Below are 60,948 nucleotides of genomic sequence, written 5' to 3' on the forward strand. Positions count from 1 at the left end.
GAAGTGGCAGGTGGCCGCTCTGCCGTTGATTTGGGACGCATTGTTCTCTCAAATATTCTGCCACCTGGACCCGGGTGTGAGTCGCCCAGGTGGACTCTGTCCAGGCACCCGGTCAGATGAGTGCATGAGATCCCCTTTCCAGCCCCTTCTAGGCGTGCCAAGTAGCACCAGCTCCCGGGATGTGTAAGGAGAGCTCTTCCAAGTAACAGGGGCTATTAAGTCAGAATTTAAGAGCCCAGCAAGGGAAGGAAGGAGGCAGAAGACACAAAATTGTTTGAGCTGGAGAAAAAAGTGCCCCATTGGGCTTGTTGCAGTGGGAGGGGGTGGAATGAAGGAAATGACACCTCCCCTATTTAGCACACAGAGCACTGCTGTTGCATCAGGGACAATGTGGCAGAAGCAGATGCCCATGAAGAAACCCCCCAAGGAAGGTCCTGGAGTCTGCATGGTCCAGCAATGATTAATGTTCCAAGTTGGCCCCCCTGGGGAGGCTGCCTGTAGGTTTCTGCCTTGGACCTTCCTGGCTGCTCCTTGTAACTCCTTCTGCACCCTCTGGGCTCCGTGCCTTGCTGAATGGCGCCCAGGAGGCCACCAGGCCTGTTTTTCATGATCCTCTGTGGTCTGAAAGCCCTGGGGATGCCTGAACCCCACCAGTGGCCCCCAGTGGCAACCGCCAGGGAGCCTCATCACAGCAGATGTCGGGATGATGACTAAAACAAGCAGAAAGCCAGTCTGCCCGGCGATTCCAGAGAGACTGGAGCAAAGCCCTTCTGGGAACAAAAAACACCCCCAGGAAACTTTGCATTCCTTTTCTCCCCTCCCCCTGACACAAGCCCTTTCAGGGATGCCAGCCTGAAAATGCAGGCAGCTGGCAAGCCTGTCAGTCACAGAGGACACCGCCTTGTGCTGGCCCTTGTCTGCATGGTGAAGCCTCTCTTGCTTGCAGGAGGTCCAGGTTCAATCCCTGGCTTCATGGAGGGTTGGCAGGAAATCCTGCCTGAAACCCCGGTGAACCACTGCCACCCCTGGGAGCCTCCCTGGCAAAGGCAGATGCATACAATCCCAACACGCAACAGTGCAATTGGGTGCACTGAAAGAGAACTACAGGGGTTTTGAAGCAGAGGGTCGATGGCCCTCTGCCAGGGATGCCTTAGCTGCAATTCCTGCATTGCAGTGGGTTGGACTAGATGACCCTCGGTCCCCTTTCCAGTGTGGCAGTTCTGTGATTCTATGGCAAAGAAAGGAGGAAGCACACCCATCTCTCTCCACAGCAGGGGGCTCGCCCACACCACTTGGAATTTGCCCAGCCTGTCAGAGCCTCCTGACTCCCAGAGTGGCCAGGTGCCAGGCAGATGCGCCAGGATGCAGCTCACATCAGCCCCAGCACAGAGCTGTGCTGGCTGGGAGTTGTAGTGCAGAACACCTGGACGGCACCAGGTGGATGACGGCTGATCCGCATCCTGCAGGCCCTGCTGGCTCCTCATTTGGGCGCACCCCTCGGTTCCTCCTATACTTGGAGTAAGAACACAAGCAGAGACCATGGCCCATCCCAAGGGAAACCCGCAAGTGGGGTTTGAGCACAAAGCACACTCATCCTGTGCTTTCCAGCCACAGACATTCAGAACAGAAGCACTGCTGCCTCTGACTGTGGAGACAGAGCAGAGCCATCTTCTGGATTGGATCAAAACATGCACCACTGCCTCCAGTGGGAGGGAGTTCCACAGCTCCATGGAGTTCTCTGCACCGTGGAATGGGTTCCCAGCGCAGGACTGAGAAGGGCAACAGCCAGACTCCTCGTCCATGGAGGTCCTTCCGCAGAAGACTTCTGCATCCTTTCTGAGCTCCCCAAGAAGCCACCGGCTGCTGTAAACATGACCCAGGAGCATAGGAGTGGGGGTGGGGGGAGGATATCTCCAGCGGAAAGGATTTGTAAACAGAGGCCAGCCTGCCTGGTAAGTCCTTTCAAATGTCTGCTTGTCAGGTTTATTTGTACAATGAAATATCGCTTGATTGTAATGCCAAATGGAAGGATCCCAGAGGAGGGAGATCAGAGGCAACAGGAGGCCGCTGCTGTATCATTTGTATCTCAACAGCTTCTGCTCTTCCTGTTGGGCAAACAGCTTGGGCAGAGGGGAGGGGGCTTTTCCTGGAGCATTTCCCACCTGCACCTGCCATTCCTGGCAGGGCCTCAGTTCCGATACCTGTCGAGGTGTTTTGTCTACCAACTGGTCCCCTGTTGTGCTGCTGCAAGGAGGGTGACGGTGTTGGGGTGCTACACCCCATCCGTCCTCCAGGGCACTGCTTTCTCCCTCCTCCCCAACCTCTCAAAATGCTTCCACACCCCTTGAACAGACAGGAAGGAGCTCCTTGCACCCGCTGAGCAGGGCAGGCCAAAAAGCCTTGGCCACAACCTCCGCTTCCCTCTGCCCAACCAGCAGGTGCAGAGGAAGCTGCCTTATCCTGAGCCAGACCAGTGTTGCCCGCACTGACTGGCAGCAGTGGCTCTCCCGGATTTCAGGAAGGGGGTCCCAAGCAGGGACCTTCGGCCCAAAAACAGGCGCTCTGCCCCACTCAGCTGCTATGGCCTTCCCAGAGAGGAATTGGTCCTCTTAAAACAAAATAAAAAATAAAAAATGCCTTCCAGTAGCACCTTAGAGACCAACTAAGTTTGTTCTTGGTATCTTGGTCTACCAAGGTGCTACTGGAAGGCATTTTTTATTTTTTATTTTGTTTTGACTAAGGCAGACCAACACGGCTACCTACCTGTAACGGATCCTCTTAAAGTCCATTTCCTGCATCTCTGCCAATACCTGAATCCCCACCCTGGGCACCCAAGCCTTCTCAACGTTTCTGTGTCTCTGCAGCCTGAGCCTTCGGGTCACCTGAGGCCGCATCGCCCAGGAAGGGAGCCTGAGAGCAAAACAGCCACCAGTCACCCAAACTTATTTTGAAGAGCAAAAAAGAGGACAGATTTGCTGACTTCCACTGTTAACTACAGATCGCTATGGCGACTCTCATTTTAAATACCCCTCTTATATGTAGGCTATAGAAGCTGTGCTATATTGCTAGTAGCAACGTTCTTAACTTTCAAAATAATAATAATAATAATACTAATAATACTAATAATAATAATAACAACAACAACAACAACAATAATACCTATTGCTCCCTCACTTGCACATGAAAGCATTTGGGCTCATGTTCACATCTTTGTGAACATCAATGTGCACAAAACAATTTATTAAACTGTTTAACATGTATATATGGACTCTCCATAGGGGCAAAGGGATGTTAACTCTTGCCCTCCCAGACTACTTCTCCAAGATCTTGTAGCAGCTGAACCAGCATCCTTTTAGTTCAGCCGCAAGAGAAGGGGTGTATACAGGATGTAGCTAGTTTAAGATGCAGCTCTGTTGTGATTCTCTGCTACAGACTAGCTTAGCCGGGTGCCGCAGATCTGAGTCTAATGCACTAGAAAAAAATTCTTGAGTTATTGTAAACAAAACCAAACAAACAAAACTGAGACATTTTGCCAAATTTTAAAAATCCACCCAGACAGAAATTTTAATCCTGAAAAAGAAGGTGTGTCCTCAAAAAAGAGGACATATGGCAACCCTACAAAATGGGCATCTCTCAGCTTGCACCCACTTCATTGGACCAGGAAAACTCCTTCCCACCCATAGCTGTCAACTATCGGATTTGAAAATAAGGGATAGTCACATGGCAGTGGTGGGCGGAGCCAGAAGCAAAAGTGGGCGGAGCAGCTAGAACGCGGCGTCCACGGCGTTCAAGGTAAGAGCAGCCGGTGAGACGCCCTCGTGAGCCCCGGGGCCCCGGGCAGCGCTGCCCTGGCCTCACCTCGCTTCCCGGCTGGACCTTCTCCTCCTTGCGGAGCTGCTACTCTTGGTCGCCGCAGGCACGCCTCTCCTCCCGGTCCATAGGTAGCGACGCAGCAGCCCCTTTCCCGCCGGCATCAGCCGCTTCCCCTCGGATCGAGAGCAGCCGCGTGGCCCTCCGTGAGCGCCCAGGGAAGCTCTCCTGGCCCCGCGTGGCACGAATGGCCGAGCGGCCAAACCCGCCATCCTTCGTGGGATAGAAAGGCCTCCTCCGCTTAACCTAAACCTCAACGGGGCGAGCGCTCTCAGGCAGCCCTTTGCCGCGGACTCCCCGCTACTACCCCAGCAGCCCAGCCTTAGTTCCAAAGGGTCAGTGCAGCTCTGCCGGGCGGGAACGCCCACGGGCCCAGCCAGCACGCCGCACCCCGCCCCACGGAGGGGAGCGAAACAAACTGAGCGGGGGGCACGTTTCTCAGGGCGCTGCCCCAAAGCACCCCATCCACTTTCTCACACAACCTGGGAATATACGGGTTTTTTAGTCATCCGGGACAGCAGCGGGAAACACGTTTAAAAACGGGGGAATCCCGGCCAATACAGGATACTTGACAGCACTGTTCCCACCAGATATCTGAGTTGCAGCCACTGTGGTCAGTTCCCACCCCCCCACCCCGGACAAGGAACAGCAGTGATGGAAGGGGAAAACTGGAGAGGGAAGATGGCATGTCAGGAAAGCCCATAGCAACTGCTCTTAATACTTTTCAAAAGACAGAGTCCCCCCACGCCTCCCAGTCAGTGCAGGCAACAGTGCAGGCAGTGGAGCAGGTGGTCTGACTCAGGTGCCCAGTTGCACCTTGGCTCCCTCCCTCTGCTTCGGAGACCAGGCCTTCCTCCTTTGGCTCTGGAGCATTTTGGGCCATTTGCTTGCTGCTGACACCTTTATCTCTGGACTTCCCAGTCTTCAGACTCTGCTGGAGTTCTCACGCCATTTAATCCCAACTTCCTCTTGTGCAATCGCAAAGCAAAGCAAAGGAGGCTTCTGGGACACAAAGACACACAGACAGGCTGCATGGCTGTAGATAAACGGAGCCACTCCAAACAATCACTGAAAGCCTCACAACTGGGCTTGTGAGTGCAAAGGCGCATTAGAGCCCAGCAGCAGGCTCCCCCCTGGGCCACCACCGGGGGGGGGCATTGCCAAGAGGTCCCCCTGCCAGTCTGGGCACCCAAGGGGGCCTGTAGGGAAGGAGGCAGCCGTAGGGCATTTGGGGCCTGAGTCATTCTGGGCCAGGGGCTGTGCATGGACCTCAGTTTCTGGGGCTTTTACGCAACTGCATTTGGCTTCGTTGTCATCAGCCCATTACCTTCTTAAACCTGTGTGGCAGTTAGTATTTCTCATTTATTATCAATTAAGAGTCTATAATGCTGAAGAAAAACAAAGTCCCCTCTGGTGGCCTTGGATTCTTCCCGGTCCAGAGAGGAGCCTCCTTCAGAAAGCTTCCTGGTGGGGCTGATAATGACTCGCCTTCCCCCCCCTCTCTCCACCCCCTCCCCAGCAAAAAAAGCTGGCTTTAAAAATTAGTGGGGCAGGGAGGGGAGATTGATACCTGCTGGCTCTAGTCCTCTAAAAATTGAATTTCGATCTGGGTTTCTCCAGCACAGGCAGGGGGCCAAACACAACGAGGTCAGGAAGCACCGATGAATTTATTTCTCTGCACGGGAGAGAAGCAGCAGCAGCAGCCCTATGGCAGAGGCACGACTGGGAATGGGGTGCAGGATGAGGGGCAGTTTTCACCCATGCCCAGGACAGCGGAGGGTGGGTGTGCTTGGAGCACTGCCTGTCCAGCTGCTGTGAACTCATTTAAGCACTTCAGGAGACTTTAAGTCCTGGAAAGGGAGGACCCTCGCTGAGCAGCGTGTCATTTTATATTTGGAAATGAGCTGAGAGGACGGTTCAGCACGACTCGATCTCCCCAGTCCTCACCCCCGTCAGAAACTAGGTTCACGGGTTGGGAGAGCTGCGAGGCTCCTCTTTGGCTCGGCTGCCCCATAAAGCAAGCACGATCCTGGAGCGAGGGGACCATGTCAAGGACCAAATGGAGCAAACAGCACGCAGACCTAGTGGTGGGAGGAAAATATCTTTAAATAAGAGCCATGGGGGAATGATCAATGGTCTTCAATGTCTGTATACTAATGCACAGAGCATGGGAAATAAACAAGATGAACTTGAGCTCTTGGTACAGAAAACTAAATATGACATAATAGGCATCACTGAAACCTGGTGGGATGAGTCTCATGATTGGAATGTAGTAATAGAGGGATACAATCTATTTCAGAGAAATAGACCAAACAGGAAAGGAGGAGGAGTAGCGTTATATGTCAGGGATGTGTATACCTGTGAAGAGATTTGAAAGGATTTGAAACTCCAAAGCCAAGCTGAGAGTATCTGGGTCAAAATTAAGGGAGAGAAAAATAACAGTGATCTCATTGTGGGAGTTTACTATAGACCCCCAAGCCAAACTGAGGACACAGATGATGCCTTCCTGGAACAGATGACCAAGCATTCAAAAGGAAGTGAGATAGTAGTAATGGGGGATTTAAACTACCCTGATATTTGTTGGATGTCAAACTCAGCCAAGAGCATAAGGTCAAACAGATTCCTCACTGGCCTTGCAGACAATTTCATTGTCCAGAAAGTGGGAGAAGCAACAAGAGGATCAGCCATTTTAGATCTGGTCCTAACCAATAGTGACGACCTGGTTAGTGGGGTAGAAGTGGCAGGATCATTAGGTGGGAGTGACCATGCTCTACTGGAGTTTATTATACAGCAGAAAGGAGCAACCAAACATACTAAGACTCAAATTCCAGACTTTAAGAAAGCCGACTTCAGAAAACTTAGGGAAATGCTGGGTGAAATCCCATGGACAGAAATACTAAAAGGGAAGGGAGTTCATGATGGTTGGGAGCTTGTTAAAAGGGAGATATTAAAAGCACAACTTCAGACAATACCAGTGAGACAGAAACATGGAAGGTGCCTAAAGAAGCCAGGGTGGCTATCTAAAGAACTTTTAATTGAGTTAAGATTTAAAAGGGATATGTACAAAAAATGGAAAAGGGGGGAAACTACCAGAGAGGAATTCAAACAAATAGCCAGCACGTGTAGAGACAAAGTCAGAAAAGCTAAAGCACAGAATGAACTCAGGCTTGCTAGAGAGGTTAAAAGCAACAAAAACGGCTTTTATGGGTACGTCCGTAGCAAAAGGAAGAACAAGGAACAGTGGGGTCACTTAGAGGAGAAGATGGTGAAATGCGAACAGGAGACAGAGAAAGGGCAGAACTCCTCAATGCCTTCTTTTGCCTCAGTCTTCTCCAAGAAAGAAAATATACCCGACCTGAAGAATATGGAGCAGATGATACAGCAGGGGAAACACAGCCCAGAATAAGTAAGGAGGTAGTACAGGAATACTTGGCTAATTTAGATGTATTCAAGTCTCCAGGGCCAGATGAACTACATCCAAGAGTATTAAAAGAACTGGCAGAGGTGATTTCAGAACCACTGGCAGTAATCTTTGAGAATTCCTGGAGAACAGGCGAGTGCCAGCAGACTGGAGGAGGGCAAATGTTGTCCCTATTTTCAAAAGGGGAAAAGAGAGGACCCAAACAATTACCGCCCAGTCAGCCTGACATCAATACCAGGAAAAATTCTAGAGCAGATCATTAAGCAAACAGTCTGTGAGCGCCTAGAAAGGAACGCTGTGATAACTAAAAGTCAGCATAGGTTTCTGAAAAATAAGTCATGTCGGACTAACCTGATCTCATTTTTTGACAGAATTACAAGCCGGGTACATGAAGGGAATGCTGTGGATATAATGTTGTGGACATTAGGAAGAACTTCCTGACAGTGAGAGCTGTTCGGCAGTGGAATTTGCTGCCAAGGAGTGTGGTGGAGTCTCCTTCTTTGGAGGTCTTTAAGCGGAGGCTTGACAGCCATCTGTCAGGAATGCTTGGATGGTGTTTCCTGCTTGGCAGGGGGTTGGACTGGATGGCCCTTGTGGTCTCTTCCAACTCTAGGATTCTATGATTCTATGAATTGGGGGTGGGGAAAAGCTCCTGCAAGCCTGGAGTGAGCCAGGACAGTCCTTGTGGGCAGCGTGGGTGGAGGTAAAGTGCCACCAGCCATGCACCCCTGTGTGCATGGAGCCAGGCCAGGCGCATGACAAGGAGGCCTCCCTGGTCTTCCTCAGCACCAGCGCAGCCAGCCAAGCAGTGAGCTAAATATAGCTGGGCCCCAGAGGGAGAGCGAGAACAAGAGCAGGACTGGCTGAAGGAGGCAGGAGCAGGCAGGGAGCAGCCTCTATCACCAGCGCACATCAGGCAGAACAGGCACTTCCTCGGGTGGAGGGACAGACAGACCTCTGAAGAAAGGCTGGGGTGGTCAGAGTCTGGGGAAAGGGGGCTGCCCCCCTGCCAGGCATGCACCCAACCTCCTCCCCCTCCTGGCCTTCCTTTGGCCTCCTCAGCATTGGGCTGCCTACAGAGCAGTCTGCCCTGGTGAGTTTCCTTTAGTACCAGGCTGGGCCAGATCCTGCACCTAGAGGGTCTTCCCTGGGCTTCTCTGTGCCACAGAAGAGGACAAGGAGGAATGCTTCTGGTGGGGTCTGGGGGTTGACTGAGGGGACCCTTGGGGTCTCTTCCAACTCTGCGGTTCTATGAACTGTGGGGCTTCCTGCAAACAGAGAGAAAGTCCAGAGAGCGACGTCTTAGTCCTGCTGGAGCTACATGCCAAAAGGTTCCTTTGCCAGAGAGTGATGGAGGGAGCAAAAGAACAGAGTAAAGATCTGCACCTTGGTGCCCTGACACTCCCTGACTGCCCCAAGCAAGAAGGGCCTCCTCCTCCTCCTCCTCCTCCTCCTCAGCCACTTCCCCAGGATGCTGAGGTTTTGCCTGCAGGAGGGGTGATGTGCTCAGGTACGGGGGGGGGGCTTGTTCCTCTGGCCACCATCCGTGGCTCCTGGGCCCCTTCAGAAGGGAAGGGTGGCCAGCCATAGGGAGTTTCCTGGCTAAGGCATGATGGTGTGGGGCTGAGAGCAGCCCTGGCCTGGCCAGCAACCCCTCCCCTTATGCTCCCAGCAGGGGCTGAAGGGCTGGTCTTGGGCCACCCATGCTTCATCCTCCCCCCCCCGCCCCGCCCCTGTACACCAGACATTTCACAACCCCCCTTGCTTTAGTGATGTGCACCAGGAGGCAGCAGTGTGTGCAGAGTCCCCGGGTTGTGCTCACTGGTGACACACACACACACACACTGCTGCGCAAGATGGATCTGTGGGTGTCAGAGGTGCAGCCAGAGAGAAGAATGGGCAAATCCATCCGTCTGCAGGAGAGAGACGGAGCTGCTGATGCAATGAAGTCAAACCCATCATGGAGAATATGTTCTGACTCTGACTCTCCCTCTGCCGCCTCCCCAAGCACTTCCTCAGCCCTCATGTGACACTTTTATTTTGCAATGCCTCGGCAGGCAGGGCTCTTGCCAGGCCGTTGGGGCTGGCTGCGGCTTCGCTGCTTCCTCTGGCTGCTTTCGACCAGGCCTTTCCTGTCGGCTGGCTGATGGGTTCAGCTGCTTGGGATGGAGGCTGGGGAGGCTGCCCTGTAGCACTGGCAATGGGGGCGCAGGATGCTTTCATGACGTAACTATGATGTATCTGGGGGGTGGTCTTGGGCTGCACCCCCTCTGTGATGTATGTAGAATCATAGAATCCTAGAGTTGGAAGAGACCACAAGGGCCATCCAGTCCAACCCCCTGCCAAGCAGGAAACACCATCAAAGCATTCCTGACAGATGGCTGTCAAGCCTCTGCTTAAAGACCCCCAAAGAAGGAGACTCCACCACACTCCTTGGCAGCAAATCCCACTGCCGAACAGCTGTTACTGTCAGGAAGTTCTTCCTAATGTTTAGGTGGAATCTTCTTTCTTGTAGTTTGAATCCATTGCTCCGTGTCCGCTTCTCTGGAGCAGCAGAAAACAACCTTTCTCCCTCCTCTGTATGGCATCCTTTGATATATTTGAACATGGCTATCATATCACCCCTTAACCTTCTCTTCTCCAGGCTAAACATACTCAGCTCCCTAAGCCGTTCCTCATAAGGCATTGTTTCCAGGCCTTGGACCATTTTGGTTGCCCTCTTCTGGACACGTTCCAGCTTGTCAGTATCCTTCTTGAACTGTGGTGCCCAGAACTGGACACAGTATTCCAGGTGAGGTCTGACCAGGGCAGAATACAGTGGTACTATTACTTCCCTTGATCTAGACGCTATACTCCTATTGATACAGCCCAGAATTGCATTGGCTTTTTTAGCTGCTGCATCACACTGTTGACTCATGTCAAGTTTGTGGTCTACCAAGACTCCTAGATCCTTTTCACATGTATTGCTCTCAAGCCAGGTGTCACCCATCCTGTATTTGGGCCTTTCATTGTTTTTGCCCAAGTGTAGTACTTTACATTTCTCCCTGTTAAAATTCATCTTGTTTGCTTTGGCCCAGTTCTCTAATCTGTTAAGGTCATTTTGAAGTGTGATCCTGTCCTCTGGGGTATTAGCCACCCCTCCCAATTTGGTGTCATCTGCAAACTTGATCAGGATGCCCTCAAGCCCATCATCCAAGTCATTGATGAAGATGTTGAATGAGACTGGGCCCAAGACAGAACCCTGTGGCACCCCACTAGTCACTTCTCTCCAGGATGAAGAGGAGCTGTTAATGAGCACCATTTGGGTTCGGTCAGTCAGCCAGTTACAAATCCACTGAATGGTAGCATTGTCTAGCCCGCATTTTACCAGCTTCTTTACAAGAATATCATGGGGCACCTTTTTCAAAGGCCTTGCTGAAATCAAGTTAGGCTACATCCACAGTGTTCCCTTCATCTACCAGGCTTGTAATTCTGTCAAAAAATGAGATCAGATTGGTCTGACATGACTTATTTTTCAGAAACCCATAGCTTCTGTAACTTGGCTGGAGACTCCTCTTTTTGCTGACTAGAGAGACCCGCGGGGCGTGGCACGCCCAACCAGCCGGCCAGCGGAGTAAATCCTCACCCCAGTATTTCCCCCCTCCTTAATCTACTGTCTCACCCCCAGCCAGAAGGAGGCGGGGCTCTGGGCTCTGCATGGGCCACAGAGCATGTGTCCCTGAGGAAGGGGGCTGTGGACTCAGACTCCTGGTGCCAAGGCAGCCGTTTCCGCACTTTCCACAGAAGCAGCAGCCCTGGGAGAGCAGAGCCTCTTCTCTCCAAAGAGGAAACCCGGCTGGCTCCTTCCTTTCCTGCTGCAGCAGAACCCCCCCCCTTTCCCTGCAAGGAAAACCCTATCCTCATCCCCCCCCCACACACACACCACCACCTTGAACACATTTAACCCTCTCTGACTGAACCTCGATGGAACTGCACAGAAGGCAAGCTTTTGTGCTGTGATTATCCACTTGGGACCTCGAGAAGCAGCTCAGGTATCTGGCAAGTTGCTCCATCTGGAAGAGAGAGAGGAGACCCCCAGTGGGGCACCCCATGGTGGGATTTTGTTCTTGGCCAACTACAGGGAGACCTGCTGGACAGAAGCTCCCGTGGTCTCAGGGCCCCTAGACACACCTTTGCTGGCCTGATCCACAGTTTTCTCACGCCAGTCCATGAGAAAAGGGAAGTTGGGCCAATCAGAACAAATATTAATGGCCTCATTAAAAGGTCGCAGAGGAGAACAAGCACAGCAGGGGGCTGGTGTAAATGTGTCGCTGTTTCAAAGACAATGGGCAGGCTTAGGACCAGAATCTCCCCCCCAACCCTCCCTCTGCCCCTCTGCTGCTCCAGACTTCTTCTCCCTGCCTGGCTTCTGTTTTCTGTGGGCATCATAGATGAGCTCTTGCAGGCTTGAAGGGGATCAGAGAGCCATAAGGACATAGAAAGAGCCCTCTGGATCGGCCAAAGGGGATCCATCCACCCAGCATCCTCTCCTCACAGTGGCCAACTGGATGCCTGTGGTGTGGGGAACCAGCAAGCAGAATGTGAGCACAAGAGCAGCGGTTTCTGGCAAGCTCAGATTTGCTTTCCCTGCAAATACTGTAATCTCTGAGGATTCCCTTCCTTGGTCACCTGGTCTGATTCTAGCGCATGAATGTGAGGTGTTGCCAGCCACTTGGAGCAGACTGATAAAAACCCTCCCCTGCATGTGAAAATGTCACCTCCCTGCCTCTCTGCTGTGGCTGCGTAATTCTGATTATTTGCTAGCAAGGAAGAAGAGCCCAGGCAACCTCGCCCTTCCTCCTCATCTGGGCCTCACTTTCCTCTTCCTTAGAAAAGGACAGTATTTCTTTCTCTCTCTCATTTTTAAGCATGTTGTTGCTTAGCTTTTGAATGTTTGTGATATGAAAAAGAAGCATTGAATATGGGCTGAAAGAGACGTCAAATGTGGAAGGATGTCAGTCAAACAGATTTTTGAATAAGCAAACCAAGATTGCTTGCTGGGGGGTTTTTTTCTCTGCCAGAGGGCATTTCTTTCCCTTGGGATCAACATTCTCACAGTGTGGGTACTTGTGGCATTCACAGGTGCTGCTGAACTACAGTTCCCAGGCTCCCTCCTGGTCATCCTTCCTGGGGACTGATGGAAATTTAGTTGTGCAACATCTGAGAGCCAAAGGGTGTCCCCGCTCTGCAAGAGAAAGTTGTCTCCAACTCCGCCATCGCAGTTCCAGTAGAAATGAATGGACATGGCTAACCAGGCTTATTAATTTCAGTGTGTCTACTCACAAGTAGAACTTAGTTGGCTACAACCTTTAAATTGCAGCAGAACCAACAAAGACTCTTGTGGCACCTCAAAGACGGACAAATCAGTGGTTGTTTGAGACCTTTTAATTGTTTTTAAATGGTTTAATTTTATTTTGAATGACATGGCTTTAATCGCGGAGGTGCCTGCCAACTCTTTGAGAGGAAGCGCAGAACAGAGCAGATGGGAATAGAGGAGAGTCGATTTCGCTGGAGGTGTGGAATTGCATCAGATCCTGATCGACTGGTCTCTGCAACAAGCAATTTGCCAGGTGGAGACGGAAGTGTAAACAGGGAGGGCAAGTGGAAATTAAAAGTGGAAAGTAATAATTAAGTAATTAATAGTGAGTATTCAAAAAATGTTGTTTGTTGATAACACAGAGATCCCACCATTGCTAGGCCAATTACCCGGTAACACATTTTTTAGAGAGAGGGAGAGTTTTAATTATATCAATGTTTATTTTTAAAAAAATAATTGTTTGCTCTTCTTCATCTGTAAGCCACCTTGAGTTCCACCAGGAAAAAAGGCAGGGTATAAATAAATATAAATATAAATAATATAAATATAAAAATGCATTAGGCCAATTCAGTCCCTAAGTGAGAGCACTGAGCTTCTTGATGAACTATAATTCAGGGCTTTCCCAGTGCCTTCAATCCTTCTTTTATAACCAGACACTTTTAAGGCCAGCGATTCTTTCATTTATTATATTATATCACCCAAAAGCATTTATAAACCGCTTAATATTTCAAAAATCTGTAAGCCATGTCCAGTCCCAAAACCACCACAATATATCATTGATATGTTAAAACAAAGACACAACCGTAACCAGATGAAACAGCCGTATAAGAAGACACAAAAGCAAATCAGTCAGGAATTCAGAGTTTCAGAGACTCATCGGAGGCTGGAAATCTCTCACAGGCAGCAGAAATCTATCAGAAATATGTTATTGGACAGCTGGGGATTGGGACTTATTTCTTCCAAGACAAACCAGAAAACAAGTAGTAACGATATTGGTGAGGATGACGAAATGAACCATTGCTTCTTCCAGTTGTTCTGCCACCCACAAAGAAAGAAACAGGTCCAAAGGGGGGGGGGGAGGAGCAGGAGGAGCTTCTCTGGTGGGGTGGAAGAAAGGGGGCCCCATCAAGAGGCAGGGGGGCTGCCTGGGAACTAAGACCCCTGATCCTTTTCTGCAAGCCAGCCCCCCACCCCCAGCCTAAATGCAGGAGTTCACATCCACTTCCTTTGACTTGCATTTTGCTGGTTAAGATCCAGGCTCTCTGGTTTGGGGCGGGGGGGGGGAGGCCGAGGGAGCGAAGTGAGCCCTGCGGCATCCTTTGTGATTTAGGTACACAATAGTTTTTGCCTCATTCCATGATCCAGGGATTGTCTGTTTTAATAAAACTTTATTAATGGGTCAGCAAGAAGCTGAACAATTTGATTTGGGCACTTATATAAAAACTCCGGAGGGCAGCCACCCCTCCCTGCCCCCCCCACGCCATGCTTTGCCTGTTGACTTGCTGTTTCCAGCCTTTCTAAAGCATCTTTGACCTCCTTTGTTCCTCTCAAATGGGGCAGAAGAAGAGGGCAGTTGGTGGAGTTAGTTTGCAGCAAGTGAGGATAGGAAAGGGGGCTGCTTTCCTCCCCCTGCAAGGTTCTGGTGTGCTCTCTGAGTTGACTTAGCAGCAACTCCAGTTGCAGTTGGCTGAGATATGTGCGTTTCATAGATTGTCCAACTCCTTTATCAGCTTCCTGAGGGTGCTGGACTCTCCTTCATTGGAGGCCTTTAAGCAGAGGTCAGATGGCCATCCATCAGGGATTCTTCAGCTCTGATTCCTGCATTGCAGGGGGTTGGACTAGGTGGCCCTTGTGGGTCCGAACCCTACAATACTGTGATTCCATGACAGCTCCACGGCACCACTAAAAAGAGCACATTCCGTGAAGGACCACCTGGGAAAAGAATATAAGTGCCAGGGTTGGCAGCAGAAAGCAAACTCATTGTCAAGCAGAGAACTCCACAAGGGACCTTTCCTAAAAATAAACCTGCCCCTTGGGTGAGAATTGCAGGCTGCAATTTAGATGGGAACATAGCAATCTAGCTGTGCACACAACTTGCCTTTCAGGAGGCAGCAGCTACAGGCTGAGCAGTGAGCCATCGAGATCTCAGAGAAGGACTATTGTCCTTCTGGAAAGAGCAGAGTGCCATGGCTTTCTCTAAAGCAGCTGCCTTTGGGATTGGGCTCTAGTGGGGAGCAGGAGGGTGGGGGAGTCTCCTCCCAGGCCCCTTTGCCTCCCCCCCCGTCTCCACTCATAAGTCTCACCCACCCAAATCAGGACTGCATTAATCTGGGCTCCTTTGCAGGCATAGGCAGGATGTAAATAGAATAATAATCTGCATTTCTGCCTGATGTTTCATCTATGATGATTTTGGGTGCATTTTGTTTTTTTCAATCTTCTGTTTATTTTGTATTGCAATATTTTTGTCCTGCAGGTCATCTCAAGACTATCTGCAGATTTCCTTTGAAAAATATAATGGTGTGAAAATGTGTGTTTAAGAGCAGCAGAAGAACAGGGGCAGGGATTGCTGCATTGCAGGGGGTTGGACTGGATGGCCCTTGGGGGTCCCCTTCCAATTCTACAATTCTAGGATTGCCTGACTGGCAGCCTTTCTTCGGGGCTTCAGACTCGGGTGTCTCTTCTCTTCCGGCTGTTCCTGAAAATGTGTCAGGGATCGAACTTGGGACCTTCTGCACGCCAAGCAGGTGCTCTGACCCTGAGCTCTTTTGCTCACGCTCCCAGGCATGCCATGGGTAGCTGGAAGCAGCAGGGAGCCCTCCAGGACCGGGAGGAACCGAGCCTTCAGTGTCACTGGCCCGATCCTGTGGAACTCCCTGCTACAGGAGAGTCAGCAGGCGCCTTCTGTGTCCACTTGCTGAAAAAGATCTCTCTTCTGCCAGGCCTATGCAGGAGACTAAGAGTGCACCCTTCCCCGGTGGCTAACTGATGTCTGCTTTCAATTCTTTTGCTTTTAACTTGTTTTAGCTTTTCCTGATTTATTGTATAGTTTTATGTTTTATATTGTGTCTATTTCTATGGCACAGCGGCATATAAATAGTTTTGTGAATAAATAAAATAAGTAAGTACCATGGACAGCATCCTGAGCTCAGTGGCAGCCTGCCAGTGGGGGTCTCCCTGACCAGGAGAAAATAAGGGGGCAGAGCTCAGTTTCAGAGAGCCGTCGGGCCTCAACACGCAGCAAGGACAGGATCCTGATCTACGCGGCTGAGTTTCCCTATAGAGTCTGTTCCTGCCCTTTGCCACCTGAAGCGCCTTTGGTGGGAAGGCGGCGAAGTGCCCATTTCACAGATCAACCTACGAAACACGCGTCCTCCTTTGCTCTTCCTCCGAGTGGCATCTGTTTTCGCGGCCTGGAAAGGGGTCGCAGCCTACGATGCCCCCCTGGAAATGGGGCAGGCAGGCGAAGAGGGCGAGGCTGGCGGCGGACCCTCCTCGGAGGGGCTGCTGCTCCCTCTCGTTCCTCTCCTGGGGTCGCGGGGGCTTGCAAAGGCGGCCCCGAGAAAGCGGAGCAGGAGGCTCTGCGCGAACAGGCTTTGCAACCCGCCAGGCCAGAGCAGCTGCCTTTGCGGCACATCCAATTCTAGAGCGGGCGGGGGGCTCGGGCGCCGCCAGAGCAGGAGGCGAACAGCAGCAGCTGCTGCTCAAGCAAAGCTATTTTGAGCGCAGCGGGAAATGTCAAGAGCCAGGCCCCCCGGATGGCACCCTGGGGAGCGACGTCAGCGGGGATTGGCGGGGGCTCTGCCCTTTTGGGGAGGGTTGTGAGGGGAGCAGCAGCGAAAGCAAACCGCCTTCCCCACCCTGGGCTGCTGCGGGCAGCAGAGGCGGCCAGAGCTTCCTTTCCAGCCGGCAGATTTCTCCTGGACAGGATGAGGCTCATAGAGAGGGATGAAAGGGCAGAGGCAGGCAGAGAAAGTGGGGGGCCCGGCACCAACCCCCAGCCTGGCTCAGAGGCCTCTTGGGGTCCCGGTGGAGGCCTTGGGCAAGATGCCATCCTGGTTTGTGTGTCGGAGCCATGAAAACAGGCAACGTGTTACGTGCACGCCAGGGACAGCTGGAAAACACTGCCCATCTCGTGCACAGCTCCGTGGTGCGACAGCATCTAAGTTGTGTGTCCAGTTCTGGTCGCCTCACCTCAAAAAGGACGTGGCGGTGGCAGGGTTTGGAAAACGTTCCGAAAAGGGCAGTCCGGGGGATCAAGGGGTTGGAACGACTCCCTTCTGCCCCATACATTATGGGGTCGACGTTGGTTCTGCAGAGCCACGAGGCCAGCGCCAGGAGTTGCACCTTGCCAAGGGACCCCACAAGGACCTGCGGATCTGCACCGAGGGGGGGGAGGCAATTGCGCCCTCTACTTCCCCATAATGTGGGGCAGAGCCAGACCAGTTCTCTCTCCCCATCTCGCAAGGCTTTCGTGGGGCTCAGCTCCACCCCCCACGACTTCCTGCCGACCTGGAACCTGCAGGAAGAGGAAACGAGGCGGGTGGCTCTGACTGGCGGCTCTGCGGGACCTGGCTTCTCTCCAGAAAGGCCCGGGCTAAAAATATCGCGCAACTGCAAGCCGGAGAAGGGGTGGATGACAGACAAACGCGCCCTCCTGGGCGAGCTGTCACTGCAGGACGGTTGCCTTGGCTGCAGCAGCGCAAGAGGCGCAAGCGGGCTGTTCGTGACTCAGTCCTAGCCAGGCAGCCTCACTGACCCCCGCTGAGCCTGAGCTGCCAGCCAAGCACCCAGGGGAAAGACCCCTCTGGATCCTGTCCTGGGCAGCCTTGGCACAGCCTCCCGGGGGCACCTGCCACTTTCCACAACAGAAGCATCTGGCTGGGAATTGGGACCTGGCAGGGCAGGGCGCTGCTCCTCCGCCGGGATGGCGCAGGGATCCTCCGTGCTACTAGCCGCTTGTGCAGTCCCAGTTCAGGGCTGGTCGTCTTCCTCCGGAGTCTTTTGCTACTCCGTGGTAGAGAAACGGGTCATAGAATCCTAGAATCCTAGAGTTGGAAGAGACCCCAAGGGCCAACCAGTCCAACCCCCTGCCAAGCAGGAAACACCATCAAAGCATTCCTGACAGATGGCTTTCAAGCCTCCGCTTAAAGACCTCCAAAGGAGACTTCGCCACACTCCTTGGCAGCAAATTCCACTGTCCAACAGCTCTTACTGTCAGGAAGTTCTTCCTAATGTTTAGGTGGAATCTTCTTTCTTGTAGTTTGAATCCATTGCCCCGTGTCCGCTTCTCTGGAGCAGCAGAAAACAACCTTTCTCCCTCCTCTAGATGACATCCTTTGATATATTTGAACATGGCTATCATATCACCCCTTAACCTTCTCTTCTCCAGGCTAAGCATACCTAGCTCCCTAAGCCGTTCCTCATAAGGCATCGTTTCCAGGCCTTGGACCATTTTGGTTGCCCTCTTCTGGACACGTTCCAGCTTGTCAGTATCCTTCTTGAACTGTGGTGCCCAGAACTGGACACAGTATTCCAGGTGAGGTCTGACCAGAACGGAATACAGTGGTACTATTACCTCCCTTGATCTAGATGCTATACTCCTACTGATGCAGCCCAAAATTGCATTGGCTTCTTTAGCTGCTGCATCACACTGTTGACTCATGTCAAGTTTATGGTCTACCAAGACTCCTAAATCCTTTTCGCATGTACTGCTCTCAAGCCAGGTGTCACCCATCCTGTATTTGTGCCTTTCATTTTTTTTGCCCAAGTGTAGTACTTTACTGCCAAACTGCAGGAGGCAGTGGAGGATAGGGGTGCCTGGCGTGCTCTGGTCCATGGGGTCACAAAGAGTCGGACACGACTGAATGACTGAACAACAACATAGTACTTTACATTTCTCCTTGTTAAAATTCATCTTGTTTGCTCTGGCCCAGTTCTCTAATCTGTTACGGTCATTTTGAAGTGTGATCCTGTCCTCTGGGGTATTAGCCACCCCTCCCAATTTGGTGCCATCTGCAAACTTGATCAGGATGCCCTCAAGCGCATCATCCAAGTCATTGATGAAGATGTTGAATAAGACGGGGCCCAAGACAGAACCCTGTGGCACCCCACTAGTCACTTCTCTCCAGGATGAAGAGGAGCCATTAATGAGTACCCTTTGGGTTCCGTCAGCCAGCCCGTTACAGATCCACTGAATGGTAGCATTGTCTAGCCCACATTTTACCAGCTTCTTTACAAGAATATCATGGGGCACCTTGTCAAAGGCCTTGCTGAAATCAAGATAGGCTACATCCACAGCGTTCCCTTCATCTAGCAGGTCAAGGGTACTCTGCCATGTTCTCTGCTGATAGTCCAGAAGCTGCCCTCTTTCCGGGGCCACGGCTGTCCTGGTAAAGGGAGTTGGGCTGGATTCGAACTCCCATTCTCCCCGACCAAGAGGCTAGGCTGGCAGCCGGGAGCCAGGAGGGCACCAGAGGGGAGGACACAGGGGGTGTGGAGCTGAAACACCCCCCCCCCCACCAGAAGGGGAGCGGAAGTGGTTCCTCCTCCTCTTGTCACCGGAGCAGAATAGCGTCCGGATCCTGCACCCCAAAAATATTTTATGCAGGAACCCCTTTGCTGCTGGGGTAACCAACAGGGCGCCCTGCAGAGGTTGCTGGGCACCAGCGCCCACCAGCAGGACCAATGGTCAGGCACGAGGGGCAAGAATTTCACAGAGCAAGCCGCTCTCTCGCCTGCTTCCCAGCCTAATCAGGTTGAGAATCCTGAATGGTAGGGGGTTGGGCTAGATGACCCTTGGCTTCCCTCCCACTCTACGATTCTATGATCTTGTTTCACCATCATTTGGTCCCTAAAGCAGGAAGAGCTGAGATGGGCGGCCTGCTGCTCCAGCTGTGAAGCCAGGCCAGGACGGAGCAGGCCCGCGCGCCCGGGTTGCTGATTCAAGTATTCGTATGAAGGTGCCAATTGCTTTCCATGACGCTGCCGAGACACCAGCCCTGCAGAGGCAGCTAAAAAAGGAGAGAAAGAAATCCTTCCAGTAGCACCCTAGAGACCAACTAAGTTGCTTTTTCCTGTAAGACCAATTGCAGTCGTTAACAGTCGTCAACAGGTTTACCATAGTTATCAGCCTATCACCCATTCCCACCACCTTTCTGAGTCATACCCCTCCCCACCCTCTCACTATATTTAAGGGTCTGGTGACTTCTGTTTCAGTGTTATCTTAAGAAGCGTGCATGCACACGAAAGCTCATACCAAGAACAAACTTAGTTGGCCTCTAAGGTGCTACTGGAAGGAATTTTTAAATTTTGTTTCTACTATGGCAGATCAACACGGCTACCTACCTGTAACTAAAAACAGAATTTGCCTCGTTAGTTGTGAGAACGGGAACAGCGCCCTCTGGAGGAGATTCTGAGTAGGCAACGCAAAGGACCCAGGGATGGAGAGAGGTCCACAGACCTAGAGCAGGCACAGGCAAACTCGGCCCTCCAGATGTTTTGGGACTACAATTCCCATCACCCCTGACTACTGATCCTGTTAGCTAGGGATCATGAGAGCTGTAGTCCCAAAACATCTGGAGGGCCGAGTTTGCCTATGACTGACCTAGAGGAAAGGGTCTGGATTCAGCTTGGGTTTTTTTTAGGTTTTTTAGAGAAAAGGAGAGGAAGAGGCAATGGGAAAGGAAGATGTGAAATGATGCCTGGCATCATTGAAAGCGGAGGAAGAAAAGTTTTCTCCTCTCTTATGACACCAAAATCCGACATCCAAATGAAGTGGAAGTTCTTTTCGATTGCTTTTAATGCTGTTAACCTGCTTTGGGACCTTTGGGTGAAGGGCAGGCAATAGCTAAATAAGTAAATAACAGCTGAATCCTGGAAAATTCGGGACAGATAAAAGGAAGCCCTCCTTTGCAGAGTTAAACTGTGGAACTCACACCCCCAGGAAGCTGTGATCCACGGCCACCAACCTAGATGGCTTTAAGAGAATCAGAAAAATTCTTGGAGGAGAGAAGGGCTGTCTGTCGGTGGCTCCTAGCCAGGATGGCTCTGTTTCTGACTACACAGACAGGGGCACCAATGCTTCTCCCTGCCAGTTGCTGGAAACCACAGAAAGAAAGCTTTTCTTCACCTACTTTATGCCAGGCAACCTGTGTCATGCTTCTATCATGTCTCCTTTTACTCACCTTTTCTCTAAAGAGTCCCAAATTTTCAACCTTTCCTCATGGGGTCCTTCCATCCCCTTGATCATTTCTGTTGCCTTTCTCTGAACTTTTCCCTGAAGAAGAGTTTGGATTTGATATCCCGCTTTTCACTACCCGAAGGAGTCTCAAAGCGGCTAACATTCTCCTTTCCCTTCCTCCCCCACAACAAACACTCTGTGAGGTGAGTGGGGCTGAGAGACTTCAAAGAAGTGTGACTAGCCCAAGGTCACCCAGCAGCTGCATGTGGAGGAGCGGAGACGCGAACCCGGTTCCCCAGATTACGAGTCTACTGCTCTTAACCACTACACCACACTGGCTCTCCCTGCTCTACGCTATCCTTTTTGAGGTGAGGCGACCAGAACTGGACACAGGATTCCAAATGCAGACACACCACTGATTTGTAAATAGCACTCTGTCAGTAGCTTTATTTTCAATTCCTTTCCAGATGATCCCTAGTGTGGAATTTGCCTTTTTCACGGCTGTCGCACATGAGCCCAACATCTCTATTGCTCTCTCTACTACAACCCAGAGGACCCACTCCTGGTCTTCACCACCAGTTCAGGCCCCACAAGTGTGTATGTGAAATCAAGATTTTCTGTGGGAACCTGCAACACTTTACACTCGTTTCCACTGAATGGTACTTGCCATGTTGCAGCCCCTTCACTACACTTGGAGAGGTCCTTTTGGAGCTCTTCACAATCTTTGTTTGTTTTAAGCACCCTGAACAATTTAGTGTCACCAGCAAACCTGGCCCCCTCCCTGCTCACCCCTGGCTCTGTGTTTCCCGAACTTGGGTCTCCAGCTGTTTTCAGACTACCATTCCCATCATCCCTGACCACTGGTCCTGCTAGCTGGGGATGATGGGAGTTGTAGTCCAAAAAGAGCTGGAAACCCAAGTTTGGGCAACACTGGTCTAGATCCTTAAGCTTAAGAAGCACAGGCCCCAATTCTGTTCCTTGGGGGACTTCGCTTTCTACTTCTCTCCGTTTGGACAGCTTTCCATTCCTGATCCAAAAGAGGCCTGGAAGCCACGTCAGGTGGCAGCCTCGTCTGACTTCCAGCAAGCCATTTTGTTCCCCTGCTGCAGACCCCTCTCCCCCCAGGCCGCTTCCCCCAAAGGTGAGAGACATGCTGGGCCTGTTGGAATGCATTTTATTCTGCCCCTGCAGAAGGGACAAGAGACTCCTGGCACCCTCTCCTTCTGCCTCCAGGTCTCTCCCCCTGCCCCACTGCCTGACGGCAGAAGAGCCACGCCATCACCCCAGGTCAAGGCCTCTCAGCCCCAGTCTCCCCTCGGCCCAAAGGGCAGCAGGGCCTTCCCCCCCCCCCCAGCCCTAAAGGCCGGGGCAGAGGGCTGAGCGCTCTAGTGGAACCGGGGGCCAATGGATCTCTGCAGAATCCAGGCTTGGTCCGCAAGAAGCTGTTCTTGCTCCAGGGGCCACGCTCCTGCTGCCCTGCTGGGCACATGTGCTGCAGCCAAGATCTGAACGTGGATGGCTGCACTCTGCAGTCAAGGGGGAAACGTTCACAGTCCCCTAGGGAGCTGCCAGGGAAATGCCTAGCAGGAGGTCTCAGCTCCAGATAGGCCTTGAGCTCACCTCCCTCTCCCTGCAGTGTCTGGGTCCAATAGCTGCCTGGTGGCAGAACACACCTGGCTCAGCATCCTTCCTGCAAGGCCCATGAGGATTCCTCCCAGGTCGACCCCAGTTGTGCGCAAGGGAAAGGGAGCGACAGTCTGGATGGAAACCCCCCAAAGAGACACGGCGAGAGCCCTGCAGTGACCACAGCACAGCTGCCCCCCCAGCCCACCCTGACCAGCCAGGGGCTACTCCTGGGGGATGGGCGTGTTGCAGTTGCCATGGTAGATCCTGACGTGGCCGTCGCAGCGGAAGTAGTGGTCAAAGACATCGCGGTAGCCATGGTCGCGCCACCAGGAGCAGAGCTGCCGGTTCCAGGTGCAGTCGAGGACGTGGAAGAGCTCCGGGTGAGCCATGCCCACCAGCGTGAAGAAGTCCTGGTCACCCAGGTGGCCCCGGAAGTGGAACTGCTCTGCTAGGCGCTGGGCGGCGCCCGGCTCCAGCAGGCGGTTGTAAAGCTCCGAGTGGCGCATGGCCTCCAGGTTCAGCAGGAGGACCCCACTGTTGAAGCCGGGGAGGCCGTCCGGCGGGGGCTCCCCCACCTTGGTCCCCGGGTGCTCCTGGCGGTACTGCCAGAAAAGGTGCCTGCAAGGGGGGGGGGGTAAGGCACAAGAGAAAAGGCAAGTCAGAGCAGCAGAAGAGCCCTGCAGGATCAGGCCAGTGGCCCATCCAGCCCAGCATCCTGTTCTGCTTCTATTAGAAAACCCGCAAGCAGGATCTGAACCCAGAGCAGCTCTCCCCTCCTGCCGTTTCTGCAACTGGGATTCAGGAGCATCACTGCCTCCGACTGTGAAGGGCAAAGCACAGGCCTTGTGGCTCGCAGTCACGGATAGCCATGAGTGGGTCTAATTCTCTTTTCACGGCATCCAGGCTGGTGGCGGGGGGGGGGGGGGGGCTCTGCAATGCCTTCCAGCAGGGACAGCCAAGGCGGCAAGAGTCCTCCTGTCTCTTCCAAACAAAGTCAGGAAGGAAAGTCGGCAGTGCGAAGGAAGGGGGCAATGAACACAGCCAGCCCCATCCCAGGGCCCCTGCTGGCAAGAACTGCTTACAAACAGCTGGCAAGAGCAAAGGAAGGAAACATCTGGAGAGCAGCCACACTCCCCAGCCAGCAGAGGAGATAGAGGGCGGAGCTGGCCCCCTTCCTCCCCAGGCTCCATGTGACAGCAGCAGTGCCCCCCCCCGAGGCCTGCCCCCCTTGCTACATGTGTCCCATGTCCTACTAGGTTTTCGTAAGCAGCAAATGAAATTGACAACCGCCCCCCCCCCAAAAAAAATGTGTGATGGGGACTCCTGTTGAGTTTCACACTCTGGGCCCCAATCTCCATCCCAAGAGCTCACTTTCCCCACATATTTTCTGGCCAACTTCCCTTCTCAAATCTTTCCTCCTGAGCATGGGGGGGGGGGAATTCTGGGAAGCCACATCTGAGCACTCCCTTGTGCCCATGTGCAGTTTCTGCTACGGTCCCAAGTAACCCCCATCCCACCCTCCGGAGCACCCACTGCTGGCACCCACCGATAGACAGGCTGCATCTCGTGGGCGATGCCAATCACGGCCCCTTCCGGGAAGTTGTCAAACTCTTCGAAGAGTTCCCGGATGTTGGTCCTGTACTCCACATCAAGGTCCACCTGGATGATCCGTGAAATCTCTGGGGCGGTAGGGGCAAAGAGGGGAGTCAGGAACCAGAGGAGCCTCTGAAGCAACTTCACTGCTCGCTTGCTGCTCCCCAGGCACCAGCTTCCACCCGGCAAGGGAGGCTTCATTCAGCACCCACCCAGAGGAAGAGGAAGGGGCCGGGAACTAAGACCATACATGGCAGTCAGGTATGGGGCAGGGGGTGGGTCATGGGGGCTCCATTACTGTATACTGCACCTTCTCCGCTCTCCCTGCTGCACTGAGATGAAAGGGGGGCAGTTCTTGTGGTGCATTCTGGGGCAGGGTTTTTTGCTGCCAATGGCAGGGGGAAGGCAACATGGAGCACCTTCCTTGTTAGGTGAGAGAGAGAGAGAGAAGCCCCTTGCTGCCATCCCCTCACCCCATCCTATGGCGGTGGCTGTGGGCACAGTCCCTTCTGTCCCCAATGGCAAGGCAAGGCCCTGGGGTGGCTCGTCTACTCAGTCCGACTTTGGCAACCTCACCTGGCGCTGCCACCATGGCTGAGCTCACCCCCTTGACCCCAAGCATGCTGGGAGAAGGCAGGTGGACGGGTGGGTGGGGGCGGGGGTGCTGCCCATTGCCCTGCTGACCTTTGGGCAGGACGCGGTGCATGGCCAGCGAGAGGAAGAAGAGGGAGTCGCCATAGTAGGTGCCGGCGCCGGCGCTGAAGAGCTTCTGCATGGCCTCCACGAGGGGAAGCAGCTTCTCCGCCACCACGTCTACGTCGTGGAAGACCACCTGCGGGAAAGGGGGGGAGCACCACCCGTCAGGGGGTGGGATGCGCGTCGGGGAAAGGGCTGCCCGCACAAGAGCCCCGGCCAGGGACTTTGCGCACGGGCGCAGCGGAAGGGAAAGCGGCCCGGTCTGTGCCCCGCCACGACCTCCGTGGCCGGGGAGCGCGGTCGCCGGAGTGGCGCCTGGCCTGGGGGAAGCTGCCCTCATCCGCCCCCCCCGGGAGGGGGCAGGGAGCGCACCTTGTGCTGGAACTGCGCGCTGCGCAGCGCGTCGCGAAGCACGGCCTTTCCGACGGGGCGGCTGGGCGCGTCGCTGAGCAGGTGCAGCACGAGCGCCTGGCGCGGGCCAAGCTTGGCGAAGCGCGCCAGCGAGCGCAGCGCCGCCTCGGCCTTGGATCGCAGCGACGTGTTGCGCTCCGCCTTGGTCAGCAGCAGCAGCACGTGCAACTCCGCGTCGCCCGCCGCCCCGGCCGCCGAGGCCAGCCCCGCCGAGGCCAGCAGCTCCTCGCCCGCCTTGGCCTTGCTCTCCCCGGCGGAGGCGGCGGCGGCCGGGGCGGCGGCGGAGGCGGGCGGCGGCCCGCGGGGCTCTGGCGAGGCGGGCGAGCGCGCGTAGTACAGCGCGCACAGCACGGCCAGCGCCGCCGCCGCCGCCAGCGCGCACGGAGGGGGCCGCAGCAGAGACGCCGGAGACCCGACCAGACGCGCCATGGTCGGCGGCGGCGGCGGCGGAAGAGGCGGAGGAGAAGGACGAGAAGAGGCGGACCCGGCAGCGCAGCAGCAGGAGGAGGAGGAGGAGGAGGAGGAAGAGGGTCTCCTGGAGAGGCGTCTCCCTCCCCGTCCCGGGGAAAGCCGGCGCAGCGAGGCGAGCGCTGCAGGGGACCGCCGGCATCCCGCGGAGATGAGCGGGGGAAACATCCAGGGCGGACCAAAGACAGGTCTTCTTCTCCAAAGGGCCCCGACGCAGATTTAACACACCCCCCCCCCACCGCCCCGAAACCGGGACGCCTTTAAAAGAGGTTCGGGAAAATTAATGGAGAGGGATTGAGGGCTACTGGCTGCTCTTGCGCTCGGATCCGGACTGAGGGTGGGGGTGGGGGTGGGCTTGGCCCGATCCAACAGACACCCCTCCCCCTGCTCATTAGAGCACCTTAGAGACCAACTAAGTTTGTTCTTGGTATGAGCTTTCATGTGCATGCACACTTCTTCAGATACCTGAATAGATATAGATACCTACTATATATTACTTCTCCCGCCCATTTGGCTTCCACTTGTCATCATCCCGGGATATCAGTCTTTCCCTTCTTTTTTACTACTATAATATTCCTTATAATCCTATCTTATTTTCTTCTATCCTTCCTTTCTAACTTATAGTTCACAATACAGAAGGTTTAGAAATGGATCCAACCTTTCACAGTGGGGCATTGCTTTCTCAAATAGTCTCCAAATTTCCCCCAATTTTGTTGAAATTTTTGTTCGCTGCATCCTCTGATTGTATCAGTTAATTTAGCCAGATCTATATAACTAAATAATTTTCCCTGCCATTCTTTAATTCCCAGTACTTCCTTCCTTTTCCAATATTGAGCAATCAGTTCTAGCCGCAGCTGTGGCATATAAGAAAAGTTTCTCATCTTGCTTATTTATTTCTTCGTCCACTATCCCCAGTAGGAATAGTTCTGGGTTTTTCTTTTTATTATATTTAATCATTTTCTTTAATTTCTTCCAAAACCTTGCTGAATCTTTTCTAACCCTACAATGTCCTTTTTCAGGCGAGGCAACCAGAACAGTACCTGGCATCTCAAATGTGGTCACACCATAACTTGTATAATAACAGCATTATGTGATGGGCAGTTTTGAGTTCCTTTCCTAATGATCCCTGGCTTGGATTTTGCCTGTTTCACGGCCACTGCACACGGGGTCAGGATCTCCATGGGGCTGTCCACTGGGGCCCTGAGGTCTGATTCCTGGTCAGGCACTGCCAGTTCAGACTCCAAGAGCGTGTATGTGATTTTTGTGTGTGTCCTTGCCATGTTGCAGCCCCTTCGCTGCGTTTGGAGAACTTTCGGAGCTCTTCACAATCTCTGTTTCAACCTCCCTGAACAATTTAGCATCACCAGCAAACTTGGTCCCCTCCCTGCTCACCCCTGGCTCTAGATCCTTTAGGAACCATTTAGAAAGCACAGGTCCCAATCCCGATCCTTGGGGGACTCGGCTTTCTCCATTTGGAGAACTCCCCATATTCCTTCTCTTCTTGCAAAACCAGTTCCTGACCCGTAACAGGACCTTTCCTCTTTGTAAGCTCAGCTTTGTGAAAAGCTGTTAAAAAAAATCTTTACTAATATTTTCCACCAGTTTTCCTGGGACACTCATTTTTTAAAATGGGCATTAGAACATGCTGGGGGGGGGGGCAGAGTGAGCCCAGTGACTTGGCCAGAGTCTCCACCATTCCAATGTTGAGGCACCACGGTCAGTAGTTGCAAGCCTTTGGTGGCCCCACAAGCCGCTCTTGGCTGGGAAATGCTGCCCCCGAGAGGTAGGCTACAAGGGGCGGGGAGGAAGAAAGTTACCATCAGGGAAGATGCAAGAGAAAACTGCTTTGAAAACAGCCAAGTGATACATAAATCTTGTGAAGGACATAAATAAGACAAGCTCTTCCCTGTTGTCTGCAAGCAGCCCCACCCAAGGAGGGAAGGCAGCTCAAAAAGGGGTGGGGTGGGGGAGATCCAGACAGGAAGAGATTCCTTCAGCCCCGCCCCCCACTCAGCATTTGAACACCCCCCTTCCCTTCCTCCCCCCCCCCAGCCACTCTGGTTGCATTTTCCAGGTGATACAACTGCTAACAAACTGCAAACAGCATCTATTACTCAAAGCAGTGTTTATGTATAAAAAGGAGGGGTGAGCTTTCAAGGAGGGGGCGGGGGCTAGTCTTGGTCTCCCCCCAGCCCCGGAGCCTTCAGGGCTTCTGCACATCTGATGGCTGAAAGCGGTTTAGCTTCTCCGGGTTATTGGACGCCATTTGTGAGAAGTCTCGAAAGATGTCCTGGTAGGTTTCGTCTCCTGCAAGAGGAAAAGGAGAAAAAATGGCATTGGAGAATTGCACTATTGGTTAAGGTGGCGGCAGAGCAGCACAGCCAGGAAAAGCATCCTGGTGGCTGAGCTGGGGAGCATCCAACATACCCCCCCCCCCCAAAAAAAAAAACAACGTCCTGCTGCTTGCCTAAAACTTGCACTGCAAACTTCACTTGCCAAGTGGTTCCTCCAGGTGGGCCCAGGCGCTGCGGCCTCCCCTGTCCCCTCCAGAGCCTCACCACTTGAAGGTGGTTTTATTTAGCACTCTGGTCCTCCCAGACCATAATACTCCAGCCCAGAAGGGCTTCCGCAAGCCTTCAGAAATCCTGCCCCTGCCCGGCTGTGACTCCCAATGTGCTCAAGGTGGGCAAAGCAATGCCCGTCCCACGAGGGGGAAAGGGGGTTCACAAGTACCATTTCTCCATCAAGAAAAGCCGCCCTGCATCTGCCCACAAGCCCTGGAAAAGCAACTGAGAAAAAGTCAGACTCTACCTGAGGAGAGAACCTCAAAGGCAGCCAGAGAGAGGAAGCTCAACGTTAGAGAAACAAAAGATGCCGGAAGGAAGGAAGGAAGGAAGGAAGGAAGGGAGTAAAAAGAAGCTTCACACAAACCCAGGCAAGAAGAACACCCAAAAATTGACCCCAAGGGACTCAGGAGTGGAGGGGGCGCCACTAGCAGCAGCCAGGAAAGACCTGGGATTCTTGTGCGTGGGGTGGGGCCGTCTCCCCTGGCCTTTTGGCTTTGGAGGGGAGTGCCCAGCCCTTTCCACTTCCTGGCGTGCCTTGAAATTGCCTTGACTGCAACTGGGGCTAGAGCAGGCTGGCAATACATTCAAGTCAGCCCCAGGAGAGTCGGGGGTGGGGGGCAGGCACAAGCCAGAGGGGCCCAGCTTCTCTGGGGAGTGGGCACCCAGGACACCCCCTTTGCCAAGGCAAATAGGAGCTGCTGCTGGGCATTTGTGCTACGAGGACTGAAGTGGGCCTGGGAAAAGACCTCCCAGGGGCCCAGGCCTCATGGGCAGGACTTCCGTTGCCCCACCAAAGGCACCCCTGGGTGCTGTTTGGTAACATTCAAGGTGCAGCTTCTCTCTGAGACAGACGGCGCTGCTGCTCCTGGATGGGTAAAGCTCAGCTGCCAAGAAGCTGTTTCGGGGGACATTCTCTTTGGGTTCAAGTTTTGGCCACTCGAGAAACAGAAACTCCCGTGTGAAAACAGAGGAAACATAAAGTGCCCTTGAATTTCACATTCTGCTGCATTCGAGTATCAGTGCCAGACACATTCAAAGGACCAGTGTGCATTAATAGTGCAAAATGGCTCACACCTCTCCAGCCTTGACTCCCCAAAACCAACCAGGGAGAGAAGCGGGTGCAAAGGGCGCCCATGCAGGAGGCTGCCACACAGGAGGTTCCTGGGGAAGAGGAAGGGGGGTTGCGGTGGGGGCAGACGCCCCAGGTGTCTTCGCTAAGGGGGGTGACATTTGGCAGTCGTGGGCGGGTGGTGCGCCGAATGTCCGCCATCGGCAGCTCACTCCGCCCCCAGCTGCAGGATGCGCGCCCTGCTCCGTGCACTGAAGCAGCTATCCCGCACCTGGGAGGGCAGCCTCTGTGCCCCGCCCGCCTCAGGGCCCTGCCAGCGAGGCTTGGCCAGGAGGGGAGAGGAAGACGTGGGGGGGGGGCACCAGGGAGGGGAGCAGGACGACAGCTGCCAGAACCACCTCTTTGGGGAGGAGGGCAGAGCCAGGACTCAGCCAGGGCAGTGGGCTTGGACTGCCAGGCTGGCCTCCAGCTGTGCCTCTGGGCAGGGTCCCTGGACTCCCAGGCCAGCCCTGCTCTCTTGCAGTGACAACGGCCACCGAGAAAAGAGGGGCTCCGGTAGGGAACTCCATTTCTGCCCCCCTGGGCAACTTGTCATAATCCACCTTTGCCAGAGCGAAGGGAAATCCAGCTTCTCCTGCTCCTGGAAGGGCAGCCCTGAGCTCCCTGAGCAAGTGCAGCCCTTGCTTTGGATTGTCAGCTCCTGGCCCACATGGCGACCAAAATGCTCGGGGCTGGAGGCTCCAGGCAGCACCTGGGAATAGGTCCCAGGCTAGAGGGACGGGGAGAGGGGCAGGGGGCTCCCCCTACCCCACCCCAGCCAGCAAAAGCAGTGCAAGGGAGGCAAAGGAAGGCGGACTTGGAGGCAGAATTAGGCAGGGACGGAATTGGACTTTTCTTGGCCCAGGTTCCTGGAATGCTCTGAGCTGATTCCTCCTGGAAACGGGCCTGTTCCTGCCCAGGCTGCTGCCATCTCTCCACCCTCCCCCAATTCTCTGAAGAGCCAATGCCCCCCCCCCCGGTGGAATATACTCGCTGGATGGGGCTTTCACAGCCCATCCCCTCAGCTCTCTGTTGCGATTATGAAGCAGGGGGAGGCTGGCTTTGCACTGTGGCCCCCCGCCCTGCATTTCTCCGGACAGGGCTGTGCCAAAGGGGGCTTTGTGGGCCTGGGCGCCCCGTGGGAGAGGGAAGCGGAGAAGCGGCTGCCCCCTCAGGGTCTCTCTTGGGGAGAGAGGCAGGGGCCGTTCCCTGCTCTGCTCTGGGCAGCCCCTCCCACCAGACCAGCAAGGGCCCCTCAGGCCTCGTCCAGCTGCAGGCTAATGAACTCCTGGATGCACTTCCGGTATTGCATCTCAGTGGGGTTACTGGAAGGTTGACCTGGCTGGCCGTAGAGTCCCTCCGATTCCCGCATCTCCTCGTTCATCCTGGCCAAGCGCAGCCTGTGAAAAGGAGAGGGAAGAGGACACGGAGTGAGGGGGGGGATCTGAAGCGGGTGGCCTTGCAGCACCCACCCGGGAGGCAGCCACTTCCAGCAAGGATTGGAAAGCGGGTGCCCTCCACGTGTCCCTGGGCTGACCAATACCCAGCTGAGAGGACAGCATCCCGCCTTGGGCCGCCATTTGGGAAGAGATCATGTCTTGATTGCCAGCTGCCTTTCTTCGTCTCCAAGGTGGGCAAAAGAGAAAGCGGCCTGGAGGCCCTGGGCAAAGCTCTGTGGTCTGACAGGGCAGCTCTGCCCCTGGGGTGCCAACGGGGTGTGTGTGTGTTCCCCAGCCTTACTCACAGCGTCACTATATCCGCGTTGGCAGCTTCAATGGCCACACTCAGGGGGTCCTTCCCTTCCTCGTCCGTGGCGTGTTGGTTGGCGCCCCGTTTCAGGAACAAACACACCTGCCTGAGAAAAAGGAATCGCAGCCCGTTGCAAGGATTCTGCCAAGGGGGCACCGCACTTGGTCTGGAAAGGTGGTCTGCAACGGAAGCCCCTTGAAGGTGGCGGGGGAGGGGGGTCCTTGCAAGCCGCCGCTTTTTCAGATAGAAAGCACCGCAGCACACACTTCCAGTCAGCATTTCTTTTCTCCCATAGGACCCAAGACAAAGCGATATTTCGTAGCTCCCCTCCTCCCCCCCCATTCTGCTTCCACAAAGCTACTCATGCAAAGTGCATTTGATGTGCTCTGAGGAAGAGCAGAATGGAAAGCAAAGCAGGAGGCAAAGAGGAACAAGGACCACCCCCCAGCCACCCAGGGGGGAACACAAGCCCATCGATCCCAGCCTTTCCTCAGCTCTTTTCCAGGACTGCCTCCCCCACTTGCCCCTCTCTAACTGCCTGCCACCTCTTCTCCCACAAAGCAGGACCCCCCCCCTTGCTCTCCTCCAGGCCTGGCCATCCCCCCTTATTCTGCTAATTCATTAATTGTCATTGTTCATTAAATTTCTATGCTGCCCTTCATCCAAGGATCACAGGGCGGTTTACAATATAAAGACACAACATAGTAACAAACATACAAAATAATGCCTCGCCCTCAGTTTAAAATGCAGAGATTGTTTAATTAGCCAAAGGCCTGGGAGAAAAAGAACGTTTTTGCCTAAAGAGATGCAGTGAAGGCCCCTGGTGAGCCTCCCTGGGGAGAGCATCTCACAGACAGATGGGGAGCCACCACAGAAAAGGCCCCTTCAAAATAAGAGCCATGCAGAGGCTTCACACAGCCCTTCCTCCCCCCCCCCAACCAAGAAGGGCAATGAGAAGCGCACCTACCCAGTGTGCCCCAAGAGGGTGGCGTGGTGGAGGGGGCCCCTGCCCTTGGCATCCCGGAGGTTCACGTTGGCACCATTCTGGAGCAGGAATTCACAAGTGAGCAAGGAGCCCTGTGGAGAAGACCACAGCTGAGTTGGGAGCCCAAAGAAGCCCTCAGGACCCCCCCCCCCACCAGCAGGGGGGCCTCTCACTCCTGGCTCCCCCACCTGACACTACGGGGCCCGGAAGAAAGCAAGGCTCACCCCCAGGACGGCCTGGATCAGCGGTGTGGACCTGCCCTCCGCTGCGTTGACCCAGTTGACGTCCGCCCCGTGGGCCAGCGCCTCGGCCATGCCAGGAAGGCTCTTCTGGAAGGAGGCCAAGTACAGCTGCAGCCCCGGAACGTCTGGCCGGGCGTCTCGGGAAGTAGAAGCAGCAGCAGCCTCAGGCCTTTCAGTCTCTGGGAAAGGGGGCAGGGGGAGAAGGAGGCGTGACTCCCAAACACCCTTCACAGAGAGAGGGAATCCGGTGGACTTTCAAAAAGCTTTGGACAAAGCACCTCACCCAAGAGACTCCCGAGGAAGCTTAGCAGATGAGGACGAAGAGGAGAAGTCCTCTCAAGAGTTGAGTTTCAGGAAGCAGAGAGTAGGAATCCACAGACAGTTCTCCAAAGGGGAAAGCGGAGTCCCCCAAGGATCGGGACTGGGACCTGGGCTTATTCTAAATTGTTCATAAAGGATCTAGAGTCGGGGGTGAGCAGGCAGGGGGCCAAGTTTGCTGGTGACACTAAATTGTTCAGGGTCGGTTGAAACAGATTGTGAAGAGCTCCAGAAGGGCAAACAGAAGGGCAAAAAGCAGGCAAATAATGCCAGTTCCACATGCTCCCTGGTTTCTGGCATTGCAGGGGGTGGACTGGAGGACGTGGCAGGGAACAAGACCTATGGGACAAAACCCACCTGGCTCATACAAGGTGCTGGCTGAGACGGCGGAGGCCAGCTGCTCCCTGCTGTGCTGGAAGCCGCTGTCGTTGCTGCGCACTGTAGGAAGAAGCAGCGCAGCCGTGAGGCACCCACAGAGCAGCATGGCACAAACACCCATGCGGGGCCACACCTCCCCGGCCCCTGGTGGAAAAACAAGCACTGTCCTGGAAGCCCCACGCCTCTCAGGCTTCGCCTCCCCTTCAGAAAAGGGCAGCCAAAACAAGGAAGGGGATGGCGGGACTCCCCTGTGAAGAACGGCTGCAGCACTTTCCAGTTTAGAGAAAGGGCGAGTGAGAGGTGAAATGATGCAAGTTTGTAGAATTATGCATGGCATGAAATAGAATGCTGAAAAAATTCCTTCCTCTTGTAACAGAGCTTGTGGGCAATCAATGAGAAGAAGAATCTTGAAAGATTCAGGATGGAGAAAAATAAGCCCGTTTCCACCCAGAACATAGTGGAACTGGGGAACTCCCTCCCTCAGGATGCAGTAACCCATCTAGATGGCTTTAAAAGAAGAGTACGAAAACTCATGGAGGAGGAGGAGGAGGAGGAGGAGGAGGAGGAGGATTAGCAAAGGTTCCTAGCCAGGGGGGCTCAGCTCTGCTTCCACGCAGTGATGCTTCTGGATTCCGCAGTGGGAGAGAGCTGCTTTTGCAGTCGGATCTTGCTTGCTGGTTTCCCACAGGTTGGCCCCTGTGAGAAGAGGATGCTGGACTAGAGGGGCCACTGGCCTGATCCTGCAGGCTCATCTATGTTCTCAGGTTCCCTTCCAAGGTGTACACAACAAGCAGGTGAAGGACAGGCAAAGGGAAGCGCCAAGCAGGACACTGGGCAGGTGAGAAAGAGGCACAAGGACAGCTCAGAGGGAGGGAAGGAGGGAGAGAGAGAGAGGAGGAGAGAGGGAGAAAGAGAGGGAGGTACTTACTACTCCGCAGCTTTGAGGCAGTATCAAAGTAGGAGAAGAGTGAATCTAGCTCATCGGGGCAGAACAGGGATTCCCGCCTCACCTCGTCGCTACTGACAACAACCCCTGGGGGCATGCAAGTTAGCAAAGCAGAGCCCAGCAGGCAGGAGGAAGGAAAGAAGGAAGGAAGGAAGGAAAGGAGGAGGAGGAGGAGAGGGGGGAGAAGCAGCCAATTAGTACAGGGTGGGCAGCAGAGGCGCAACAGCCCTCCCAGAACGACACCCAGGGAGCTTCTGCAGGAAACAGGATCTCTCTGTGCTTCATCCAGCCTTGTGCAAACCTAGGAGAGTTCCTGACTGCCCCTTTTCCATCTCTCCCCGCATTCGCCCCACTGGCCCTTTCCGCAGCAGTGCCAGAGCCCGCCTGAAACCCCTTGCCCACCATACATTGCCACGATGCACCCACCTCGGTCTTCACAAGGTTCTCCCCCACTATTGCTAGGAGCCCCAGTGCTCCCCTTCCGCCCCCCAGCAAGGCTTCCCACTGCCTCCCTCTCAAGCTGCCTGGGCAGTGCCTGCCTGCCTGCCTCCGGGGACACAGCAGCCCTCCTGCCTCGGGAGGCAGCTCAAGAGCAAACGCTCCCTTTCCTTCCACATGATCTGGACTCTGTTTCTTATTTTCTTAAGGGATGAAAGTTAGAAGAGGGAGGCAGAGAAAGGAGCAGAGTTCTGGCTCCTCCACACTGAGCCTCTCGTGGCACATCAGCGGAAGGGGCCCCTACCTCTCAGAGCTGCCGCTGCTGCCATTTGGTCCTTGGCTGTTGGGGGGGCCTCCTCTTCCCCAGCTCTCCCCTCCGGGCTGCCGCTGTGCCTTTGAAGCCCCTGGCTCAGAGGGCGAGGTTTCCCTCCGGAAGTGGCAGGACATCTCTCCACAAACCTCTTCTCCACATACTTGGCACGGATGTACTCCTCCCTCTCCTGCCTGCGCACAGGGAAGAGGCCAGATGAGCACACAGGGCTGTGTGTCTCGGGGGGAGGGGTCTGTGTTCCGCGGCAACCCCTGGCCTGCCTTGCAGGGGCGCAGGGAGGAGGCTGCAGGACGCCGCTCCTTGCAAATCCCCAGACAAACCAATCGTGCATCACTCAGAATAGTAACGGGGGTCGGGATGCAGTTCCTCCGTCAGATTTTGCACTGCACTGAATTTTGCACTGCACAAAGTACTTGGGCCCTCAAAAGATAACAAAACATGTTTTAAAACGCATATTTTACAACAAAGGGGATTTATTATTATTATTATTATTATTATTATTATTATTATTATTATTATTATTATTTGCTGAATTTATATGTCACCCTACACCTGGAGGTATTTAGGAATGTGTGTTGTTGTTTTTTGAAAAACATGTTAAAAATCCACAACTAAATTTGCATTGTGGTTGCAGTTTTTCAGAAGCTGCAGATTAATGTAGAATATTTAAAGCAGGAGGTGGAGACCCTGCTGCCCAAGAACTGATTTCATATTGGGGAGGGGGCAGAGAGAAGCCATAAACTGCTGAGTCAGTTGGGGGGTGGGGGGAGAAGTTCTGCCCTCTCTCTTCCCTGGCAGCTTCCTGAGTAGGGAAGGGGGAAGGGGACAATGGCCTCACCCACTGGACCTCCCATTTGTTGCCCACCCCCAGGAATGAGGCCCTTGAGAGGCAAATGGGCTCCCCGCCCCCCACCCAAAGGAGCCCTGAGAGCAAAGCACAGAGCTGACTGCAAGGCTGAGCTCTGATGCAAGAAAGCCAAAGCTCTGGGGCAGCTCAGTTGGCAGAGCTTGAGACTCTTAATCTGAGGGTTGCAGGTTCTAGCCCCACGTTGGGCAAGGGGTTGGACTAGATGCCCCTCATGGTCCTTTCCAACTCTACCATTCTACGATCCCACTGCCTACCTCTGGCTTCCGGGCTGAGGCTTCTTGACGCCCATCTTCTCCACGCTTGCTTCATATACCCTGTTGATGACCTCATTTCCCAGTTCACACATCAGCTGCAAGTAAAATTAAGGGAGAGTTGAAAGGAAGGGCAGCCCCCGCCCAGGGTCACCTTTGCCCTTAAATGGCACCTCTTTGGTCCAAGGCAGAAACCGCCCCTTTTGTGCTCCCCCAGAGGCCACTGCCCTGCTAAATGCAGCAAAGATTCAAGGGTACGGGGGTGGAGAGGCTACCACCCGCCAGCCACCTTGGACACAGCCTGCCTCCTTCCCATTGGCTGGATGGAGAAGACCAGACACAGTAGTGAATTTTTACGAAATAAATTGTTCAACCAATTCCTAAGTATTTAAAGAAAAAAGACCCATTGCATTTCATGTCAACAGCACAATTTCAACTCTGAAGTATACAATTATTATCCTGCCTGGTATAATTTTACAGGTGAATATTTTGTTCCCTGCTACCCATAGGACCCTGCGCAGGATGGTCCGTCCCCCCCCCCGACACAGCCCCTGAACCCTTGAAGGAGGGCCTTCTCTTCCCTTCCCAGGCCCATGTGGCCCCAGGGGCTGCCCCCAGAACCCAAAGTGCAGCAGCAGCAGCAGCAGGAGGGCTTCCTTGCAGCTCTCTTTTGCCTCAACCTGCTGGGCAAATACCTTGAGCAGCTCTGGCTCCCAGGAGTCAAGCGTCAAGGACCGGACTTTGGAGAAATGGACACCCAGGCTCCTAAGCAGAGGAAAAAAGGGAGAATGAGCAGTGTGCCGCCTTGGCTCCCTCCCCGGTGTGGGGCTTGGGCTGCCCAGCCTGGCCGGCCTGCCCACCTGTGGATGCCAGAGCACTCAATGCACAGCGTGATGCCCAGGTTGATGCTGGCCCACCGGGGGTCTGCCAGGCCGCAGTCGCAGCAGACAGCGTTCCCAGGAATGCTCTGCACCCTCTGGAGAGAGCTCTCTCCTTTCAGCAGCTTCTCTTTGGGTTCTGCGCCCGTTTCCGGACTCCCCCTGGAAGGGGACGGCTTCCTCTCCACCTGGAGAAGAGCAGAAAGAGGGACTTGTGTGACAGCGGCCAATCTGCAAAGCCGCCACAGCCGAGACATCAAGGGCTGCTGCCACCTCCTCCTGCTGCAGCCTGGCTCCCCTGGGCAGCTCTCTGGGAGGCGGGGCCGCCTGCAGCCCAGACTGCAGAAGGCAGAAAGGCAAAGCCCTCCACTATCTGGCCCAAACAGGCAGCAGCCACTGAAGGTCTTCCTTCCCCCTAGCACCTCTTCTGCAAAGGGCGGCCCTTCACCAACTGCAGCTGCAAGGAGGGCCCTTCCTCTGGGCCCTGAAGGGAATCGACTAAAAGGAGCTTTAATCCCTTGTGTGCTTCATTGCAGGGAGAGCAGGAGGCTGTGACACCTGGCAGCGATGCTCTTCTCAAGGCTGCCCTGCCCCTCGCAGGGTGGAGAAAGGGCTCCTCTCCTACTTGCCTCTGTGCTGTCCCCTTTCTCCCTGTAGGCTGTGGCAATGCTGGCCTGCACCGCCTTAATCCACGCTTGCCGCAGCTTCTCTGAGTCTGCCTGAAGGATGCAGCTCCTGCAATAGACACACAGATAGTGACAAGAGAAGAGAGAAAGGGAGGGAGGGAGGAAGAGAAAGGGAAATACAACACAACACAACAAGACAGCCAGGTGGGTGCTGAGCACACCTAGAGCCAGCTTGCCTCACACCAACTGTGCCTGCAAGCCCCCAACCACGCATCAAGCGCCATGGATGGGCAGCCAGGACCTGTGTGCATGAACAGCCACGTGGGTCTATGTCCGTGAGGGCCCCAAGAAGCTGCTCCAGAGGCCCCATGCAAGGACCAGTGAAGGAGCTGTCTTTCCCCTCCAGGCAGCCTCCAGATGGCCCGGCAAGTCCACACACACACCCCTCCTGCCCATCTCCATCTCCACCGCCTGAGGCTCTGCCAAGGCCCCCTGGCACAGCCAGCACAGAGCTGAGCCTCAGGAACAAGGAGAGGCAGCTCAGGGGACCTCAGTCCAGCCTGGGGACTGACCTCCTGCAAGCAAGGCTGATGCTCTGTCCATGAGCTGCTGCCTCCCCCCCCCCCCTGCTCCTAGCTTGGGGGCAGCAGGAAGCTAGACCAGGTGAGCAGAGATAGGCCTCCAAATCCTCCCAAGAAAGCAAAACTGCCTGCCAAGCGACAAGAGGAGGAGGAAAGGCAGCGTCTGCCCCTTTGCCCATGTTTGGGTGTGTGTCAAATAGTTAAAATAAACCAAATTTGGGCCCAATTTCTATTTCTAACACATGTTGAAACAAAAAAACTTTAATATGAGTTACCAGCTAACCTTTAGAATACACTTTCTTTCACTAGTTTGGCAACTATTCACTGAACCTTCCCATCCAAAGTTAGAAAAGTGATGACGATGAGTCTAGATGAGGACCGTTGACTTCTCAGTCCTCTCTCCCCCTTGCTTCTCCCCCCGGAGCCACCCCACTCTCCGGCTATTCTCTGCCCCTCCGGCTTCATCATCCGAAGGGGCCACCCATCTCTCCCAGAGCCTTCCAAGGCCTCCTTACTTTGTTGGAGAGACGACCTCAAAGCAGAAGCGCCTCTCAATGTCTTCGCAGTGCTTGACTGTGCAGAGCCGAAGGTCTTCCACGACCACCGTGGGGTTATCCTAGGGAGAAAGGAAGAGGACATGGGCCTCCAGCCAAGCCTGAGGGAAGCTCACCCAGGAACACCTCTGGCCAGAAATGAGAGAAGGGCCACGCAGAAGGGCCCACACTCAGTCCCAGTGGGGCTGCAAGAAACTCCCTGCCAGAAACCCTGGAGAGACGCTGCTACCGGTCAGTGTGGGCAAGGCTCAGCCAGATATACCGAGTCCGGCCACTGGCCTAAGGCAGCTTCCTCTGCTCCTGTGACGGGAGGAGGAGGAGGGTGGCAGTGCCCAGAGGGCACCCCATGGAGGAAGGCTGCCTGAGGGTCTCTTAAGGCCTCCCAGCTCTCCTTGGGTGCGCCCAAAGAAATCAGTCCCCAAGGTATGGGGGGCAGGAACACCTCCTTTGGGGTCTCTCCTGCCTGCTGAGCTCAAAGGATCTCCAGCCACATCTCGCACCCAAGCAGTACAGGGAGAAGCATCTCTCCTGGGCCATCAAAGCCCCAGGCATTTCTGTCCCCCACTTTGTTCCCCTGGGCTTCATGCTAGCAGCCCCACTGCCTGCCCCTCGCCCTGGGGAGGAAAGGAAAAGGCAGTTGAAAGCCAGGCAGCCCACTTCCGGCGAGGTCGCCATCGCGGGCGGTCGCTGGGTTGCCTCGGCTGCGAGGCCACCCAGTCTAGCCCGGGGGTTGGAGCCCCGCCACCGCTACGCGGGGCTCCGGTGAGGCCGGGAAGAGCGTCCCGTGCCTCGGGCTCCCCGGCGGGCCCGCTAGGCTACGCACCCTTCCCTCGCTCCTCCTGTAAAGGGGGAGTGGGGGTGAAGGGAATGCGGAGCCGGGCCATTAGGGGAAATGCCCCAACCGGGCGGAAAAGCGGCGAGAACTGGCCGTGGTGAGCGACGACGTTCTCCCTGAGAGATGAAAGAAAAAGAAGCTGGAGGTCGTAAGTACTTGATTGGATTTACTGCTGAGTTTAAAGACTTAACGACTTAACGACCCTGGAGGCTTTAGATAAAGGAGTCTGCCTGTCTCCCTTCGGAGGCGAGAAAAATAACAGATTGTGATACTGTTGCTATCGGATGGATATATTGTTAAGACTTTTTGAGGAATGAGACTTTATAGATCTCCCTTGGGGGAGGAAGAGGATGGAAAATATCCCGGTTGAAAGTTTTGGTCTTTGCGCTCCGGTTTCAGAGAAAAATGGCTGCGAAGACTCTGAATCGAAGTGGAAAATTACTGCTATATGATGAACAACACTGAAATAGAAACTGAAATCTGATACCTATGCCCGTCCTCACCATGTTGGGCTTTGTTCTTGAAACTGTTTTGGACTTTGAACTAACTGATGAAGAAAGGATTATTATATTGAAACTGGAACTGATTAATCGGAAATTGAAGGTTTTGAGTGGGGATTTGAAGGAAAATTTATTTCCCACAGAGGAGACCTTCCAGACACTCGATACTATGGAAGAAAATTTGGGCAAAGAGCTGATGGAGCTGATTGAAAAATTGAGCGAGCTGGCATGGCGATCCCCGGAAAAAGAAGCGTTCCTCGGTGGTGGCAGTCCGAGGACGGCAAGGAATATTATATCCAGCCCCCGAGGTGTGAGCTCGGGAGCGATGGTCAAGAAATTAAGATATCTACAAATAGAAGAATGCAGCATTGAATGGGAGAAGCCGAGAGACGAACAGTGTATCCTGATGCTCGATGCAAGGATGGTTGGGGAAGGTGTCTGGTTTTGTGTCTGGTCCTGTGGATGTATAAGAAAAGAGGACAATCTGAGGAGCGGTTCCGGTGAAAGATGGAGAAGGACATGGGACAGAGGGGGGATAGGGTGAACTATATTAAGTATAAAATATAAATGCTTTGTTATGGTAATCTGAAATCGGAGGGTTAAGACATTAAGTTTTATTTTAATCTTTAATAAGAAAAGGGATATTTTGAAACTTTTTGATATTAGCAGCAGTTCAAGGGAAGAAGAATAGTTTAGATTTAATATAAGATTAATTTGTTAAGATCCAAAGAATTGTTATTAAGATTGTTGTTTAAGGTTTGAATTTTATTAAGTGAATAAAAATTTTAGAGAAAGGAAGTTATTAAAGCAGAATATGGATATAAAACCGAAGGAGAGAGGGTGGGGGAAGTCAATTGTCAAGATTTGGAACTAGGATATTTTCTTAAGTGTATAAACAAGAAGAATTGTATTTGTGTTTGTATTTGATTTATATATGTAGGTGTGGGTGTGGGTGTATGTTTGTTATGAAAATACCAATAAATTCTTATTAAAAAAAAAAGAAAAGAAAGCCAGGCAGCCCCCCCCCCCAATGGCTGTGTGCCCCCTGAGTGAGCTCCATACTCCATCCAAGTGTTCTAGTTACAGGTAGGTAGCCGTGTTGGTCTGCCATAGTAAAAAAAAATAATAAAAAAAATCTTTCCAGTAGCACCTTAGAGACCAACTAAGTTTGTTATTGGTATCTGAAGAAGTGTGCATGCACATGAAAGCTCATACCAAGAACAAACTTAGTTGGTCTCTAAGGTGCTACTGGAAAGAATTTTTTTCTTTTTACCTCCTGCTCCCCCAGCCCTTGGAGCCCCCTCTCCCCAGGCACACTTTCCCAGGACTCACCTTGAATTTCTTCTGGTAGACCAGCTGATTGTTCTGGATGGAGAACCAGCGCCTGCACAAGCGAAGGGAGCAAAATCAACAGCCCTCTCCTGGCAGCAGGAATCGGGGAGCCAGGAACAGAGAGGACCTGAGCAAGCCTCCATGGCGGCAGCAGCACCCCAGTCCACAAACGCAGAGAGCACGGGGCCTGGCTCTGGGAGGGGGGGTCTCAGGAGGTCATTGGGGGGGGGGCTTCAGCCTTAGCAGAGCCTTCTTCCTACAGTGGCTGGTGGGACAAACACCACAGGAGCTGTCAGAGTGTTTTGCGCATTGAAAGGGCCTCACCTGCCGTTCATGGGCACAGGGAAGGAGGGAGAGAGTGCCCAGCTCAGGCCAGGGCTCTGGGCATGGCCGCCATGGGGCAGAGCCAAAGCAAGGGGAAAGAGAAGCTGAACAAACTCAGCAGGGAGCTCACTCCTCTCTCTCACATGGACACAGGCTGGGATCTCCTGGGGGATTTGGATGTCTGACTCCCACTTGTTTCAAGCTGGAGGAGGAGGAGGCCTGTGCATGTCACCTTGAGCTCCATGGAGAAAAGGGAGGGGAAGAAATGCAATAAATAAAAGAAAAAACAGGGGAAAGACCAAGCTGATCCCATAAACCTGCCCCCTGCCCTGCAAAATAAGCCCCCACCTGGCCTCAGAAGCCCCCCAGCAGCAAGGGTGTCTTGGCTGACCCTGCAGCATCGCTTCCTGAAGCTGGGGAGATCCTTGCACTGCCTGGCAAATAACAGTGGTGAGAGTTGCAGGTTTTGAGTCGGGGAGTCTGGTCAATGCTGCACCTCCGCTCCACAATCCAGAGGTGGCTCTCGCCTAACCAAGATCCAGCCCTGACAACCCCCCAGGGGAGCGCAAGCAAGGGCCCCGTGGCCCCTGGAGGCTCAGTGCGAGACTCTCTGCCACGTTCCACTTTATCTTAACAAAGCAAGTGCAACACTCCAGGCGTTAGGCCTACACAAGGTTAATCATCAGCCCAGATTTAAGACGGCTGCCTTTCAAAACACACCAACACATTTGCTGTTTGGAGGAGAAAGTAGTAAGATCAAGCATCTAGTCAGGGCAGACAGAAAAGAAGAAGGCAGGTCCTCCATGCCTAGGGGTGAAGGCGGTGGGGGGGGGCACGACAATGTGCAATGGGGCAAAATGGACAACAACTGCCAGGAAACATAAGGGAGGGCAGGTGGGCCGGCCTGCAGGCTTCCTTCCTTGTGGGGCCAGTCGGGAGAGGGACCCTCCAGCCAAGGGGGGATGGGACCCTAGCTTTGTTTGTAGCAGAACTCCCTGCCCCCTTGTTTTGCTGGGTAGTGACCAGACCCTGGTCAGTCTTGGAGAGAGAGAGAGAGAATCGCATGGTGCTGCTGCGCTGCAAAGATGGCCGTGACCGCTCTTCATCTGTGCCGGGACCCACATCTGGAAAGCTAGACCACAGCTGTCCATGCATGGGGAGCCTCATGGCTGGATTGCTGCAATGTGCTAGAGGCGGGGCTCCCCTTGGGGTTGGTCCACAGGCTGCAGCTCCATGTTTGGGTTGCCCCTCAAATGGGTGTCTACCTCCCCAGCTCTGCTGTGGCCAAGAGAGCTGGGTCAGCAGCTGCAAGGACTGGGGCGGGGGGGGGGGGGGGAGAGAAAGTAGTTGCAGCAGGAGCTGCAGCTGGGAGACCTTGAGGCATCACTGCAGCCTCCCCCCGTCCCGGACCCCCATTACATTGTCATTGGCCAGAAGCTCACTCAGCCTCAGAGGGAAACCTTTCTTCTGGGAAGAGCAAGCAGGAACTGAGCCCCTCATGGCGACCCAGGGATCCCTGAGCTCCAGACATTTGTACCAAACTCTAACCCCAGGGCTGCGCCTCTTGGATCTGAGCAGTGAGAAGGAAGAGAGTGGGAAAGTCACCCTGCACCACTGGGGGGGGGGGACAGCAGCCAATACTTCAGGGTCCCTGGCGACCCCCAGCCAGCTTTCCGCTGGTTCCAAAGAAGCCCCTCCTCAGAGGCAGAGCCTGCAGCACTCTGACCCACTGCAGCTACCACATGCCAGCCCCCTCTTGTGTCGTAGACAAGGGCAGCCCTCGTACACCGGGGGGGGGGCATTTTCCCTGGGATCCTAAACCACCAAACCTGCTTCAGCCATGGAGCAGCAGCAGGAAGGGCTGTTACTCCCAAGGGGGACGGAGACACGTGGTTTGCCATCCATTGCAAGTTGTTGGAGCGAAAAGGGTTAAGGGTTAGATTCAGAGCTTGCATGCTGGGCCAAAGAGGAAGAGGAAGGAGGGGAGGGAGAGGGTGCCGGAATCTGGCTGGTACCTGATGCCATCGGGCTTTTTCCTGTCAGGTGGAGAAAATGGGGAGGGTTAGAACGTAAGTGGGGGAAAGGAGGGGAAGAAATGAACATGTTAACAAGAAACAAAGCTCCCCCAAGCAAATAAGCAGAGGGCGGAGCAGAGGAGGAAGCAAAGGCGCCACATTTCAGCTGACCCAGGTAGGGAGGGAGGGCTAAGCCACAGGGCCTCTCTCTCTCTCTCTCTCTCTCGTTGCCATCTTATGGCAGCCAAGGAACCCCAGGGAGCGGCTAGGAAGCTGCTGCAATGTGGAGCCCTCCAAGACACACACAGGAAAGAAAATGCGGGGATTCTCTGCAACTAAAGAAACCTCTAGACACCCCTCCTTTCCAACAGGAATCCCAGGGGCAGCTTACGTAAAAGGAAAACACAATTAAAACAGAGCTAAACACAAAGCAGAACAATAATAAACCAAGTCTTAGGAAGTAAGATCCGATGAGCCAGACCAAGCAGACTTGGGATTTTGTTTCCGCTGCTCTTTGGCTGGCACCGGGAGGACAAGGCAGGTGCCAGGCGGGCGACTCTGGAGAGAGCCTTCCATCCTCAAGGTGGCCCTCTCCCCGGTAGACCCTCCTGCCCCCCAAAGAGCAAAGCCACCACGCACACCTCAAAGGGCTCAGACACCCATGCTTCCCGAAGGTGCAGATATTCCTGGAACCTGGTGGCGAAGGGCAGGTTGGAAATCTTGCAAAGGAAGCAATGGGCAAGGCAAGAGCCACTCCTTCACCACCGAGAGCCCTCCACTTGCCAAGCTAGAGCTCAGAAACAGCCCCTGCTTGACCCTTTGAAGGGACACACCAAGCGCAGAACAAGGCCCAAGTCTGGCCTGTCTCCCAACAAGGCCCAATCTGGACTTCTAAGCTCACTGCCACCTGGCAAAGGGTTGACCCATACCCCAATAAGGAAAAGAGTTCAATTAATTCCTTTACTAAAATTCCCCAAGTGCCACCAGCCCACCAGGCAAGGAGCTGGGCAAACACACCCCCTGCCGCTTGCATGGCTCCCCATCCCATGAAAAGTAAGGAAACATGACCCAGAGGCAGGACACACTGGGAGATGCTGCCGTTGGCACCTGGCAGCAGACGAGGCCTCCATGAGGGTTCTGCACGCTCCTTTTGCTCAGGGAAGTCCGTGCCCATCCAAGAGGCAGGAGCACTCTGGCAATATGGACTGGGGCAGGCAGGGAGGGAAACAGCCCCCCCCCCCACCTCTCTTCTCCTTATTTCTGAGCTGAGGGTCAAAGGGCAACACAAGGCAGCCAGCAGGGTGGGTGAGGGCGGCATGGCCTTAAGGGGGAGCTTCCAAGCCGACAGGCACACGCACAGCCTACATCTGATTTTGGCAGGTAATGCCCCCAAGGGAGCTGTGGAATCACCCTGACCCTCCTAGGGAGCCTGCACCCCACAGACCCACCATTCCAGGCCCACCTTTCCCCCTTGATGACGGTTAAGAGGGGATTTGGGCAGAAAAATGCATGAACAGCAAAGACAAAAAAAGCCCAGCTCACAAAACTGTGTTTCCCACCCAACGCCTCCCCTGCAGAGAGAAGCTCACAGACAGCAAAAGTAGGGGTGAAAATTTGTGACCCCCTCCATGTGCTGTTAAAGGGATTAGTCCGGGGGGTGGGGAGGTGACAGAAGGTGATGCATCTGCCTCTGAGGCCAGAGAGCCAGAGGTGGGAAGGTGAAGAGAGCAGCCTGTATCTGGGGGAGCACACAGCAAAGCCCAGCCCAGCCCACGGACAGTGGTAGGAGGAGGCCAAAGAGGAGGCCGGGTACCTGTTCCAGGTCTTGAAGGCGTTGCTGGCTCGCTTGAAGAGGTAGCCTTCCATGACGACGCCATTGGCGGCATCCACATTGTACTCTAGCATAGGGTCATCGCTGGAGAAGTCCTGGCAGAAAAGAGGCATCTTGTTTAACAAGGGCAGCACAGCAGCAAGATGGGGCACCTCTCCCAGGCCGGTCCCCCCTCACCCCAAAATACGACAGTCTGCCAGGAAGTGGAAAGTGAGCGGCAGCAGACGGGGCGCCAGTCTCCCTTCTGGAGACTCTTCACGCCTGAAGGCTTAATTCACAAAGAAATGGACTCTTCCTATCTTGCTTGTCCTTCTCGGGCAAGCTGTTAGGGTTCCCCTTGCAAGCAGTGGCATAGCTTCATGCTCCGGCACCAGGGGGTGGAGAGCAGGTGGGGATGGAGCTGGCGGGCGTCCTGGGGGGGGGGGAGCCGCGATGGCACCCTGCTGGGATTGCGCTGCCGGGGGCGATGCGCTCCCCCCGCACTCCTCTTCCTCCGCCAGTGCTTGCAAGCTGACATGGAGGACAGCTGTGGGGGAGATGGTGGGGCAGCTGAGCCCCACAACTCAAGAGATGTAAGCCCAGCAGGTTGGTCTTCAGACCACAACAGCTTCCCCTGCTTAAAGGCTTCAGTGGGAGACCAAATTGGAGGCCCCAAAGGGAAGCAGATCAGCAGGGCCTGAGGATGCAAGCAGCCCTCTCTCTCCCCTCTTGCAGCCAGCTGGGGGAGGACGACACGCAAGGAGGGGCTGAAGGAGAATTGGGGGTCTCAACAAGTTGCTTCTGAACCCAACTCTGGAGCAGCTGGCCAGAAATCCAGGGTTCGGCAAGAGTGCCTGAGCTTTCTCAGGTGAAACCTCCCCTGGGGAAAGGCGGCTCCTGGGCCAGGTTGGTGGGAAGGGGCAGGAGGACACCTGAGTCACATGACAAGAGCTTCTCCCCTTGGGGCCCTCCAGAAACAGCTCTCAGCAGCACACAGTCCCAGGGATCTGCAACTCCATCACGAGGGAAAGAGGAATCCTGCCTGTGCCCTGGGAAAGCCGAGAGGCAGGGGACACCTCCAACTTCCCCCCAAAACGCAGCAGCCACTAGGAGGAAAGTCCTTTGGTTCGCTCTCTCTCTTTTAAAATACTGCTTTAATTACAGAAGATAAATTTTGACTACAGTGGTGCCCCGCTAGACGAAAAACTCGCTAGACGAAAGGCATTCGCTAGACGAAAGGCATTCGCTAGCGGAAGGCTGCCCCGCAAGACAAAAAAGTCTATGGGGCTGCCTCGCAAGACGGAATTTTTTTTTTTGTTTGTCGCGCGAAAACCGCTTTCTGCCTTGGTGCTTCGCTAGACAAAAAAATCGCTATACGAAGATACTCGCAGAACGAATTATTTTCGTCTAGCGAGGCACCACTGTACTTTGGTTCTCTTTTGCCTTGGGTCTTCCCAAGACCAGCTTCAGAATGGGCTGCTTACTTACATTTTCAAGGGCCGAGACTCAAAAGGGATAATAATAGTGGTGTTTTCAAACCTCTTTGTGACTGTTTTTGGGTAGGGGTTGTTGTACTGTTTTAAAAACTATTTTTAGCTATGTTTGTAAATCGCCTTGACAAACATGTAAAAGGCAATTCCTAAATTTAAAAATAAACAGCACCCAGTCCAGCTCAACACATGTGACAATCTTTTAAGAGCCTAACTGTTTCTACAGAGACGGCTTCAGATGGCAGCTGGAGAAACTCTGGTCACGCCGAGTGGCAGGCAGCCACCTTGGCCTCACTGGAGGGCAAGAGTGGGCAGCATCCACAGAGGACCTGGGCAGCCCTGGCTTCTCCCTCCCCAGTGCCCCCTGGACAGCTGGCACTGGGGTGCTGGGGGCGTGCCCTGGAAGCCCTGCTGGCAGGAGGAGCACACTGGGAAACCTTTTCGATGCAGCCAGAAGAAACAGACCAAGCGGGTGGACTGGCTGCCTCCTGCGTCCCCTGCAGTACCTTTTGCTGAATAGTGGAGTGTTTGTGCTCCATCTCCTTCTTCTCCCTCGTAGCATCTACAGCCAACCTCTCAAGCTGCAAGAAGAAAGAGTTGGCAATGCAGGCTCCTTTACCCTCCGGGCCCAGAGAGCTGGGGTGCTTTGCTTGGTGTGCCAGGATGCCCCCCTGCCCAGGTGAGCTCCTCCCCCCCCCCCCCGGCAGCCTACCTGCCAGATTCCTGACCTGAGGCTGGGCAGGGCCTTCCCTCTTCCTGCTGCTGCTCCAAGGACTTGGCTTCCCAGAATAGCCAAGGTGCCAGGGACCTGCGGTGGGGCTGGTGCAGCACAAGGGCCGGCTGGAGAAAAGGATGACTCATGCCGCCTGAGCCGCTCCAGAGCCAGCTGCCTGGCCAGCCCTTCTCACGGCAGGAGCAGCAGCAGAGGAGGAGGAGGAGGAGAGCCCTACTTCACCGCCAGAGGAGAGCGCACAAAGGCCAGCTCTGTCCCCGGGAGAGAGCCCCAGCCACCCACTGCAGTCGTTACCTGAGCTCCAAGATCTTTCATGTAGGGTCCAAGTTCACTAAAAAGGTCGTAGCCTTGATGGAAAAAGGCCAGGTGGGCATACATGAAGGACAGCATCTGGCAGGGAGGAAGAGGCAATGTCTCAGGGGGCTTCCAGCATCCCTCACACTCCGCCCTCAATGCCAAGCTCTCATTACCCTCCCTCTGCCCTCCGACACCTGGCAAAACTGGCCCCACGCAAACAGCCGCTCACTTTCAGCAGCTCCCACAGGAATGAGGCCCGGCACCAGACCCAGGTCCCTCAGGGACACGTTCACCCATCAGTTCCAATCCTGCAATATTTCCTGGCGGGGACATGAGACGCTTACCGATTTTAGGATCTCTGACCTCCTCTTTGACTGAAGAACGTTAATCTAGGGGGCAAAATGAATTGTGTCAATATGCCGGCAACAGAGCGTGGGAAGGAAGAGCTAGAAGCTTCTGCAGGAGCAGCACAAGGCTGGCAGCAGGAGTCACAAAATAAGCAGAAGGAGGGGAAACTCAAGACCAGCTCAAGCCAACATTGCACCTGGGACGCTTCTTGTTTGCAAGGCACCCGCTGGGCCTGCAGCCCCAGAGCACCTAGAGTTCCAGCAAAGGCGGGTGGGCTCATTGGCCTTCCAAGAGGACTGGCCTGACTTGTCTCCAAGCCAGAGCTCTTTCCAGCTAAGCCAGGGAGGATTCCCCACTTGGGTTGCTCAGTCCCCTCTCTGCTGCTTTGAGAGACCCTTCCCTTTCCCATGGGTCTGTCCCCAAAGCCCTTTGTTCAGCCACCAGACACGATCCAGCTTCCTCCAAGGTGAGGCTGCTAGAAGGGCAACTAACTTTGGGAAGGACAGTCAAAGCTACTTTTTAAACAAGCACATTTCTCTTTCTGGACATCAGAAACAAAGAAATCCGTAAAACCAGGGCAACCAAATAAGGCAGAACCCCCCTCCCAAGTCTCTCATCACCCTGCAGCTGTCCTTCCACCTATCCTGGCTTCTTGAAGGGGTTCAGTGGGCTACTTCACAAGGAGATATTGCTCACAGCCCATAACCCAAGGAACATCCAACTTCAGAGAAAGAGGGAGGAGGAGGAGGCCTCTCCATCAGAAACATGGCTAGCAGCACCAGCTCTGGCCGCTGGTGAGCCTTCCACAAAGACCCCTCCCCATGTCAATTCTGGCAGTGGGGGGCTTCATGGAGAAAACCAAAGTAACTAGAGGTAACTGCTGAGGTTCTCCTGACTTGCTCAGAGCCTTCACCCACCCACAGCCAAGGCCTAACTGCCAGCCCTCTCTCTCCCTGGCTCTCCCTGGGCTTCGCTTCTGCCTGCCTCCGGGTCTCCTGCTAAGCCAAGCAAGACCTCTGCTCTGCCTGATGCAGCCCCACCTCTGCCAGAGGAACCCCATCCCCACAGTCCCCTAGAAGCAGCAACACATATCCTTGGCCCCCGAAGGCCCTTTCCCAAAGCCCCCGAGGGCGGCCCACCTGCAGGACGTAGTCGAGAGCGATGTGGCGGAAGCACTTCCTGGTGGCCGTCAGGATGTTGGTGGCCTCTTCCACCTCGTGCTGCTTGGTCCGTGGGACCTGGGCATTCTTGGCCAGGGCATTCTCCTTCTCTTCACTGACTTTCTCAAACTGCTTCTTGGCATCTTTGAACTTCCTGATATCTCTAGAGCACAAAGGAAACACAGGGCTCCCCTCCATCAGCTGCCCTTCACAGCACAGCAGCACCCAGAAGGCTTCACAGGGGAACCAGGGCTGAATGCAGAGACGACTTCATGGACGGGGAGGGCACAACAGAGAGAGCGGGCACAGGAGTGCCTACCTGGGGGCAAGTGAGGCGGCTCAGCAGAATGAGGCCTGGCAATCCCATCGTGGCTCAGGAGCGGCAGAGGAACAAACAGGAAGCCCAACCCACGCTGGGAGACACAGGCTGGGCTTTGGCTTCCACTGCAGGAAAGTCTTTGCTCCTTCTCCAGCAGGCACCCCCAAACTCGGCCCTCCAGATGCTTTGGGACTACAATTCCCACCACCCCTGACCACTGGTCCTGGTAGCTAGGGATGATGGGAGTTGTAGTCCCAAAACATCTGGAGGGCCGAGTTTGGGGTGCCTGTTCTCCAGCATCAGAAGTCTTGGGAAGACTCCACGGTAAGGCAAAATCTTGCACCACCTGCATGTCCAAGGAAACCTTGCAGAGCTATGCAATCCCTACTTTAGAGTCCAGCTGGCCCACAGCCCCTCCTGGAAGCCTGACACACAAACACCCCAAAGACACCAAGATTCTTTAAGGACAAGTATTGGCAAAACTGAAACCATACTTACTCTTTAACGAACGTCTGAAGCTGCGCTTTAATTGATCTTTGTGTTTGGTCAAACAGGATCTGAAATGGAGGAAATGCTTGGAAAGTTAGGCTCAAAGACATTCCAGGCACCAGCACTTCTAGCCTCCTCTTCCTCCCGGTTCTCTAAGGGTCCCCAGGCAACAGATCCCCGAGAATGAGATTCTGTGATTTGCCACGTTTCCCTTTTCTTTTTAAAACTCAAAGGATATTTCAGATTATACGGCAAGCTCACCATGGAGCCAGAGAAGGTGCAAACAACAGAGGCTGCCTGCCCTCTGCCCAGAGCGGTCAACCTTCCTTTTTTTGCAATGGGAAACGGCGCTGGAATAAGGGCCTTTCCCGCAAAAAAGGGGAAGTTGACAGCTATGCCTCTGCCATGCATGAACTGTTGGCATCCAGGTTAGGCTACTGCCATGGGCTGCCTATGGAGCAGCCCTTGAAGACAGCTGCAGCAGCGACTGGTCCAGAATACAGCTGTCCAGTTGGAGACTAGGACAAGCTAAAGGGAATCTCACTCAGCAGCTCCTGAACAACTTCACTGGCTGCGGAACTATTTTTCAGCACACAGTATCCATGTTCACCTTCACGGCTGGCTCCATGAGCCTTGGAGGGCTTTAGCTCTGGACTGCGACCCCCACCCCTCCCCACTGGCTCGTTTTCTTTAGCACCATTTGATGCTCTCTCTTTAGCATTTGCTACTGTAGGATTATAATGCCATAAGCCTCCTTGGGGCCCCTTTCAGTGACCAAAAGACAGGACAGGAATAGTTTTATGACTCAACAGACCAGCCGGAGAAAGGCCTCCCCCCACCAAGGACCAGCAGTTCTGCTGCAGCAGCCCAGTGAACCCCCAACCCAGCCCCCCACCAGTACTGCTCCCCCCCATGCCCAAAGCTCTGCAAGGTGCTCAAGTGGAGGAGCCACACACCTGAGGCTTCCCAATGCCTCTCCTCGCTCCCCCCATGGCTGGCAGACACTTTCCTGCTTCCAATGGAGCCCCTTCAGCCGGACCCACATCTTTCAGCTGACTGAGCGACAAAAAAAGGAACATAAAGCCCCACCTTTCCTGGGCCCTGGATTTCCCCCTTCCCCAATAGGATCAGAAATGGAAGGCAGGCGCAAAAGGAGTGAGGCTGCAAGGGGGGGGGGAAGCACCTGCCGGAGGAGCAGCTACAGCCCTGCGCTGAACCCCAGGGCCCACCTGGCTCCCTCCTCTGCCTCAAAGACCACACACTGCACACCCCATGGCTTAGCAAGAAGGGTTCCAACCCACAGCCTCACAAACAGGCCCGGAAAGAAAGTCATTGCGCCTGGGGCCAAGAAGGCACCCCTCGGACCACAGCTTAAGTGCAGGACGCCCCAGGCAGGCATCCCCCACTGCATGCCCTCTCAGCCTTGGAGAAGTGCTGCCAGGACTCTCTGGACGCCTCTTGCTCCAAGGCACCTTCCTACAGCCAGCCAGTCTCCCCACTGAAGTTCTTCCTCCCTTTCCCCACTAGCGCTGCCCTGTGCCTTCCACAAGGGGGCACTGAGAGATAGAAACTTGGGGTTACTAAGCTCTAGAGTCCTGCTCTGGGACTGCACAAATAAGCTGCAAAAATGTCAGCGGGAGGCAGCAGAGCCCCTCCACTTCCTTCCATCTCTCTTCTTTCCCCCCAAGCTGGGAAGATGCATGGCGGACACTTCCTTCTTTTGCTACAGCTGAAAAAACAGTCACACCATTCGGCAGGCTGCCACCAGGCTGCAGGAGTCATCTCTGACAAAGCCTCTGTGTTAAGGAGGCTAGACATTAAGAGGTGCAAGGCCCTGCACAGATCTGGCTGCAGATTCACCCCCATGCCTGACAGGGAGGGAGGCAGAATTTCCAGATGGCCAGCCAAGGCAACCGGGAGAGAGTGCCAAGAGCTGCAATGTTCCAGGAAGCTGGAACAACCGAGTCATACACGCTCCATCGGGACTTCAAAACACACATTCTTTTAATAAAGAGAGAGAGACATATTAAATCTATTAAGGAGGCGTTTCATTTCTAAGTATCTTGCAGTGTCCTCGAAACACAAGGAAGAAAAACTTACACATCTTTATCAAGCAGCTTTCTAAATCCACAGAGGAGAAAAGCCCACCACAAGCGGAGCTACTTCTGAAACTTACAGTGTGGTAATTGATCATCTCTTGGAGGCTGTCGGAGAACTTCGTCAAGCTGGTCTGCAAAGGTGGGGGGAGGAAGCAACAAGGCCAGCCAGATTATTCCTGCCCAGGGAACAGCAGGGAAGCCCCCTCTCCCAAAAGGATCAGCAGAGGCTGTGGCTGCACTGGGGGCCGGGGGGGGGGTGTGTGATTCTGCTCTTGCAAACATTCCTCTTCTCCAACTTCTCTCAAGGGGTCAGCATGAACTAACAGATATATTTACCATTTAAAGACTGAAGAGCCAAGTACGCTTAGCTTAAGGAGATGAAAGCAACAGATATTTAATGGGGAGCCAATTTAAGTTCCTACACTCTCTTAAGAACAGCTCCTCCCTGGATGCACTGTGGATTCCTCCCCCCACCCCCACTTAAGGAAAGCCCACTCAGGTGCCCAGGCAGGCAGCCCCCCCCCACCCCATTCCCCAGGCGAGGGGAAGCTCTAGACCCCAGAATTTGGAACTCTTCTGAGCCCACTTGGCAGGGGGCACTTACCTCCACGAGGGCATCCTTGCTGGAATACTGAGCCAGGTCCTGAATGCCATGGATGAACTGCTTGTTGGCCAGGCAGAAGGCCTTCCCCGTGTCGATCATCGCAATACAAAGCTTCACTAACTGAAAGAGAAGCAGCTGAGTCTTCCTATCTCATGGCCCCGGTCATCTCTCAACATATCTACTCTGCAGCAAAGAAGAGCAAATGCCCCTTTCCTCCGACATCTGGCTGACAACCTTGGCAGATGAAAATGCTGGATGGGGTGGACCCTGCTGCCCTGTTGCTGGATCCGGCCAAAGGTAATCCATCTAGTCCAGTCTTCTGTTCTCACAGGGGTCATTCAGATGCCCCCCCCCATGGGAAGCACACCAGCAGAACCTGAGCACAACGGCAGCCACTCTGCCTACCTGCGATTTCCAGAAACTGGTTGTGTTTCGCATGGCAATGCCCACCTCAACAGCTGGCTGGCAGTTAAGGGAGCCCAGGCCCAGCATAAAGAGCCATGCAGTTCTGGTGAACCAGTCCTGAATACCTCCAGCCCTGGAGAGCTCAAGGACCAGCTGAGCCCTTCAATCCCCACTTGATCACTGAGATCACCTGAAGGAGCTCTGCTGGTTGCCCCCAGGTTCCAGAAGCCCAACTGGCTTCAACTAGGAGTTGGGCCTAAAGGGTGGCATTCAATATCCCGCTTCCATTAGTGCAGGGATTTATGCTTACGCAGCAGAACTTTGCTTCTCCCTCCCCAAGCCTTCTCCTAAGGGAAGCTCTTAGGACCAAGATGGGGGTGGAACTGCCCAGGTCACATTTGCTCACCTTGTCCAGCTTCTGCTCTAGCTCTGTCACATCTCCTTCCACATCTTCCAAAGCAGCCCTGCGAGGAGAAAACAAGGGAGATGTCACACCCTCCAGACTCCCTGGGATGGTCGTCCGTTGCTAACAGAAGGCCCACCACACGCAAAGCAGCCAGTTCAACTGCAGAAAGGCTTACAGTGGATCTCCATGGAGGGGTTTGAGGGATGGGGGTGCTCCATCCTGGCACAACCAAGAGGCACAGGGTGGAGGGGGAGGAGGACTGTGTAGCAGAGGGAGACACCCTGCACTCGGGCCCTGATCTTCAGACACTCCTGGCCAGATTCCCACTGTTTGCACACCAACTCTGAGAAGGGAAGGCTTCGGTGTCAACAACCGCAGCCAAGTACTCAGGGCTGCTTGCAAAATGAGTCGCCTCTCGGAGGATGCCGTCCACAGAGCGGAGTCAACAGCAACTGCCAATGCCAGGTGGGACCTCAATTCACCACCGGGTGCAACAGAAACACTCTCCCCATTCACGGCACGATGCTGCCAAACCTGACATTTAGGAGGGAGGATGACAACCTTTAAAAAAATATTTGCCTTTTCTATGCCACTTTCGTAGAGCCCCTTCCCCACACTCTGATCTCCGTGAAGCTGCAGGATCAGTGTGAGGAATGCAGCCAGTGGGCAGAGCCAACCAGGAAAGTCTCTTCACACACACCCACCCACCACTGGGATGCACAGTCCAGCTGCGGGGGACCACACAGCCGGGAAACAGCTGACAGGCTCTGCAGCTGCGGGCCAGAGGGGACAAAAGCCATGAAGCAAATGGTCATTCCTCCCTTCTCGCCATTTCCATTGGGGAGGAGGCAGGTAAAGAGGCAGAGTGTTCATTTGGGTCTAAGCTGCAAAGCAGGCCCTCTCAAATCCAGCAAAGGCTGTTCCTGGAGAGCTATGCAAACGGACTCTGATTATTACTAGGCACCAGCAGCCTGCCAGAAGGCGAATGTTATTCACTTAGCTCCTTTGAGAAAGCACCATGCAGAGACTGCCCCGGACACAGGCCAGCCGTGATGCACGGACCCCCACCTGGCTGAGTGGGGATGCTTCTGGCAGAAGCGCCAACCTGCAGGCACCTCTCGCCTGGCATTAACAAGAGTGACAAGGCCCAGGCTGGCCTCACCCACAGCCGTTTGCGCTCTCCCTCAAGGACCAGAGGAGCCCAGAAGAGCTGGAGCCTGTTGAACAGTCAACTGGAGCAGACGGACCCACAAGCAGCACCAGGAACCAACAGAGGACATCCGAGACACGTGAAATGGGGGTTTGGAGGGCCACGCCAGAAAGGGGGGGGGCATCTTTAGTAGGAAAGCAGTGCTTGGGTAAGTTTAAAAATCCTCTTTCGACAGCACCTGCCTGAATGGCTTTTTGCAGACGGAAAGCCAGAGGAACTGCTTGCTGAGGAGAGGTGAGCCAGCTTGAGGGAAGGAGGCGTTTCTGAGAGAAAGGCAGCCACTGGCTCTGCCATCCCACTCCCTCACTTGGCTGCTTTTCCAGCTACAAATGGGGCAGGCCGGCAAAGAGGTTCAACTTTTTCTGCCACCAGGATTCCCAAACAAGCAGAATGTTTTAGAAGTTTTATTTAGGACCCTGACATCCTGCTTTGTCCTCCCAATAGGCTCACAAAGCACTTTGCAAAAGATGTGCCCAATTAAAAACCGGGGAAAGGGCGCAGTAAGAACTGAATGCTATAACCAGTTGCCCAGCCCTGGCAGGCAAGAGGGAGAGGCTGGGAAGGGTGGCCCCCACACAATGAGGGAAGCTACTGATGCCCCTGTGTGCAAGGGGGCAGGCAGGCAGTCCAGCCCCTGGGCTGCTCTGCTCCCTCCCACCCTGGTTCTCCATCCCCGGCTATGAACAGAGGCCCCCCATCCTTTTCAGGCGCAGCATCCAGGGAGCAAACCTCAGGCGAAGGGCAAAAGGGCAGCAGGTCAAGGGGGTGGCAGGAGCTTCAGCACCAACAAACCAGAGAAACCGAATCCAAAACTGGAGGAGCAGCCAAGGATGAGACGCCACACAAACCGATGTAATTGTAACCACTCAACACAAACGAAGGAATGCTGCAGCAACGGAGGCATCAGGAGGGAGACTGGCCTCCAACACTCCACAGAAAACAGCCGGGGAATGCAAGGCCTGTCCGGAAATGCTCCAGTTCACCCCTTCAGCCAGGAAACAAACTGAAAGTTGCCCCAGGCTTGCTCCTCTAACTGTATTTCGTTTGATTATGTATGCAATAAATAGCAACCTGAGTGAACTGAACACAGAGCATCTGCCATGGAAAAGGGTCCCCAGTGAACGTCATTACTGCTCCATCTCTGAACAGAGCAGAGAATGGTCAAATGAGTCCCCGTCTCTCCTCCTCTCCAAAAGGACTTTCTTCTAAGTGGAGATCTCCGGCTGCCAGGAAGTCAGCTTCCTCTCAAAAACAAAGGAGAGCCAAGTGTCAAGCGCCCCAGGTTCAGGACCTGTCCACCCCCAGCGCTTGCTTTGCACGCAGGTCCAGCTTCCATCCTCAATGGCACCTCCAGGTGGGGCTGGGGAAAACCTTTGAGGGCTGCTGCCAGCCAGTGTCAACAGCACTGAGCTGAGCGGTCTAACTCAGGAGAAGGCAGCTTCCCATGCTCCTAGCATGCGTTTAAACCCTGACTTCTGCTTGGGAGGATCTTTCTTAGTCTTCACAGCTGCCCTGTGTGTTTTTAAATGTTTGCTAAATGAAAACCCTGCATCTGAAGCACTAAGGCAACTCATGATATATGTGGGGTTGGGGGAGGGCACAGAAAGACACATTGCATGTGAGTGTGTCGAGGGTCGGCATTTTTCAAAAAGGTCTATCCTATCCTCTGTTTCCAGCCGTGCAGAGGAGTGGCTGGATGATGCGTTGGCAGTCAAGCAGCCCCCTTCTTCCCTTGGGGCCCAAAGAGCACAAGGACACACTGGCAGCACCCACAGCATTATGGAGCAGCAGCTCTGTCCCTTTAACCAAGAAACTACTCCAGCTTGTGTACGGTGGGCTCTTAGGGTTCATGTACCCTCCCTAGTTTTCAAATATGGGACTTGCCTGTTGGCTCTGTACTGTTTGTATCTGTTATTTTCTTTCTTTGAAAACAGTAAAACACATTTACAAAAAGAAAAAGGAGAAGAGGGTCCATCTTTGGGAGTAAAGGCTTAGATCCTAAGGCAAGTTAACTTAAGTAGTTCTTGGCAGAAAACACTTCTGCTTCCAGCTACCGCACCTCCCAGAAAAGTCTCCCCCGAGGGCTAGGAGTCCCTCTTGAAGACAGCGGTGGGCACCAACTGGGAAGGCTTTAAAAGAGGGCAAGGCAAATGCAGGGAGGAGGAGAGCGCTACCCAAAGCCCGGATGGCTCTGCTCCTGGAGACAGCAATGCTTCCAAATATCAGCTGCAGGGATTCACAGAATGGATTCTGCTGCAAGTTAAAACAGCTTTATGCTTCTGAAAATGCCAATTATGATTGTATTTTCAGTCTGTTGTGCTAGCATAGGGACAGGGAACTTTTGTCCCTCCAGATGTTGTAGAACAACAACTCCCCTCACCGCCATCAGCTATCCTGGAGGGTCACTATTTGGAGGGTCACAAGCTCTCCCCCCCCCCCACTCAGGACTGGAGCACAAAAGGCAAGTGACACATTACAAAGCATCCCCACCCTCTGCCTTACAGCTGTGGCAGATTAAATACTGCTTTCCAGTGCTTTGAAGAAGCATTTTCCTCCTCCTTGCAAACCAAACAAAAGTTTGCTGACGCGTTGCTCTGTAGCAACACTGGTTAGGGTTTGATGCTTGGAGCCCCTCCCTGAAACAACTTCTGCATTTGATATCCGTCATTTGCACAACTGGGTCAACTCGAGGCCTGTTCTCTTGTCTAGTTTCACTGGTCTCTGTCACAAGGAAACTGAGGAGGTTATGCCCCGCAAAACCTGAAAGGAGACTGCATTCCTAGCGGTCTGAATCCAGTTTTGTGGCGCCTGAGATTTCTCCAGCCTCATCAACAGACAAAGAGGGCTGCATCCAGATAGGAGAGACTATGGTTTATTAAGATGAGAAGAAGGCTGAGTAAGCCTTGGACTCACACAAGACCCCTCCTCTTCCAGCGCCACCACAAGGAGCTCGAACTTCCAATTTCTGATTAAACACAGCTTGTTACGTCATCCGAATCTGACAAATGGTAGTTTATCTTAACTATGGTTTCCTTCAAACAAGCCAACTTCAAGCACAGGTTACAAAGCAGACTTGTTTCAAAAAACTGTAGTCTGTCAGGTTCAGATGCCATGCGAAAGTGGTTCATTGAAACCTGAAGCCAGATTGGGAGAAGGTACAGGAATGAATGTGCCTCAGGCTGGCTTCCCTCACAGTAAACCAGAGTTTATCATGGCATAGCAACACAGCATTTCTACTATGCCTGCCTTATTCTGCAAATCTCAAAGCACTTGGCAAAAATAACTCTCTCAGCCCTTTTTTCTTCCTCCATTTCAGCTACACATCCAAGGGATCTTAAAACTTGGGAGACCCTTTTCCCTGCCAGTTACCCCTGAACCGTTTCTCTGGTAACTTTACAGAAAGAATCACACCTGCAGAGCAGCAGCCCTGAGAAGCCTGCCTGGTAAACAGCTTTGTATCTTTGTTTCTCTGTGTTCAGGTAAAATGACAGCAAGACAGAAATCTCTATTCATTTGGTAAACGCGAGCAGCAAAAGGAACCATTTTAAAGGACAGCTAAACTTGATCAGCTCCAGGTTCCAAGAATTACATACACTGGAGTCTGGCAGGAAACCACCCGCCGGTTTGCAGAATAAGCCAGCCTCTTGCATGGATGTTTCCTTCTAGCTTTCCTTTCAAGCTCCAGGCTGTGACCCATCTGAGACAACCTCCATGACCAGAAGAGCCACTGTGGTCCAGCCTGGCAAGGGAGGGACCCAACATTTCATAAGCACACAGCAGTACAGGAAGGGTGGGTACACCCTGCAAGTTAAGGGTAGAAACGTCTCCATAACAGCCAACACATCAGCTCTGTGAAGGCACCCTGCTACTTACGGTGGGATGCAGTCTAACTAAAGCATTGTCTGCATCAATACATCCAAGCAGCCGACATAAAAGCCCTGCACTGGGGACCACAGTCCCTTACTCGCTTCTGCTGCACAGGTCTCCCTCCAGCCACTGTGGCTACTTCCTATTCTGCTTTCCGTGTTGTGATAGCTGACTAAAAAGCAACATGTTGAAAAGTGGATTCAATGACAGCAATGGAGAGTCCTGGAGAGGCCAGCATTACAAATCCCATTGTGTAGATGGGAAACACTGAAGGTGAGGAAAGAGTGGCAGGGATGCCTGAGGCAACTAGAGAAAACAAACCATCAAAATGCCTAAATAAATGATGGAATTGCCATGGTGGGATGTATCTGAGGCCACTAGCCAAGCAGGCAGTAGGAGATTGAAGGGACAACATTCTTGTTGCCTTCCAGCATTTTGATATAGGGCTAACAGTTGTTCTTTCCCCTATGTTTCAAACTTCTGAAGAGGCTAACCACAAACTGAGGACACATCAGCTGCTTTTACCAGATGCTCAAAAATGGAAGAAAACAAGATCAAGTAGAATTGGCTGGTCGGTGTGTGAGACCCCCCCACACCGCTTACTGTGAGTTGGTTGAGATGGGTAACACAGATTTGGGTCTGTTCTGGTTTGTTTCTTGCATGCATTCCAGAGCAGCTGAGCTCAAGCTGAATGCTGCTTGTGGAAGTCAAAACACACAAACCAACAGTCCACAGAAACACCCACTGTAACTTAGCAAATACAGTAACGTATGGAAGAGTCACATGAATTTTATATTGACAAAAGGACCCACTACTTCTTTTGATCCTTCTCATTTGCACCCTGATGTTGAATGCCCTCCAGTGCTCGGGAGACAAAGTCTTAACCACAGGACCACAAAGAGCGCCCAGGCCTTTCTTGGTACTCAGCCTGTCCATACCTGGATGAAAGTGAGCATTGATGCCCCCCAAGGATCGGCTAGCAAGGTCCTCCTAAGCCCCAAAGCCAAGCTGGGCTATGACAAATGTGGCAAGGGAGGCCCCCATTTGCTTAAAGCAGTGTTTTTCAACCACTGTTCCGTGGCACACTAGTGTGCCGCGAGATGTTGCCTGGTGTGCCGTGGGAAAAATTGAAAAATTCAAGATAATTACTTTATATATAGTCAATATAGGCACAGAGTTAATTTTTTTAACATTTTCTAATGGTGGTGTGCCTCGTGATTTTTTTCATGAAACAAGTGTGCCTTCGCCCAAAAAAGGTTGAAAAACACTGGCTTAAAGGCCTCTTCTCTCCCCCCCCCCGGAGCCCCTGGCCAGGGACAATCTCCACCCCACTCGGGCTGCCTCAGAGGGGAAGCTGGAGGATGCCCCCCCATGCTGAAACAAATGGGGAAGGGGGGCTGCTTTGTTTGGGGGCCTGAGGACGAGCCTGAAGAGCAGGCACCCCTACTCCCTTCATCCCTAGCTAACAGGACCAGTGGGCAGGAATGATGGGAATTGTGGTCCCAAAACAGCAGGAGGGCCGAGTTTGGGGGTGCCTGCTGAAGAGGAAGGGCAGAGATGTTCAGCCGGGGTCGGAGAAGGTGGAGAGGGGAGCCGAGCGGCTCTTTGGGTGGGAGCCCCGCTCCAAGGGCCGAGAAAGGCGCTTCTGCGGGGAGGACAGGCGGCGACGGGCTCTCCTTCCTGGGACGCTTCAGCCGCGACTCCGGGGGGCTGGACTAGATGGCCCCCCCCGGGGTTCCCTCCCCCCGCAGCTCCTCGGGGGCCGGAGAAGGCGACGTGGGCGGAGGCTTCCCTTCCGGGCCTCCCCTCCCTCCGTCCCCTCCGGGGCCCCGGAGTCCGCGCTCCCGCCGGACCTGAACCGGGGCGAGTCCTTGAGGCACTCCTCGAAGTCCACGGCGACCCTCATGGCTCGCCTCCCTCCGCCGCCGGCCTCCGATCTTTCCTTCTCTCCCTCAGAGGCTCCACTCGGCTCTGCCCGGGGCGAGCGGGGGGCGGTGCGCAGGATGGGCGGAGAGGGAGGGAGGGCGGAGCCCAGCCCAGCGCCCCACCCGCCGACCAATCGGCACAGGCGGCGCTACTTACGAGCCAATGGCTGCCTGCGGCAGGGGTCTCTTCCGCAGGCCGCCTCCGAAGGGGCAGCTCTCCGAGCCAATGGGGAGGGAGAGTGCGGGCCGCTCGCGCCAATCCCTGCCTGCCAAAGCGCTTTCCTCGGCTTCCTTCACCCGCCCCGTCCTCGATAAGGGGCAGCCCGAAGAGCCAATAGTG

General features: G+C 54.1%; 2 protein-coding genes across 4 annotated transcripts; both read right to left on the reverse strand.

Annotated features, from left to right (window-relative positions):
* Positions 1–22,478: 22,478 nt before the first annotated feature.
* Positions 22,479–25,581, reverse strand: XXYLT1 (xyloside xylosyltransferase 1). Its single transcript, XM_033148215.1, has 4 exons — positions 25,114–25,581; positions 24,730–24,877; positions 23,999–24,131; positions 22,479–23,070 (listed from the first exon to the last, which is right to left on the reverse strand). Exons 1-4 carry the CDS (start codon positions 25,579–25,581, stop codon positions 22,674–22,676), a joined length of 1,146 nt encoding a protein of 381 aa, XP_033004106.1. The 3' UTR covers positions 22,479–22,673.
* Positions 25,582–27,730: 2,149 nt separating this feature from the next.
* On the reverse strand, positions 27,731–60,639 carry ACAP2 (ArfGAP with coiled-coil, ankyrin repeat and PH domains 2). 3 transcript variants are annotated; one of them, XM_033150953.1, is made up of 25 exons: positions 60,537–60,639; positions 53,607–53,664; positions 52,796–52,915; positions 52,269–52,322; positions 50,102–50,160; positions 49,264–49,447; positions 48,121–48,165; positions 47,774–47,869; positions 47,253–47,327; positions 45,260–45,372; positions 43,447–43,467; positions 41,108–41,159; positions 38,402–38,502; positions 37,309–37,414; positions 36,662–36,867; positions 36,497–36,566; positions 35,805–35,899; positions 34,656–34,855; positions 33,896–34,000; positions 32,947–33,027; positions 32,254–32,450; positions 32,012–32,121; positions 31,040–31,150; positions 30,634–30,695; positions 27,731–27,927 (listed from the first exon to the last, which is right to left on the reverse strand). In XM_033150953.1, the coding sequence occupies exons 1-25, from the start codon at positions 60,587–60,589 to the stop codon at positions 27,824–27,826; spliced, it is 2,478 nt and encodes an 825-aa protein (XP_033006844.1). In that variant the 5' UTR covers positions 60,590–60,639; the 3' UTR covers positions 27,731–27,823. The 3 variants fall into 3 exon arrangements, with proteins under 3 accessions (XP_033006844.1, XP_033006845.1, XP_033006846.1); XM_033150954.1 differs by lacking the exon at positions 43,447–43,467; XM_033150955.1 differs by lacking the exon at positions 33,896–34,000.
* Between the last annotated feature and the right edge of the window lie 309 nt (positions 60,640–60,948).

The sequence above is a fragment of the Lacerta agilis genome, chromosome 5 (genome assembly GCF_009819535.1).
Source record: "Lacerta agilis isolate rLacAgi1 chromosome 5, rLacAgi1.pri, whole genome shotgun sequence".
NCBI classification, from domain to species: Eukaryota; Metazoa; Chordata; class Lepidosauria; order Squamata; family Lacertidae; genus Lacerta; species Lacerta agilis.

Bases quoted from the DNA above. Each gene is read 5' to 3' on its own strand.
- ACAP2 (XM_033150953.1), bottom strand. From the start codon at position 60,589: ATGAGGGTCGCCGTGGACTTCGAGGAGTGCCTCAAGGACTCGCCCCGG. The intron at 43,468-45,259 runs GTACCCGGCCTC...TCCACCTGACAG, and splicing joins GCCTTCAAGACCTGGAACAG to GAAAAAGCCCGATGGCATCA. The intron at 35,900-36,496 runs GTATTTGCCCAG...TTTTACTTGCAG, and splicing joins GGGAGCCAGAGCTGCTCAAG to CTGATGTGTGAACTGGGAAA.
- XXYLT1 (XM_033148215.1), bottom strand. From the start codon at position 25,581: ATGGCGCGTCTGGTCGGGTCTCCGGCGTCTCTGCTGCGGCCCCCTCCG. The intron at 24,878-25,113 runs GTGCGCTCCCTG...CCTTTCCCGCAG, and splicing joins GCGCGCAGTTCCAGCACAAG to GTGGTCTTCCACGACGTAGA. The intron at 23,071-23,998 runs GTGGGTGCCAGC...CCCCCCTTGCAG, and splicing joins GAGATGCAGCCTGTCTATCG to GCACCTTTTCTGGCAGTACC.